The following is a 72089-nucleotide window of genomic DNA, read 5'->3' as shown; positions in this document are numbered from 1 at the left end:
ATGAGCATGTGACTTCAGTCTTTGCTTTTGTTTATGTGATGTATCCCATTTACTGATTTGTGAGTATTGAACCATCCTTACACCCCTAGGATAAATCCCACTTGGTCATGGTGTATGATCTTCTTAATGTGTTGCGGAATGCGGTTTGCCAATATTTTGTTGAGGATTTCAGTGTCTGTGTTCATCAGCAATATTGTCCTGAAGTTTTCTTTCTTTGTTGTGTGTTTATCTGGTTTTGGGTTTAGGATGATGCTGGCTTCATAAAATGAGTATGGAAGTCTTTCATAATTTTGGATTTTTTTGAAATAGTTTGTGAAGAATAGGGGTTAGTTCTTCTTTGAATGCATTGTAGCATTCTCCTGTAAAACCATTCCATTCAGGGCTTTTGTGTGATGGGAGTTTTTTTTTATTACTGCTTTAATTTCTTCTGCTACTATTGGTCTGTTCAAGCTTTCTGCTTTTTCTTTATTGAGTTTTTGAAGATTATATATTTTTAGAAATTTGTCCATTTCATCTAGGTTTTCAAATTTCTTGGCATACAGTTCTTCATAGTAATTTCTTACAATCCCTTCTATTTCTGTGGTATCAGTTGTAATCTCTCCTCTTTCATTTCTGATTATGTTTATTTAGGTCATCTCTTTATTTTCTTGATAAGCATGCTTAAAGACTTGTTCATTTTGTTTATCTCCTCAAAGAACCAGCTCCTGGATTCATTGATCCTTAGAATTGTGCTTTTTGTTTTTATGTCATTTAATTCTGCTCTGATCTTGGTTATTTCCTTGCTTCTGGTTCCTCTGGTCTGTCTTTGTTATTGTTCATTGAGTTCTTGTAGGTGTAGGGTTAGGTTTTTTATTTGAAATGTTTCTATCTTTCTTAGGTAGACCTGTGTTGCTATGAACTTCCCTCTCAGGACTGCCTTTGCTGTGTCCCATAAGTTTTGAATTGTCATGAGTTCATTTTCATTTGTTTCCAGAAACATTTTGATTTCTTCCCTAATTTCATTCTTGACCCATTGGTTATTTAATAGCATGCTATTAAATATTCATGATTTTGTGTGTTCTGGTTTTTTTATTTTGGGATTGGTTTCTAGTTTCAGTCCCTTGTGGATGGAGAAAATGCTTGATATGATTTCAATTTTCTTGCATGTGTTGAGGCTTGTTTTTCATCCTATTATGTGGTCCATCTTTTAAAATGTCCATGTGCATTTGAAAATGATGTGTATTTAGCTTCTATGGGATGAAGGGCTCTATATGTATCAATTAAGTCCATTTCATCTAGGGCATTGCTCAGTGCCACAATATCTTTGTTGATATTTTGTTTGGAAGATCTGTCCATTTTTGACAGTATGGTGTTAAAATCCCCTATCATAATTGTGTTGCTGTCAATATCTCACTTGAAGCCCTCTAAGATATTCTTTATGTATTGGGTGCCCCTATGTTGGATGCATTTATGTTACAATGTTTAAGTGTTTTGTTGGATTCTTCCCTTGAGTACTATGAAGTGATCTTCTGGGTCTCTCTTCATGGCTTTTTTTTTTTTAGTCTATTTTTGCCAGATATGAGTATTGGAACCCTGGCTTTTTTCTAGTCTTTTTGCTTGGGAAATTTGTTTCCAGTCCTTCACTTTCAGTCTCTGTAGGTGTTTTGTCCTGAGGTGGGTCTCTTTTAGGCAGCACATGTGTGGGTCATGCTTTCTTATCCATTCATCCATTTAATCCATTTACATTTAATATCATTATTGATACATGCTTATTCAGTGCCATTTTCGTGCCTGTGTTCCTCTCTCTCTCTCCTTTCCTTAAAGTAGTCCCTTTAGCATCTCTTGTAGAGCTGGTTTGGCTGAGCTCTCTTCTTTTAGTCTTCTTTTGTGTGGGATGATACTTTCTGGTCTTCTATGTTGATTGAGAACCTTGCTGGGTAAAGTAGCATTGGTTTCAGGCTTCTGGTTCTCATTACTTGGAGTATTTTTTGCCATTCTCTTCTGCCTTGAAGCATTTCCTTTGAGAAGTCATCTGCTAACTTCTATCAGGGCTTCCTTGTATGTTACTTCCTGTTTCTCCCATGCTGCCTTCAAAATTTTCTCTTTGTCTTGGAATTTTGCCCTTTGAATTATGATGTGTCTTGAAGTGGGTCTGCTTTGGTTCCCCTTGTTTGGGACTCTCTGTGTTTCCTGGATTTGTGTGACTTTTTTATTATCAAATTAGGGAAGTTTCCATCATTACTTTTTCAAATAGGTTTTTTATCCCTTGTTCTTCTTCTCCTTCTGTTATGTATATTATAGGGATATTGTTATGTTTCATATTGTCTTGTATTTCTCTCAATCACTCTTCTTTCTTTCTGAGCCTCTTTTTCTTTTCTTGCTCTTTCTGATTTTTTTTCTACTTTGTCCTCCAACTCACTGATCTGAAAATCTGCTTCATTGATCCTGCTTTTGATTCCTTCTACTGTGTTCTTCAGTTAGGAAATTGTATTCTTCATTTTCTCTTGGCCCTTGTTGATAGTTTCTATTTCCTTTTTCATATTGATATAGTTTGCAGTGAGGTCATTGTAGTTTCCCTGTAGCTTTTGGTAATTCTCAGTGAGCTCGTTGAGCTTCCTGGTAACCATTGCTTTGAACTCAATATCTGATAGTTGACTTTTCTGTAATTCATTCAGTATCCTTTCTGAGGCTTCTCCTTTCCTTTCATTTGGGCATTGTTTCTTTGTCTTCTCATTGTTTGTGACACTCTTCCTGTTAGCCTCAGCTTCTTAAATTGATCTGTTTTGGCTCCCTGGGTTTATGGTGTGAACTTCTGTGATACAGTACCTGTGAGATTATTATGTCTCCTTGACACAAGGTGCAGTCTCCTTGATCTTCAGAGTTCATTAATCTTGGGCTATTGTTTAAGTTGGCTCTGTGTTTGTCTTTGAGTTTTGATTTTTGGGGCTCTTTCTTTGGTGAGTCCTTCCCACCAGCTGATTAACTGAGGGTCACTCTTTCCAACACCTCTTATATTTTGTTGTGTAGGTGTGGGCAGGTTGTGTTGAAGCTGGTTCTTCCATGTGTACAAGGTTTTGAGATTTCTCCCTTGCTCTTGTTTAGTTGTTTATACCGGGTAGTTTCTCCACTATTTAGTAGTATTTCCAGATAGGTCCTGGATTGAGGTTTGTGTAGTCCCCACTCCCTCCTTCACTTTCTTCTGTTGTTACCTGTGGTGTTTCCTTTGTTGTTGGGTTTCCTCTTCCAGTGGGTATCCTGGTGTTCACCACTTCCACTTACTCTTTTTTTTTGTCTTCAGGTGGAGGGGGGAGGTAAAATGGTTTAATACAGCAAAAGTGTATCCTATGATATTTACTGTAGCAGCTGGTAGAGAAGACATAGGAGATCCTTTGGCTATGTATAGTGTTAACCGTGGTATTTCACCCAACTAGCACTTTTTAGAAAGGATGGAAAGAAGATTTTTGTTGGGTAGGGAAGGATTTTGAGGTGGATCTAGAAAGCAGTGAGGTTTTGGGAGGTCAGATTCTGAGGTAAGGTAAAGAGTAAAGGATAGTAAATAAGTATACTGTGTGAGAGAATAGAGTTAACTACTACACAACTAGAATTCAGGAAACCATGAAGTGGGATAAGATCTGGGAGGGGTGTTGCCAAGTCTTTACAATTGTATGGAACAGGTATTATTTACAATAATGTTAGAGCAACAATTATAGGACCTAATTTATGTGTCTGGATAACAAGAATAGGGAGTATAGGATCTTGAGTAGTGTGTTAATGGAATACAAGTGAAGTGAAGGATAGTAAATTAGCAATACACTATGAAAAAGAGAACAGGGGAAACCTATCAAATGATACAATATAACCAGCCAAGCAAATAAGACTATACAGAAGGAAGAGGAATACAAAAATACTATTAAAATAAAAGATGTAAGAATAATAAAAATAATAATACAAATATGGAATAACTTGCACATTCTCTGTTATAGGAAAGTGAAGTTTGTCTCACTGTCTCAGCTGTTGGGATGCCCCCTCTTTGGGTCCAACTCTGGTCTTTTCCAAGTTCCAGGTGTTTTTGTCTCACTTGGGGGTATTTAAAAAAGAAGAAGAAGAAGGAAGGAAGACAAGATATAATTGGAAAGAAAGAAGTAATAAAACAAGAAAGAAGAAAAGAGAGGAAAAAGGAATGGAAAGATAAAAATAGTAACAATTTAAAAATTAAAAAAATCACTTAAAAAAGAAGAGCCTCTTCAAACTGACCAAACCGTTTTTTTTTCTGGTCTTTCTGGCTGTAGCAGGCTGAGGGGTGATTGGTATGGCTTTTCTCTCTTCCCAGTCTGTTCTCAGTGAGCCTCTCATGCACTCTCCCCAGAGCTAGCCTGGCACCTCTCCCTGTGGCCTTGGATGTGGGATCCAGGTCTTCCTCACAGTGCACTTTCCCTGGGGTTACTGTTGTGGGCTGGGTGGGGTGTGCGCGTGCCCATGTTTGGCAAGGCTGCCTGGGTCCCACAGGTTCAGTCATGCACCCTTCCCAGTGCTATGGGGGTATGCAGGGCCTTCAGAGAGCAACCTGGGGATCACTGCCTGGCTGGGTGGGGGGAGGCCGGAGTTGCTGCTGCAGGAGAATTCCCCAAACGGTGTCTCTCTTTTCACTTTTTCTTTTTGAGAAATTCCTCCTACTCAAGCCTGCTGGTCCAAACAGTGGACTGGCCTCTCACAAAGCCCAATTCTCCAGCCAGACAGATGACTATCAGGGTCAGGGCTCCTCTCTGCAGGACTTTCACCTCTCCCCAACTGGTGTCCACAGACTCCATGGGTACTCCCTGTGTGTTTGCCACTTATTCCTTATTCCCCTCTCTGGGACTTCAAGCAACCAGATTTTCCCTAGTGCTGCTCAGACCTTGTTTGGCCAGGGAGGGAGCAGTTGCTCCCAAGGACCCTATGGCAGACCTGGAGCTCTGGTCCTGGGGCTGCAGTTGCCCTGATCCCTGGGCTGGTCCCTGGGACCTTATTTTACTGAAGCACTTACCTTGCAGTCTGGTAAGGAGACTGCTTACGAGCACCACATTTTTCTCTGTCTGGTTTTTCAGTATCCGCTACGATTGTTGGTCTCTTATTTTCATATATGCTGGGGTACTGTTGGCTGTTTGCTCTGTTCCTCCATGTGTGTTTTTCTCCCACGCATAGGGGGAAGTGGAATCTGCTCTCTTCTACCTGGTCACCATCTTCCTAGTTACCTAATGTTTTTGAACTAGGAACCTAAGGAACAGCTTAAGAACTAGTGTTCCATGGCATACATTTGATACATACTGTCTTTAACATTCTTGCCTCCATTTCCTCATTCTGTATTCAGGCTTGAATAATTTGTGCAGTCCTGTGTTGAGCCGAAGGGTCATGGTTTTTCAAGATCTACTTTAGCTAAAAACAGTAATGTAGGTGCAGGGATTTGGCCTCTCCAGGGAATAGCCAATCCACTCTTTCCTCATGGCTCTTCCCATTACTTTATCATATAAAGGTATTTGGCACTCTGTTTTTTGTTTCCCCAAACATTGTACATATGTTGAATCCTTAACTTCCAATATGATGGTATTTAGGGATGGGACCTTTTGAGCGTAAATTAGTTAGATGAAGCCAGTAGGGTGGGGCCCTCATAATATAATTAGTGTCATTATAAGAAGAGACATCAGGGTGTGTTCACTCTCTCCCTGGGAAATGGGAGAAGGTTCTCTGCCATGTGAGGACATGGAAAGAAGGTATGTATCTGTAAGTTAGAAAAATTAACTTTCATCAGGTACCAAACTGTCTTGTTGATGCTGGACTTCCAGCTTTCCTAACTATGAGAAAATAAATTTGTGTAACTGTTGAGCCACCCAATCAATAGTATTTTATCATGGCAGCTCAAGCTGACTAAGGCAAGGACATATGTTTTTCTCTTGTACAGTGTTCATTTGCCCTGCTGATGCATAAAAGGCATATAGAAAATGAACCTTTTCTAGAAGTTTATCTGTGGTGGGAGAATTTGTTGTAAGTCCACAGAAGTAAGTGGTGGGGGGAGGTATTTTCCCATAAGATTTCAAGAAATATATTGTACCCTGTTAATCTAGAATGGATGCTCTATTTGAGTTAACTTTTCAGATATTTAATAAGCATTATGCATTGTGTCTCCCCTCTGTTGAAGGTCTTGCTTATCTCAGTAGGATAACTCAGGGAAAAGGGAATATTGTCTGTATTCACAAATATAATAATAATGTAGTAATTTATTTTCTTCTAACCCTGTACTTGTAAAAATATAGAGGACAATTAAATGTCATTATCTTGCTGAACAAACCACCTTTATGTTCTGGCTGGCCATATTTATGTGTAAACAATATTACAAAGGAATTTTAAAGTCCTTTTGGGAATGTGCTTCAAAAATGTTTAAGGATGTACACATTATCTTTTCATTCAAAGAAGTCTTCATTTGCCATACCAGATATAAAGTCAAATTACCATCTATCTTCCATACTTGTATGCTGACTGCTGATTCTTTTTTAAAATATATTTTATTTATTATGCTATTACAGTTGTCCCATTTTCCCTCCTTCACTCTCCTGTACCCTCCATACCCTATCCCACTCACATTCCCCCTGCCATAGTAGTTCTTTAGCTTCTAGATTTCCCATACTATTCTTACCCGCTCCCTTTATATATTCTACCTACCATCTATGCTACTTATTCTCTGTACCTTTTCCACATCTCTTCTCCTCCCTCTTCCCTGTTGCTATCTTTCCATGGGATCTCCATTTCTGTGGTTCTGTTCCTGTTCTAGTTGTTTGCTTAATTTGTTTTTGTTTTTGTTTTAGGTGTGGTTGTTAATAATTGTGAGTTTGCTGTCATTTTACTGTACATGTTTTTTATTTTCTTTTTCTTAGATAAGTCCCTTTAAAATTTCATAATAAGGGCTTGGTGATGATGAACTCCTTTAACTTGACCTTATCTGAGAAGCACTTTATCTGTCCTTCCATTCTAAATGAAAGCTTTGCTGGATAGAGCAATCTTGCATGTAGGCCCTTGCCTTTCATGACTTGGAATACTTATTTCCAGCCCCTTCTTGCCTATGAGGTCTCTTTTGAGAAATCAGCTGACAGTCTGATGGGAACTGCTTTGTAGGTAACTGTCTCCTTATCTCTTGCTGCTTCTAGGATTCTCTCCTTCATGTTAATCTTGGCTAATGTAATTATGATGTGCCTTGGTGTGTTCCTCCTTGGGTCCACCTTCTTTGGGACTCTCTAAGCTTCCTGAATCCTGGACTTCCTGAAAGTCTATTTCCTTTGCCAGATTGGGGAAGTTCTCCTTTATAATTTGTTCAAATAACTTTTCCACTTGTCACTCTTCCTATTCCCCTTCTGGTTCCCCTATAATTCAGATGTTGGAATGTTTAAAGATGTCCTGGAGGTTCCTAAGCCTCACCTCATTTTTTTTTTTGAATTCTTGTTTCTTCATTGTTTTCTGTTTGGTTATTTCTTTCTTCCTTCTGGCCCACTCCATTGATTTGAGTCCCAGTTTCCTTCCCATGACTATTGGTTCCCTGTGCATTTTCCTTTATTTCACTTAGCATAGACTTCATTTTTTCATCTAATTTGCAACCAAATGTAACCAATTCTGTGAGCATCCTGATCACCTGTGCTTTGAACTGTGCATCTGATAGGTTGGCTATCTCTTCGTTCATTAGTTGTATTTTTTCTGGAGCTTTGGTATGTTCTTTTTTGCAGCATTTTTTTGTGTTGATGCACCTGTTATGTAGTGAGGGGAAGAGCCTTAGGTGTTTGCCTGGGTGGGTCAACCCAGTTGCTGCATTGTGATGCTGTATGTGGGGAAGAGGTCTGAGAGTGCACAATGGCACTTACTCTGCTCTATGGCAGCTTTCAGTCACTTCTGCCACTTCCCCCAAGCAAACTGGGACCTTCTTGTGCTGATTCCCTTGTGAGTAGGTTTGTGTACATTCTGAGACTGTGTGGGTCTTTCCAACAAACTCTCCTGTGAGGTTGGGTGTTTCTCCTGGCTTTGAGAAACACTTCAATCTCCACAGGTGTTTTCAATTGGTGGCTTTGAGGCTTTATTTCCCTTCTCTGGGACAGAGAGTGGTCTGTCTTGCTCTCCAGTCTTGCCTAGTTTATCTGCACACAAATGTGGGACCCCTTGGTCAGCCAGTCACCTTGTGCATTTCACCCTGCTCCACAATCTGCTGCCTTGCTGGATCCGCTCACTGCTGCTGCCTTGCAAGGCCAGGGTCTGCCAGCCACCACTTTTCTTTTGCCTGGAACCCGAGGGCCCGATTCTCCCCTCCTACCAGTCTGGACAAATGTGTCTACTTTAACTCCTTAATTGTTGGACTTCTATACAGTTCTATTTTCTGTCAGTACTGGTTGTTTTTTTGTTTCTAAATTGTTGTCCTTATTTTGGTTGTGGGAGGAGGCACAGTGTGTCTACCTATACCTCCATGTTGGCCGAAAGTCCCTTGACTACTGATTCTTAATGAGTCTTTTTCACTGACATTTATTAAGAACCTACTTTGTGCAACATTGTTTGGGGCTCTAGGTACACAGAAATACCAAAATGTGATCCTCAGTTTTAAAGATCTATGAGCCTTGAGAAGCAATAATCTAGTAAACACATAAATTATAACAGCAAAGTAGGACACTTTGTTATACTGAGAGAGCAGGAGAGGAAGTGATATGTGAAGTATATTTTGCAAAGTGAAGTGTATACTGTTTAAAAGAAATGGAAGTGTGTTTCTAAGGCTTTTTTTAATTACTTCAAACTAGTTCTTGAATAATATAAAGTAATTATATTGAAATAATATAATTTCAATTGTATTATTTTATTTGAAATAATATTATTTTCAATAATATTTTATTGAAATAATAAAGTAGGGCCAAGCTTGCTTGTTGTTTATTCTCCCCCCCACTTATTTGTCACAGTTTCACTGCTAATTGATCCAAGGCCCCAATTCTATGTCACATACTGACCCTGGGATCCCGGAGCTTCTTCCCCAGGACAATTGTGCAAAGCTGCCTTTCCTGACTTATGCCACATGCCCGCAATCATCATCCATGCACAGTTTGCTTAGAGCAACTACCTTTCCAGATTCTCATTTCCTTAGGATTTATTGGGTCTTAAAAAGAATCTGCATAATGTCTGCTTGCTTACACGTGTTCATGATCTAATGAGTAATAGAAACAAGAAAGTTCCTCTTTCCAGACTTTGTAGAGAAAATACAGTTGCTTATAATCAAGAATAGTACTACAAATATTTAACAACTATTAAGCCAAGACTACTGACCAATAAGAATGGATGGCAGACATTGGGCTCAAGCTGGGTCTTCAACAAAGGTATAATAAATTCTGGGATCTGCTGATTGTGTCAAAGCAGGGGTTGTGGATATCATGGTGCTTTGGGGAGGAGGATTTCAAATTCATACTAAGTTATGGCTATGTTGGTATGTATTGGTTAGCCGACCATATATTTATAGTAAATAAATAGTATGACATCTTTACTCAATAAGAGAATAAAGAACTTGCCATTTTGACTCAGGTAATGGGGATTTTAGGGAAGTCAAAAAGGGGAAGTACTGTCATAAGAGGCTGGTCAGGAAACACCTTGGGGCATGCTCTCTGTATCTTCCCCTCCACTTTTCTCTCTGACCCCTTCCCTTGGATGCAGACAACTTGTCAACAGTTTGATTAGCCATATACATATGGTACTAACCTTGTTTTTAGGTTAATGATGTTGCTCAATTATAAAAACGTTGCTCAAGTTGCAGATCCCTTGAATTTGTAGCTCAGATTATTTAGTTTGATTTAAATCTTAAGTATATTTTTACCTTTTATTCTACCTAAGGTGAGAATTTAAAAACTCCCTTGGTATTGAGTGTTTCTCCTGGAAAAAGTAGATGCTTCTATATGAATGTAGATTTCTGATTTTTATGGATGTTATATGGACCTCATATGAATAGAATCTTCAATATCAATATGAAACACATAAAGATGAGTATTTATTAAAGGGACACATTTTAAATGTTATCATCTATAACACTACAAAACAAAGAAAGCAAAAACCTTCTATGGGCCTATTATTAGTTTGAACACAAGCCCAAACAAATGACTTGCTAATGCAGGTTAGTTAAGGTGAGCCAGGAAGGAAGGAATTGCCTGCCTTTTCCTCCAGTGATCAGTCTAAAATCAGTGGTGATGCAACACAAAGCAGCTTTAGCAGTTCATAAGCTTTTACTGACTCAGAAATTACCAGTGTATCTCTGAATGTATTTGTTTATTTTTGACAGCGCTGGGTTTTGCTTTCTCTGCATTTGTGAACAAGAGGAAATCTGCTCCAGGAGGCAGGTGATAGGGAATATTTCCCAACCAGTGAGAGTTTGCTACTAGCTCTTTTTGGGGAAGTGATGGTTTCATTTTGTCTCATTGCTCATCCTCCTGGACCACCACTATAGTTGCTTAACATGAACCGGCCAAAGTGCTGTGGAAGGAATTGCTATAATTTCCTAGTATATACCTGTACTTGAGAAATGAGTACAAATAGAAGTTATACTGAATGTGTGGAGAGTGGTACCTAAGGAGGTTTGTGAGTGTATACTTTTGTTTTAGACAAAGTTCTGAACAGATCTTTCCATCACAGTAAAAAAAAAAACAAAAAAAAGTATCTTTCCTGTTTTATTTCAAGAATCTATGATATTTTCCATTGTCTTGATGTAAACTCATAATCTATAATGTTAGCTTGCCTCCAGAAAATCATGTCTATAGAATGTTTTCCAAAATGAACTGTTCTAGCATGATTTTAAACTGTTTTTTATCCAAATAACATATAAAAACTGTGGTACATGCAAGAATAAAGCAATAAAAGTTCTCAACAAGTTTTAACTAAAACAGCCTCTGGAAAAAAAGTGAAAAATTAGAGAAAACTGCTCAGTTAAATACTTTGTGACAAATTGAAAATATATTCACTGGAGAAAAGCATACTTTTAACAAAGCCAACTTAACAGACAGCAAAGGTGACCCATAGCTCTACATCCAAAATTCTTATATGCCTTTCAAACTAGAACAATGAAATAATTCCTTCAATAAAATAAAAATAAGAAGAATTTCCATTATTTTTGTGATGAATAAAATCACAAAAACCTGTAAATCTCAGGATTCCTCATTCCAGATGTAGTAATTTAATTTGCAATTATGAGATACTAACTACTTTTAGTGAATTTATAACACATAGATTAATTCATTTCAATACCTGTACCTGTAGGTCCCTGAGAACAAATATGAGCTTGTCAATGACAAATAATATTCTGCAGATTAAATACTTTTAGGAATAATGATTTCTATCAATATGTTGAGTTGCACTATATCTATGTCTAAATTGTTGTGCTTTATATATAATTTGAACATTTATAATAACTGACTATCAGCATATTAGGCCTTACCTACATAAGTAACTTTTTAAAGAGTCATTCATTAAACCACATGTTTAGGTCAAATCAAATAGTACTAACTTTCTTGAAGGGGATGTGATTAGAATAATTGCTACTCTAGGCCACTATGAGTTATTGCTGATTAGTTTTGCCAAAATTTAAAGTTTTATAATGATCTGCCACACACACTAAAAAGAGGCATGGGCTTAGAACAAATTAAAGTGGAACTCGACTTCTCCTCTTGATGAGAACATAGAGCAATTTTAATCATTAAGTTAAAACCAAATATTGGCATAGGCATGGGGAGGGTTTGTGACATTTGTGTGTTGATGAGCTAGCTATTCACCTTTTCTGGGATGAAAAGTAGAACTTTAGCAACAAGGTAAGATCCAGGTGAATCACTGCCTTGAAGAAATTTCCTGAGAAAGGAGGGCTTTGAAGAAAAGGTGTAGAAATATAGTGAAAGCTGGAAGATCAGGAAGGTGACCATGGAAAAACTATTCAAAATGGGACCGTTTTTTGATTTCTGAGGTCAACTGTTGCTTCTACTTAAGAAATACACTCTATCTAGCCACACATTTTGTACTTATGATGATGCTAGTTCACCAGGAAATGGTACTCTTAACATCTTTAGTTTTATGTGATTATATTTTCTCCTTTATTTTCTAGAAAAATGTTAGTGACAAGAAGTTAAATCTTATTTTTTATTGTTGTTCAAGAACAATTGTCTCCATTTTCACCCCACCATGTGCCTCTGCTCCACCCACCCTCATCTCCCACCCTCGAACCTACCCTTTTAGGCTTTGTCCATGTGTCCTTTATACATGTTCCTTGATGGTCCTTCCCCTATTATACTTCTCCCCCCTCCTCTCTGGCTAAGTGGAAAAACTTAAATCTTGTTGATGCACTTTTAGGTAGATTCATTCAGCCATAAATAGTACCTAGTCAGCCACTCTGAAGAGAGGCCATTACAATATTTTTTCCTGCTTAGTAATGTTTCTATAAAATGCCACACTTACTATATCTTAATTTGAAATTTTATTCACTGAAAATTTAAAACACCCTGTGGAATTATTTACTTTATTGTAAATGCTCACTTTTACATTATTAGGTAGAAAGGCTATAGGGTGAAGTTTGGATGAAAATTTGCAGGTTGAGTGTGAATGTAGTACTATAGTGGCCACCTGAGGTGGACAGGAGGAATGAAGACAATATGGAAACTGATGATTTGGAAACAAATTGTTTATAGTTTTCTAAGTTTTGATGAAAGCCTTTTGAAGTTTCTGATATGTCAGAACATGTGTGGCATTCAGTGGTTGATCACTTCGACACTTCACATTCTTCTAATTTCTGAGTTGATGGCCTTCTCATATGCTAACAGAACAAAACACTTCTCTGAATAGAATTTCAGTGCCATAGGCCAAATGTATGCTTATTTATCGGCCTTCCCTGCTGGGTTACAAGCTGCACAAAAACAGGGATGTTATTCATCTTATTCACAGGGATTCTGAATATTCAATGCAGTGACTACACATACTAGGTCTACAATACATATTTTGTTCAATACCAGAATGAATAAGTATGCTGCTTTGCACTTTACCAAACACTCTACATTTATCTGATTTGTAGTTTTCTTTTGCTTATGACAAAGTATGTCTTTTAGTCTCATTTCAGTCAGTCTTCTGACTTTCCTTTATATGGACTTAAGAAACATTTTGGTTTCTTAAACCCATGAATATAAATATCAAGTTTATAGAGTAATAAAAATTTCTGTTGGAAGTCTTTAGACAAGGTGTCTTCTTCTACCAAAAATGCCTCCCAGTGTTTTGGATGTGAAAAATCAACATTTTACTTTTCTTTTCCCTCTAAAGGATAAGCCCTTAGTAATTTAATGTATCTTCACACTTGTGAGTCCAAAGGCTCATTAGTAAATGTTTACCAAGAACAGCATTCTTTCCTTTCTAAGGGAAAGCTAAGTGAAAAATTAATCTTTTTATTTTAATAAACAACTTTATTTCTACAGCTGTTTCAAATACTGAAATTATTTTTAAAATTAGGTAAAATAATAATAAAGTTAACAGTTAATCTCATGTTACATATATTATTCATAGACAACTCACAGATTAGGTTCTACTATACTCCAGCATCTAATATTTCAGTGTTTATGTTGTGTTTCCAACACATTCATAAATTATTTGTCTACAACTCAAAATGTGTTTTCTCATGGAATAAAATTGTTAAAGATTATTTGTTTTTCAGGCTAGATCATGATAGCTTATTTCAGCTCTCTGCAGACTAACACAGCATAGTGCTAGTGAGCCCTTCTACAGCTGAGTCCCCATGTACATGCTTGGAATAGGGCTGAGGGCTGTGGGCTGCATACTCATTGCCTCCAATCCTTTCAGCCTCATTTTACAGATAATATATCAGTATACCTTCACTATACTGATACCCAATAGGGAAAGCAGAAGAGACAAAGCAAGCAAATGATAGAGCTCAAATTTGACCCAGGTCTGTCTGAGTCCAAAGCCCCTAATCTTCCCATCGTGCATTTATGTCACCACAAAACCTGAACAGATGCAAGGACACCAAACCATTCAGATAAGATTGCTGAGAGATAATGAAATATCTCAATAAACCTATTGACTATGGAAATTAGTAATTGTTAGCTTCCCACAAAATAAATAGCTTTTTGTTGAAACTGGAAGTGTTTGAGACAAACCAACTCTCATGAATGTAACCCTAACTAGATATTGAAAGTTCTAGTAAGAGGTCAATCAGATCAGTTGGTCATGACCACCATATTGGATAAAAGCAGAGAAAGAAAGTGAATCAGGAGAGAAAAAACTGAGTATACAGAGAAACAGATAGGAAAGAAGCAGAATATAGTGAAAAAGGTAGAAAGACATTTCAAAAGTCCCGTTGATTAATGACTTTGAAGATATTAGTAAAACATTATACATTAATCATGATAACACAAACGTATATTGTTTTACAAACTATCAGATGTCAATCCCATTAAAGGGCTGGTGATCCTTCAGAATACTTAGGACATTTACAGGAAAATAATATTATTAACATGAGAACAAATATATTTTTGGTATGGGATATTCTAGACTGTTAAGAAAATGAATGGACTAAGTCATAATTTACAAAATATGATCTACTTTGATGAGATGTTATAAATAAGAAATCTGAAGTGAAAGTAGGCACGCTGTTAGTCCTACAGCTTTACTGTTAATATACAGATGATAAACCATGCCCTTGGTAATGCAAAAACACAAATACAATAAAATGAAATTTTAAAAATATAACAGAGTCTATACTAAATTATTATCACAACTATTGTTATTATTTATTATTGCATTCCTACTATGGGAAAAACATTATAGAAGTCCTCCTTCTTTTTAGAGAACAAATATACTTTTATTTACCTACTTTTTAATAAGTTTAAATCCTTGGAGGGTACAGCATTACATGGGTTCTGTGTCCAATGTCCTTAGCAGAAATGTTGCTTCAAAACTTGACATGCACCTTGTTGTTTCAATGAACATGAGTTACCTTTCCTCAGATGACTCTAGTTTTGTTTGTTTTGCCACCACCAGATGCTGTGTTGTGGCTTGTCTTGTACACTTCAGCACAATTATTGCCTAGTTAAAATTTAGTTTCAGCTGAAGTACAAACACCTTCAGTTTTGTGAAGAGCTGTATGCTCCCTCTGGTTCTGAATACCCTGCTTATGCCCAGCAAAAATGGCCTTGGACCAGAGCCTTCCAGACATGTTTGTCATTTTAGAAGTTCTATTCCCAGCAGGTCTCCACAAGCTCCAAGATGGCTTAAGAAGTGTTATATAATCTTGACTTATTTTATACGGGAAGAAACACTCAGAATTTTTGTAACCATCAAGTTCAGAGAGCTGCCAGTGGTAGAGATAAGATTTAACCACGTTTTTTTTAGACTTCTTACTTAAACTCTTGAGTGAAGCAGAAGGATTCTACCTCTGTGCTCTATGAAAAGAAAAAATAACAAAATTTTTTCTAAATAAGAAATGAGGACACATGACATAAAAATTGAGCTATTATTTGGTGCTTAGAAACTAATTTGGCATAAAATGTACCTGTTTTGTTTTAATACACATAGAAATTTTTTAATTCATTGGTTTAAACTACATTTCTGAACACTGTGTAATACACAACATATATCAGACAGAATTTACAAAGGAATAATGAGCCCACTCTGATTTACTCATTGAGTTTAAAATCTAGGGAACAAAAAATGTGACAAAAGTGTGACATCTAGTCACTTAGTCCATATGTCTCATTGGATCGTTACAAAGAGTGATAGGATTTACAAGGACACCTAGATCTTCTTTGACTGGGTCAGATAGAAATAGCATTTGAACCAAGGCTTAAAGAATGTCTAGGCAGAGATGGTGGGGTGGCATTTCAATCTGGAAAGCTGCATAGAATCTAAACACATTGAAGAAGGAAGTGGTCAAGTTTACTGGGTAAGTAATCTGATTTACTAGCATTTAGAGTAAGAAAAAATAGTACTGGGATATAATGCTGGAATGATAGATTATAGTCTGAAAAATAAAAGAGTTAAGTTTCAGGTTTGATAAAATAGTATTTCTTTCTAACTGTAAATGATTTTTATTGCATTTTTTCCATTACTATTTAATCCCGTTATACTGCCCTACCCCCCACAATCACTGTTGTCCACATCCATGAGTCCTCTTTCCTTTCTGCTAAATCCTTTTATCTCCCATCTTCCTCCCCCTGTTTAGCTGTCATCCTGCTCTCTATCCATGAGCCTTTCTTTATTTTGTTAGTTAGTTTGTTTATTAGATTCTACATATGAGTGAAATTATGTGGTATTTGTATTTGTCTTTCTATGATTAGTTTTTTTTCACTTAGAATAATGTTGTCTAGATCCATTCATACTGTCACAAAGGGTAAAATTTTTTTGTGGCCAAATAGTATTCCATGATGAAGTAGTGTTTTATTCAATAGTCAGGAAAAACAAAACATAAATATCATTTAGCAGATAATTGTGCATACTTATTTAATAATAAATATTTGTAGCCTATTATCAAGTACTGATTATTTTTTAAAAGATTTTTATTTACTTTTTTTAGACAGAGAGGAAGGGGAGGAGAAATAGGGGAATGGGAGGAAAAAAGAGAGAGAGAAACATCAGTGTGTGAGAGATACATGGTTGCCTCTGGCATGCCCCCAAATGAGGATCAGGCCCACAACCAAAGCATGTGCCATAACTAGGAATCCAACCAGCAACACTTTGGTTTGCAGGCCAACACTCAATCCACTGAGCCACACCAGTCTGGGCTAATAAACTTATTTTTTATAAACCTCTTATGAGTTAATAGTATTAGCCACAGTTAACTTGTGAGAAAACCAAGGCACATAGAGATTAAGTAACTTGCTTAAAGTCACTGGAAAAGTCAGTAGTGGAATTGAGATTTGAAGTTAGACATCTGGCTGAGAGCCTGTTCCCATAGACATTGCATTGTGCTGCTTTTAAGGGAAGGGGAGAGTTTACAGAACATTTAATGTTTTGACCACATAAATTTGGATTGGAGACAGATGAAACTGCAGTGAGAGTAGTTAAAAATATCTCAGTCATTCACCTGCTCATGAAGTCGTAAATTTCCAAATGGGTCAGAAGATTGTTTGTGGAGGTTATACTCTTCATTATTATCATTGAGGTTTCATTGAGGGTTATACACTTTCTCATTATGAAGCGTGCTTTTTTCTATTTCAGCTTTTGAATAAATAATATCTGGCTTCTTTTCATTAGTGTTGGTATTTTTATACTTTTATTTTAGTCTAAGTAATGTTCTCTTAGATATAGCTTTTACACACATATTCTATCTACATTTATTGATATGCAAGATAGCTATCATTTGTTTTTATGTATGATTTCTTAATTATTTATCTTAAAAAGCCTTTGCTAGGTAGTTTTTGCTGTTATACATATGTCTGTGTATATAGGTTTGTGTGTGTTTCTCTTGTAAAATTGAGAGGTTTGGAACATTAAAAAAGATCAATGATTCTTAGTGCCTTTTGCAGATGTGGGTGATAAAAGAGAAGCGCAAACCAGGGATGAAGACCAGTGTTTTGAATATGAATGACAATGATTATAGCATTGAAATAAGTGGGAAAATAAGAGAAGGAAGTATTTTAGGGGAAAAGCATTTGTCTTCTTAAATGTGTTGAAGGTCATTGTGTGTCATTTTTGTGCAAATGGCTAGCAGATATTTGTATGGAATGGAAATGATGAGAAATGAATTGAGCAGAGATGCCAGGTTAGCTCTGAGAGTTCATGGAAGGGTACTGAGCAGGGGCACAGCCCATCAAAAAGGAACTTTGTCTGTGCAATCAGAAACAGGTAGAGTTGGCACTCAGTCTCTCCACTCGCAACAGTGCCATTCCAGGAAAATGTCTTAATTCCTTAACACTCAAAATTTCCTCTTAAAGAAGACACAAAGTAGAATTTATACCTTTTATGGTTGTTTTAAAGGTTAAGTGAAATCAAAAACGCAAAGCTTGAACTTAGTACAGAACCTGTCATAGAATGGGCCCTCCAAAATGTAGCTATTTTAATTATATACATAGAGATTATTGTAAGTATCATTCCAAAAGACAAAAATCATTGAGAGAGTGAGAAAAAATCAAAACATCTCAAGGAACAGAGAATTCAAAAGTAGGAGATAGGTAAAGAAAAAGGAGGAGAGATAAAGAAATGAGTAGTCATTCATTGAAGACAAGGTGGTTTTAGTGGAGAAAAGATTTCAGAAGAAGCAGCGGGTTAAGTCTGTTCAGTGTTTCCTGTCACAAGTAATGATCAGGAATGAGAAAATGTCAATGAGCTTGGGAAACCAATTGTCCATGGTGAGCAGGGAGAACAGTAATGTGTGGTTTGCCAAAGGGGGGCATATTGGAAGACATTATGACTTACATTATGATTACATGAATCTGCTTCAGAGATTGTTCTTTTAGAAAACTTGGTAGTGATTGGAAGGGAGCTAGAATGAACATCAAAATGGAGCACCTCCAACATCTATATTTCCATTTAATTAGAAGAAAGACCTAGAGTCTTGATGATTTTCAGGTCCAATTTTTGGTAAGACTATCTCATCGGTGATGTGAGCACTCACACAGCACTTCAAGGCCCATAAGGCCTGGCTTGCTCTTTGTAATGTCAATATAAATCAGGATTTAGGAAAGTCTATATGCTTCAAAGTAGTTCTGTGTATAGGGTATGGGAATGGTGAAAGAAAAGTAGGTGAGTAGTAGAGCTGCAAAAAGTTTGGCCCCAAGTTAACAACTGCTGTATGATGTGTACATGGGAGTTCTTTGTATATTTTTCTCTTCTTTGGACTGTGCTTTTTAAATTTTCTGTTATAAAAAATTTGCAAAACAAAAAAAATGGAGCATTTCTGGAGAATCTATAGAGAGGGAAATTTTCTTTTTTTTAATTGTACTTTTTTCATTACCACTTAGCCCCCTTATACTCTGAAAATGACTTGATGTGACAAGTCCTGGCAGCTACTACATTCATATGACCCAGCACAGTTTAGGTGCTCAATAAACTTCAATTAAATGAATAATTAAATGAGTTTGCTGCAAGAGGAATGAATAGAAAAGCTTGCAGCAGGACCTTCTGAACAGTAAAATAAAAAATATTTCATTAAAAAATTACCTAATTTATTTTCACACTGACAGATTTGCATTTGTTAGTAAAAAACTTTAGAAAAATAAAATACTATCATAAAAACAACAGAATATTACATAAAATTTAAATAGTGTTTGTGGGGAAACTCATGTAATTTCCATCATACTTATATAATTAAAGTAATTTCTGTATATTCCCTTCCAGTCCTTTATTCATATGCAATCATATTTTTACATAATTGCAACCACAATATACAGACAATTTGCATCCTGCTTTTTAATTTAGTTCAAGGGAAGTTTAGCTACAATTATTTGAAATAATATAATTGTATATAAATATTCACCACGAATGCGGGAGAGTTTCATTTATCAACCCTCATATATAGAAAGGGCAAGTGATACAAACAGGATAAAGTCATTCAATAACAATTTTCAGTTCTTATTGGAAAAAATTTCAAACTTATGAAACTGAATAAAATATTATAACTAGAGGCATTGGTAGCTTCTGAAATATTTTGCTAAGCATTGCTTCACACTAAATCTTTATGCCTCAGTTAAATTGTTTTTAATGCCTTACTGTAAGTTTCTGCTTTGTAATAGAACCTTATTAGTATTATTAATTTATATTTATATAATAACAATATGTAAAACTTCTTTACCAACAACATTTGAAAAACCCCATTTGATCTTTGCCTGAGGATCACATTACAAATTAGACAAATACAATGTGGGAAAAATGATGATGACATAGTATGATCTCAGTAATGGTGTGGATTTTAGGTTAGAATGATCCTGCAAGGGAAGCACAGTTTATATGAAGTCTGAAAATCATGGAAATTTCTATTCTGAATAAATTTTGCCTATGATTCATGAATCTTGTGAAGTTTATATTTTTTTCTTGAGGCACCCCTTCACAAGTTCTATAATTTTCATAATACTCCTAAATTTCAAAAGATTTGAATGTGCAGCTAGAGGCAGTTGCCAAAGATGAAAAAAGGAGACAGACTTATTTTCTGGTCTCCAGGGAGTATTTTCTATTAACATGTTTGCCAAAAATGGTCCCTTGCAAATTGGCAATTAGAGGCCATCCAAATAAAGAGAAAGAGAGGATTCATTAGTAGATAGATTTTAAATTTATTTTTGAGTTAAACAGGTAACTTTCAAAATTATTAAACTATTTTGAGTAATGGTTAATGTTCACTAGTAGCTCTAACATTGACTTTTGAAAGTAAAAATGGGATGGCACAAAGTCACATGGCCAGATGCAAGAAGGTAAGCTTGCTCTTTTAGTTATACATGCTCCTTCTCCTAAATAAATAAAATTCCAATCCATGTTTACCATTATTCTCTAGGCAGCTGAAGAGCAAAAGTAAAGCCTAGTTAGCCACATAAAATAATTGCCCAGAAGGGGGAATATCATGAAATTTTAATAATTAATTTCTAATTAGCCAAAATTCAGTCATTTCCCAAAGGTAGTCATCCCTAAGTACACTGATGTGTTTACTTGTTTTTCTTTAATCTTTAAAGAAAGTTTCTAAATTGGGAATGATACAAGATTTGATTATAAAAACAGCCAGTGAAAGATCTTTAGGAATCCTAGTGGCCTGACTTTCAGAAGTAGAAATTATGTAATCTATGATTTAATAAAAGAATGGTCATTATATTAACAATAGCTACCATTCAAATATCTGTTACATACCAATCACTATACTAACAACTTTCCACACTGTATCTAATTTAGTGTTCACAAACAATCCTATGAAATTGGTACTGTTATAACTATTTTCATTTTGTAAATGAGAAACAAAGAGATCACACAGTTAGTGACAGCTGATATTTGAACCCAAGTAATTTATCTCTGCTTACTCCCACAAAACTCTATGCCTCAACTATCAAAAGGATTCAAATATAAACTAAACAAAGAGAAGACAAAAATTAATTTTAACATGATTCTACTTCATGCCATAATCAAGTTGTTCTTATATGAAAAAAATCCTTCCTTAAAGAACAACCTATACATTGGGAAATGTATAGGTAAAAATAGAAGAGACCTTTACTCTTTGAAGAGAAAATGCCACTGAGAGAGTTACTCCAATTTCACAGCATTTGCTTTTAGGGCAGGCCCCAGGTCTCCACAAGTGGCTGGCCTGAGCTGAGATAAACATATTCTGTTTTACTGAAGAAGATCTCAAGGACCAGCTTTCGAGCCATCACAATAGATGAGAAGTGAAGAGCTGGTGAGAGGAGTACCGGAATGAGAAAACCACAGATGCAGTGCCCCGAATTCAGCATTTAACTCTTCCCAAACCTTGGGCCATCTATGCATTGGGCAGATTTTAAACAGTGCAGCCACAGTTAACAGAATATTTTAGCTTCTACTTACCATGCAGTTTAAGATTTCAGTTCATCTGAATTAACTGACCACTAAGCAAAACAACACTCTTAGGAGGAATATGGCAAGTCCTAGAATTTCTGCAATATAACATATAAAATCATCAGCATATAATCTAAAATTACTCAATCTACAAAGAAACAGAAATAACTGACTAATACTCAGGAAAAAGGCTATCAGTGAGGATCACCTCTGAGATGAGACAAATACTGCATTTGTCAGAAGAGCTTTAAATCAATATTGTAATTATGGGAAATGTAGTGTATTTTTGGACCATAAGATGCACCTAGGTTTTAGGGAGGAAAATAAAAAATTTGAAGCAAAAAATGTGGTAAATTATTTAATAACATAAATAATATAATATTTCACCAATGTAAATATAAACAGAACTCAACAGCAGCATTAACAACCATTATTCCTCCCAAATTTTGGGGGGATGTGTATCCTATAGTCCAAAAAATACAGTACTTTGTAACCAACATAACATATAGAAAATATCAAAAAAGAAGGGACAATAAAAAAAGGAACAAATGGATAACCTAGTAATGTAAAACACCAAATCTGACATTTAAATAATTTACTGAATATGATTAAGAGAAAATTCAAGAAGACAGAAAGAAGGAAACTAAAAGGCAGTTCATAAATATTACTAATATAAAAAAATAGAGAAAAAGGAAATGGTGACTTAGGACTTGGGAGATAATACCAAAATGTCTAACATAAGTGGAATTAGAGTTCCAGAATGAAGAGATAGAGAAAATAAGGCAAAAATGAAATTGTTCAACAGGAATTTCTAAAAATCTCCCAAATTTGTTGAAAGATATAACCTTATAGATTGAAGAATTTCAGTAACATAAAGAGCAAATATTGAGAGCTGTCAGGGGAAAAATCATGTTATTTTTAGGAAAATAATTATATAATGACAACCAGTAATAAATATAAAAAAGCACTAAACTAAGATAGAAAGCCTTGTTGTGTTAAAGTCCCAAATCTTTTGTAATCCTTCTCAGTGACATTGCATATGACATTTTAGCCTCTTTAAGAAGGAACTACTACCCTTTGCAACAACATGGATGGAACTGGAAAGCATTATGCTGAGTGAAATAAGCCAGGGGTTGAAAGACAAATACCATATGATCTCACCTTTAACAAGAATCTAAACAACAAAACAGACGAGCCAGCAAAATAAGGGCAAATACACTGAAAAAGAGAACAGGGGGACAACGACCAGAGGGGAGAGGGGAGGGAATTTAAGGGGAAAAATGAGAGGGATTTAGAGGAACAAGTATAAAGGACACAGGGACAATAATTAAGTGGGGTGGAAATGGGAGGGAGGTGGGGTGCATGGGGGAAGGGTGGGCTGGAATGGGAGAAACAGACAAAAAACTGTACTTGAAAAACAACTAAATAAAAATTAAAAAAAAAAGAATCAGGCTTTTTAAAACCTGTATAATGAGGCATTTTTTAATAAGTCCAAGTGCTGTCTGATCAATTTTCATGAATGTAACAGGTTATCCTGGCTTTCTAGAGTTTGTGGGGAAAAAAAGAGTAACATTATTCATTATCCCTACCTTTCCCATTTGATAAAGTACATATGAAAATATGTTAAACTTATTAGAAAAAAACTTTATTTGCTATTGCCTCTTCTTAATATCTCAGAGATAATTGAATTTTGGTATAAATTATATTTGCATGTAATTATTTATTTATATTTTAAATAATTTTTACTTCAGATCTAAGAACAATTTAACGGCATTATTCTTTGACTTAATTATATATGTATATAGATATATATGAATTAATTTATTAAACTTTCCATCTTCCATTTCTGAAAGTTGATGAAAATATAAATTTTCAAAATGTAAGTGAAATTAAATGCCTTCCTGATACTAACTTCCTCATCAGGAAGGTAATTCTCCTTTTATATTTGTACTAAGAGCAACATATGTGAAATAAGAGTATAGTCAAATTGTAAGATATAAAGCATATAGTCTAATATTTATTTAGCATTTTCTATTATAAAAGTGATATATTTATTACAGAATTTCAAGAGAACATACAAGAGAAATCACTTTCATTTTCATAAGCTATGGTTTATTTTGGTGGATTTCTTATACTTTTTTTCAGTTCACTAGTATATAATCTGTTCTTTTCTTAGAGAAAAGTCTAAGACTTTTCTTAGATAAAAGTCTGCATTTACATGCAGAAGTGCATGTAAATTTATAAATATTGACAACTTTTGTATCATGAATGTTAATTTAATGTTATATTCTGCTCTTTTGAATGTTTACTCCCAAAGTCAAATTTGTGCAGTACAGCAAATCAGTTCCTCTAATTTACAAATGTGCTTAACTATAATCAGCAGCTCCCTTTCCAGGCCAGACTCAAAGAATTCATCACTTAAGGGATCCTGTGAAGGTAGAAACTGGATTTGGAATTTAAAGTAGGACATGGTATTATAAACAAAAATCCTGTCAAATAATGAAAGTAATGACTTGCCTATAGTCATTAAAGAAATATGTTAAACGGAGAATTTCCTGGTAGGGATGGGGAAAGCTCTAAGTCCTTCAGGGAGGAAGCACACTGGCAGTTCCATAAGCAGCTGAGCTTTGGACATTTGCCCTAATTTTGACCCAGTGAAGGAGGACCTAAGAGCTTTCCACCTGGGTGCTGAGTTCAAAAGATTTCCATGCCACTGACTGGTTCGCTTTCTTTAGGTGACCTCCTCCAAGGGGAAAAATACCATAAATTTACAAAGAAAGAAAAGGCCTTGAAAAAAAAAAGCATGAAGAATAAGTGGACTACAAGAGCAGCCTTGAACTGGGCAATGAAACACTCAGCCAGACTATGTATTAACCTTGGGCTCAACATGAGTTAATGTTTACCAGCCAGAAAAAAATCGTTGTTCAGTTTTAGTTTTGCTATCAAAACCTTGCTATGTGTGGTCTTAAGGCTTTCATCTGAAATGTTGCCTGGGATTCTAGTGTACAACACAGTTTGATAGTATTCTACAGTGAGCTGGAGGTGCTACATGACTGTAACAGTGGATCATAAAGCCATAAAGATTTGCATTAAAGCCCATACCTTTTACATTAGGAGAAAACTAAATATTAGGGAAGCAAGTGGAGTTCTTTCCACAATGCTCAGAGCAGCAGTTTTCCTAAAAGTCCACATCTTGTGTTGCAGGTCTGGTATTTAATAGGAAAGTCCCTGGAGGTAAGATACATGGAAATTGGCAGACAAATATCCCTCATAAGTTACTTAGGAACAGAGTTCTGCAAGTAGCATTTTTCTTATTTATTTTCTAATATTACTGTAATTCTATTAATTTTACTATTGTCAGATAACTCTAAACACTATGTCTTTAATAGATTTTAAGTCATCTAAACTTTCATGATAACTGGTTTGTAAGCATCAGAAAAAAATAATAAAGAACAGTTTTAGGTAAAAAAAAGAGTTACATATGCATAGGTATTTCATTTTATCTATTTATCTATCTATTTTCTTTTTATTTTTGCTTTTTCAAAGTTGTCCTGCACATTTTTCCTCTGCAGAGTTAGTGCTAAGTGATAGTAAAAGGATGCTTATGTTAGCTATCTTATGGCATAGGTCATTTTTTATTTCTTTTTTGTTTTTAAGAAACTGACTCTCTTTTTTAATATTTTTTATTGATTATGCCACTACATTTGTTCTATTTCTCCCCTTCATTCCCCCCCTTCATTCCCCTTCATTGTGTGTACCCTGCACACCCCTCCCCCACCATTCCCCCTTCAGTGTTAATGAACATGTGTCTCAAGTTCTTTAGATTCTATATTTCCCATACTATTCTTACCCTCCCCCACCTATTTTCTACCTACCGTCTATGCTACTTATTCTCTGTGCCTTCTGGCCCCTTCTCCTACCACTCTCCTGTAGCTAACCCTCCACATGATCTTCTTTTCTATGGTTCACTCCTGATCTAGCTGTCCTTTTAGTTTGCTTTTGTTTTAGGTGTGGTTGTTAATAACTGTGAGTGTGCTGTCCTTTCACTGTTCATCTTTTTTATCTTCTTTTTCTTAGGTAAGTTCCTTTAACATTTTATATAATAAGGGCTTGGTGATGATGAACTCCTTGAATTTGATCTTATCTGAGAAGCGCTTTATCTGTCCTTCCATTCTAAATGAAAGCTTTGCTGGATAGAGCAATCTTGGATGTAGGTCTTTGGTTTTCATGACTTGGAATATTTCTTTCCAGCCCCTTCTTGACTGTAAGGTCTCTTTTGAGAAATCCGCTGACAGTCTGATGGGAACTCCTTTGTAGGTGACTGTCCCCTTATCTCTTGCTGCTTCTAGGATTCTCTCCATTTTAATCTTGGCTAATATAATGATGATGTGCCTTGGTGTGTTCCTTCTTGGGTCCAACTTCTTTGGGACTCTCTGAGCTTCCTGGATTTCCTGGAAGTCTATTGCCTTTGCCAGATTGGGGAAGTTCTCTTTTATTATTTGTTCAAATAAGGCTTCCACTCCTGACTGTTCCTCTTCCCCTTCTGGTACTCCTATAATTCGGATGTTGAAACTGACTCTCTTAATGGACTCTTAGAAACAAACATGGTCCTTCTTTTTTTAACTTTATTTATTTATCTTTAGAAGGGAAGGGAAGGAGAGAAGGAGAGAAATATTAATGTATGGTTGCTTCTGGTGCATCCCCTGCTGGGAACTGTCCCCTGATGGGAACTGGCCTGCAACCCAGGCATGTGCCCTGACTGGGAATCGAACTGTGATCTTTTGGTTCTCAGGCCCGTGCTCAATCCACTGAGCTATACCAGCCAGGGCTTCATTTCTTATGTCTTTAGCAATAAAAAGAAATTTATGATTTCTAAAAATAGATTTTTCCTAAATATAGAAGAGATAATTATATTATTAACAAAAATCCTGGCAAAACATAATCAATAGTAATTATATGAGTAATGCTTTTCAATAATTTAAATTTTAGAAGAAATGTCATATTAATGTATTTATGTGTAGTACATTTCATGTGTGTACACATATATGTGTATATACACATATTAAATGGGTTAAACTAAATGTGACCATCTAGTCAGTAGTTAAGACTGCTCTATTCCCCTGGCTGGTGTAGCTCAGTGGATTGGGCCTGCAAACCAAAGGATTGTGGGTTGATTCCCAGTCAGGGCACATGCCTGGGTTGCAAGCCAGTTACCAGCAGGAGACACACGAGAAGCAACCATACATTGATATTTCTCTCCCTCTCTCTTTCCCTTCCCTTCTAAATATAAATAAAATCTAAAAAATAAATAAATAAAATTATTTTTAAAAAAGACTGCTATAAATTACAGTCCAGGAAACTATTAAAACAAAATCCTAAAATAATGCCCACTTTCAGAGACTTGGATTCAGGTGGTCTGGTGGCATGAGGCACCAATTTTGCCCAAGCTCCCAGGTGATCCCTGTGCACAAACAGGGCTGCGAGGTAAACCACTAAGAGTCCATGTTATCTTTGAATGGACTTATTGTTTCCTCCCTTGTCTTTTTTACCCCGTCCCTGTCTTGCCCATTTAATTAATTAACTAAATAATTTACCTTTTCTTCCCTTTGTTTTAATTTTTTTCTTACTTATTTTTGTTGTTGTTGTCATTGGTGTTGTGAGCCTAGTAGGGCAGGATGAGGGCAGCAGGGATCTGGCAGGGGTATCAGACCTGTAACATCTCTACTTTTATCCTACTCTGTGCAGTTTGATTCATCTTGTCAGTTCAAAGGTTTTGCATTAATATTGTTTAAATCTTGGTCTAGAAGATTGTGAGTTTAACTTTTTTGATTAACCTAGTGAAAGAGGTAGTATGTTATCAGGTACTGTGAAGATGAAGTGCTACATTTTCCCTGAACTGTGTGTTGTGACTGCCTGAGGCCAGGCAGGCTGCACCCAGTTCATCATTCTTCCAGGCCGGGTTGGAACAGCCCTCAGTGGAGCCACATGAGGTGAGGGAATATTCAGAGCAAGTGTGAATTGTCTAACTGAAGTCAAGACTAACTCAACTCTGCACAGTTAAACAGCAACCTAGGCAGTTTATGCAGGTGGCCACAATACAGGTAGAAGAGTAGAACAATTTTCAGTGGTGTGTTAGCCACATAACTGGCTAACTCCCTGGAAAATACTTACTTAAAAATTATCCAACATATGTTTTATATATGTCAAAGGATCTAAAAATACAATTCCCTGTTTGTTGTAGAATGTTAATTGTAGATTTTCTCGGAAATGGCTGGAAGAATTCAGATGCTATTAATAGAATCCAAAGCATCATGGCAAGTTTTCTGTTTTTCCTCTTTTTAATACCTGTAATATATAAAATATATAGATGTTTTCTACAAAGCAGTTTGACTTAAAAATTTTTTAAACTGTGCCCTTTAGAGCTCTTGGTAGCCTCTTCCTCTATCTTACTGCTGAATAATTAGTGAGTCCATTCTGTGGATCAGGTGAGTATAATTTGTAAAAAATCATTAGTGTGTGTTTATGTGTGTGAGAAAGAGACAGAAAGACAAAAAAGGGGAGAGAGAGAGAGAGGTGAAGGGAGAGGGAGCAGGAGGGAAAGAGAAAAACTGACAAATTGCAAATGTCAGACTCTGTTGGCAGAGGTAGGAAGCCCTTTGGTTCTCAGATTTGGCTGGGAGAGTGAACTGCCGTCCTCCAATGCCTCTGGAGTGTCAACTGTGTAAATAGTCAACTTTCTGCTGGCTCTCTTGTGAATGAAAGTTTCTTATTCAGTCTGTAAAGTTACTTTTGAATATGTCACATACAGAAATGATACCTGCTCCCAAGAAAGTTTTCTTTTGATGCAAAGAAATCTTGTATATATTTAGTATATACCAATCTTGTATATATTTTCATTTATGATAATTGGAATTTCATGGCATACAAAAGCAAGATTGAGCATAAAAGCATCTGACTTTTCAATATATTCAAAAACAAAATATGTGAATAGGGTATATTTATATAATGAACATGCTGAAAATACCAAGGTCAGTATTTGTAATATCAAAATTTAAATATTGTCATAATTTGTGACTCCCTCAAAAATATATTCTCACTAAATTTAAAAAATAATTTTCAATTGGAAAGAGTGCTGAATATTTTCAGTTTTCCGCCAAATCCCCTCTCTGACCTATTCTAACATGCTCTTTGCCCAGAGGCTGTTTGCTAGGACCATGTAAGAAAAGGTTCCCTTGCCCTCCAACTTAGAGTTAACTAGCTATAGAGAGCACTGGCAGAAGATCAGGAGGTGGGAGGAGAGAATGGTCAGGGAATTTATTCCTTTTTCCTCACTGTGGGGTGTGGTTGGGCTGAATTTTTTATGAAGGCTGTGGCTCCTGTCAAGCAGACAGTCTCTTATAGTGACCACTCTGGGGAGTTCCACAGAACTATTCTCTCTCCTTGGGTCTTTGGGTCTAGGATTAGTCATAGATGGGATGCTTTCCTTGACCTCCTGACTTCCAGCCACAACACTCCTTACACTCTCCTTCGCTGAACTCACTTCCACCACCCTTTGTGAATGGGCTTCTCAAGGATTAAAAATAGATGGTAAAGACATCAACAATTACTTTGTTGGACAACTTTTGCAATTTTGCAATTATGGCATTGGGGCTTATCTGAGAGATTTATTTTTAAAAGGGGTCTTTGTCAACCCAAATTTAGTTTTGTTAAGAGGTTAGATATTTGCTTCTCATATTATTAGCCGAGCTTGCAAGGGCCTAACAGCAGGTTACATTTGCTTGAGCCTTTAATGCTGGATTCTGGGAACTGGTTGAACATGGACCATGATTGCTATGGACTTGAATGTGTCTTTCTAAAATTAATATTTTTAGTCCAATATGATGGTATTTGGAGGTGGGGCCTTTGGGAGGTAAGTAGATCTTGAGTGCAAGCATTAATGAATGGGCTTAGTACCTTTATAAAAGATACTCCAGAGAACTCTTAGCCATATGAGGACACAATAAGAAAATCATCTGTGAACCAATAAGTGGGTTCTCACTAGATGCTGAGTCTGATAGCACCTTGATCTTGGACTTCTAGCTTCTGCAATTTTGAGAAATAAATGTTTTAGCCACTTTGTCTATGGTAGTTTGTTCTAATAACTTGAATGAACTAAAACAGTGATGTTGTTACTAGCAATCGTAGCAAAAGTTATGTTTTATTCAAGACTCAAGGTAATGGAGAGATGTTAGAATCTTAACAATATAATCTAGTCTCTTTATTATTAAACTGTCAGAGCAAGTGTTATCTCTTAACTATTTAATTTTACAGGTGAACATTGAAGAAAATATCTGCCTTCATAAATAGTTGGTCTAAATACTAATAGAGAAGGAACGGATGTTTGGTAAATGATTTTGTTAGGCCCAGAGATATTCTTTCTCTCTCTTTTTTGTTTTGCTTGTAGGTGGACCAAAGAATATTAAAATATTTTCCTCAAATGTTAGCATCTACTGTTATATCCATTCTGTAAGACTGGGATATATATATATATATATATATATATATATATATATATATATATATATATATATAAATGTGTGTGTATATATATGTATATATATGTGTATATATGTGTATATATATGTGTATATATATATATACACTCTTTTGTATTTTTAATCTACATTGGTTAAAATTCTCTTAGCTGCAAATTACAAAATTGAACTCATACTAGATTAAGCAGACTAGATGATGGTTGCTATAAATGAAAACTCTAGAGAGAGTTTTGGCTTTGGCTTTTGACATTAAGTTCTGGAACTTAATGTCATCTTGGTATCCCTATTGTTTCCTCTTAGAATTTCTGTGTGCTGTCTCCATTCCTTTTGCTGATAAACAGCAAAGCCAGCTTTCCTGTACATTTTTCTTGTTACTTATGAAACATAAGAATGAATGTTTCTTTTTTCACTTCTATGCTAAGTATATATGGGGGGACTCTCATTGTCCATTTTGATCCTATACCCACTCCAAACCAACTGCTGTATACAGGAGAAAAGATTTTTCTGATGTCTGGGCTTAGATCATTCACACACACACTCTCTCTCTCTCTCTCTCTCTCTCTCTGATAGGGAGAAGGAAAGGGGGAATTGGAAAGAATTGGCATAAAGATGGAGGACAGGGAGGGTTAGTTGTAACTGGACCAGAACTGGCAAGGGTGATTTTATAAAAACTCCATGCCCATAGCACCCTTTGCACTAATGGTGCTATAGTCAGTGTCAGAAATGGAGCCCGCCCTGTTAAATATTTCCCTGGCAGCAGCTGACATGACATCTTACCATATCTAAATCTAGATTCCTGCATAGATGAATACAATGGCTCACAAAATAAACAAAAATAAAATTTAAGACCCTTTATTTTATACTTATAAAATCTCGATGGGGCCCTGGCTGGTGTGGCTTAGTAGATTGAGTGCTGACCTGAGAACCAGAGGATTGCCAGTTTGATTCCCAGTCAGGGCACATGCCTGGGTTGCAGGCCAGATGCCCAGTAGGGGGCACTCGAGAGACAACCACACATTGATGTTTCTGTCCCTCTCTTTCTCCCCCCTCTATAAACAAACAAATAAATAAAAATAAATAAATAAATAAACAAACAAACAAATAAATAAATAAATCTTTAGAAAAAAAATAAAACCTCAATGGGACAGATTGCTTGGAAGAACATATGAGTTAATCTACCCTATTTAGTGTAGGCAGACCTCTTAAATTAATATCAAGACTTGGGTGTTGATATCTTGCAACCAGTCCACAGCTTCTTTCCTTCTCTTTGTGAGGCCTCTGTTAAGACCATCTCACTCCAAAAGAGAGTTAGTAACAGCACTTGAATCTCAAAAGGGAAGAGGTAGGTATATTGATCCTTTTACACCTAGAACATATTTTGTCCACGAGCACATTGATTTTAATCTTTCCATATCTTTAAAAAAATTGGGAGACAAACTTAATTAATCTACAAATACCAGTTGTAGCAAACTCAGGGCCAAATTATTTACTTGTGTCACATTTATTAAACTACGAGATGCCTCTAAGTAATCATTTAGTGAACACAGAAATAATAAAATATTTTAGAGCCTATTTTTATTGCCTAAATGCCATAAACAAGTTTACCAAAATGTAGGGAAATGTTTCATTATATTTCTATAAGTTAACATAGCTATGGCACAATATTCTTTTGAAACAATGATATCAAAGCTAAGTCTACTTTGCTTATTGGTATGAATGCAAAATGCTTTAAAATAATAGAAATCACTTGTTTAAGAAAATATTAAAAGTACTGTTTCTGCAAGTAGATTTATATATTTTTAATGTAACATAAATAAAGTGATAAACTAGAATGCATGGCTATTACACACCAAGGCAGGCCCAGTGTTGGAACATAGTAGCAGGAAAGAAATACTTAACAAATAAATTAATTAGATAATTAATCACATACGTAAATGGGTCTTTGGCAGTATTAAAACTCCATTTTTGGTATATTTATACGATTATATCCTATTATTATAAATAATAAATATATAATTCCACCAGCTAGCATTGTATTAAATGGTGAAAACTTAGAGGCCTTAAAATCAAGAATAAAATGTGGATGTAACTATGACCAATGTTTTCTGACAGTCGCTTAAAGACATTGGTTAATACGATGAGAGCGAAAGTACAAATAAAATGAATTTATTTGGTAGATCGAATTGTTACCAAGAAAATCGAAGAGTAAAATAAAAACCTATTACAACTAATAGAAGGTTTTAGTAATATTTTTAATGGACATTAGAGTATGGATATCAAAATATTTTCCAAATATCAGAGAGAAAAAACCCTATAGCTTAGGATGTACAAGAAAAACTTATGCAGCTTTATAGATGAATATGATTTGGATAACATGAAAAGAACTATAAAATAACATCTAAATCAGAGTTAAAGATGGGGTTCTACAGCCCCCTAAAATATCTGGCATTGTTTTCATACTATGTGGTGGAGAGTGAAGAAAATGCTATTACATGGTGAATTATTGCAAAATATCTGGGAGGCCAATCTTTAGATTATCTAAGATATTTGTGCTTCAGAGAAAAAGATTGGAAAACAAATGCTAATTGTGGGTTTTGGTTGCTATTAGTAGTCTTTGGCAAGGTACCACAAGAAAGAGACAAGCCCTAGAAAAAAAACTAGCCAGTTTGAAAGAGAAATGAAAATAGAAAAAGAAAAATGCAAGAAATTTGAGGCCTGGCAACATTGGACAAAATGACTGCTTATAAGCCCAAAATTCTAAGAGATCTCATTAAGGGTATTTGAAATATGAAGGCTACTTATATGTCAGTTTTATGTTAAAGCTGTCTGATAGTGGGTAAGGGTTTACATAGAGTAAGCATATTTTTCATTAAATTCAGGTAGAAGGAAATATGGGCAAGTTTGCAAAGAAATTCCATATGAAAAATTTATTGTCAGGAAAAAAAGTGTAGCTCATGTAACTTTTGCCACATGTCATGTCCTTAAGTGTTACGTAGCGGAAAGATTCTATATTCATGAGATTAGAAAATTAGTGATTTCAACAAAGTTTAATGTAGTTCTCAGAACTCACTTGGTAATGAGCCTCATAAATCTCTAAGAAGGAATTATGAAGGTAGTTTTTCCTCAAAATTTTGTTCCCAAAATATTCTATAGCTTTTTTCCACTAATAAAACAACTATCAGCATTCCTAAGAATATTCTTTAATTAAAAATAGCTTGGGAAATTTTAGAATAAACTATTGCTTAGGTTAAAAATAAACATTCAGAAAGTATAAATATACTAAAAATAGAATGCAGAAATAAATTACAAAAGACTCTCTTTCATATGGCTGAGAAAGCCCTTACAAAATCACCCTTTCCCCAGATAACAGCTGTCAAACTGTTCTCTGAAGGCCCTGGTACAGCATGATTACAGAATTAGTGGACAAAATGTCAGTAAAGTTAGATGTGATCTGAATGACATTATCAACCACTTTGACCTAATTGGCATTTAGAATAACCTACTCTGCAAAACTTTGGAATGCACATTTTTATATGAATATGATCATTCACTATAATAGCCATAAAATAAACCTTAATAATCTAAAATGATTAAAATCAGAATCCACACTTTGACTATACTAGATCTAAATTAGAAAATAGTTATAATAAAGTATCTGGCAATACCTCAAATATATAAATATTACACAGAAAATTAGAAAATATTTTAGGCTGATTGATAATTAAAATACTTTACTTCAAATTTCTACCTATGATGGTCTAAGACCCTCTGAACCACCCTCTGCTGCAGAAAACCTGGACTTATAAAACAGAAAAGCATCATCTAAAGTTATTATAGTGATTACAATAACTTTATTGTTGTGATTAGAAGCAGACATGCTTTGGTGATAAATTCACATGTGGAAGAGGAGAGATAAGGTATACAAGTCAATTCCTGCCTCCCCAGCTTTTAGCATGAAACTAAAGTTTAATTGGCAGGACATGAATAGCACCCACAAAGGGTACACATAGAAAAACCCAGTCTATGTTGCTTTGGAGACCCAGAACAGTGAAGCTGCAAAACTAGAAACCATGAAGATAGTCACTTAATTAAAGAAAAACATTAACTCAGAAAACAAAAAATATGTATATAAATAAAATGGGCAATAGATTTGAACAAATACTTTTCAAGAGAAGATATAGAAATGGTCTTTAAGCACATCAAAAGTTTTCAGCATCACTAATTATCACAGAGATGCAAATTAAACCCACAATGAAATATCATCATACACTCATTAGAAGAGCTAGAAGAAAAAGCCTGGTAACACCAAGTTTGGGTAAGAGCATAAAGCAACTGGAACTCATGCATTGTATGAAGAAAATGCAAAATGGTGCACCTACTTTGGAAAACAGAGTTATACTATCTTTACATAATTCTATCCATAGGTATTTACCCAACAACATCGAAAATACATATGTCCTCAAAATGTATATGTTAATGTTCACAGTAGCATTATTTATAATGACTGGCAACTGATAGAATGATAAATAAATTATATCTGGATTACTATTCAGCAATAAACAGGAACAAAATAAGTTATGCATGAAACAACACGATGAATCTTAAAATAGTTTATTTTAAATTTTGAAAGTCAATCCTGATAAATTCTACAGACAATTATGATTTCATTTATATGAAATTCTAGACAAGTAAAACTATGACAATGAAAAGCGGATCGCAGGTCTCCTGGGGCTGTAATTTGAGAGATTTAGAACTGAGTGCACAGTGCTCAGGGGAAACTTCCAGAGTGAGAGAATATTCTCTACCTTTATGGTGCTTATATATAACTTAGGGTCAAAAACTACTCAGCTTTATTTGAGCACAAGCCCTGTCCCTTCCTCAGGATAAAACATTTTTCTCTGCATGATGAAATGCCTCTCATCCTTTGAGATTCAGCTCACATGAGATTTCCGATGTAGACATATTTGAACAATCAGAGAAATTTTTCTTAGTTCTTCTTTCCATAAAACTTTGTGCCAAATCCTTACCATATTATCTTTTAAGTATCTGTTTCACTTAATAAAATGGTACTCTATAAGAAACTGGGCTGCATTTCCATTTTGGACATTTGCAAGCTTCCAGCTAACCCTTGGCTCCCAGAACAGAACATAATAAATATATGTATTTTGTGCTACAACTTTCAGTTTTCCAAAGACTGATTTTTATTAAAGAGAGTCACACACAGAGGCAGCAATGTGACAATTGCCAGTGGAAAGAGGGTAAAGGGAGTAGGAGATAGAGGTAGGTCTAATATATGGTGACAGAAGATGGTCTGACTTTAGGTGGTGGGCACACAGTGCAATGTACAGATCTTATATCACAGAAATGTATATTTGAAACCTATATGATCTTAGTAACCAATGTCACCACAATAAATTAATTAAAAATTTCATCAAATTATCACTTGTAGCATTCTGTTTTACCATGTTTTAGAAACATTAATCATTTTTTTACTGTTCGTATTTCCTCTTATCCTGTGTCCTACAGTAAAGCTTACACTGCTTGAAATTATCATATAATTTTGTATAGTATTAACATATTTCTCCACTAGTGATGCCTTGCCCAAATTTCTCTAATACTTTCTTATAATATTTAGGTTTCCTTAATTTTAATCCTTTCTAGATCTTTTTCCAATCTTTTCTTATCAGTGGGCATACGTGCCTGAATGGCCCACAATTCACTTGAGCCTGTGATAATATGGTGAGTAATTACACACCATAATTTTGTTAATATATCATGTAATCAAGTAAGCTGCCTTAATAACTGCACTATTTCTAAGTCCTCAGTAGGAGAATTTCTTATTAATGATAATTAGACAAGCATTGCATAGTACTGGTATATTTTAGAAAACCTTCATAGATTCAGGAATGCTAGCAACTCCTTTGAGATTAAAAGTAATTTAGACATGGGAGGGAGTCAAACTTTCTGACTTATCCTCATTAGCAAGCCATTGTTAAGACAAGAATCTTTTCCTCATTTTCCAGTGATCATCTTAGAAAAATGTATTGCCTGTGTTATGGATGAGTCAACAAAGATTATTAAAATTAACTTCATGGAAATAGCTTTCTCCAAGCCAAAGATTAAATCATAAACCTAGATTTGAATTCAGATCTGTTTGATATCAAACACAATGTCTTTTTTGAGATACCAGCCTGCTGCTGCATGACAATCTTTTCAAAAAATGTACTTATTATGAACTTTATCAAACACATACAAAAGCATAGAGAACAGTATAACCAACACTAAGAATATCAGAGTGCACATTTATCAAAACTCATATATTTCTCTCATCTAGTTATTTGTATCTCTTTCTTTTCTTATTCTTTTGCTATCATATTCTGAAGCAAATCTCAGATGTTATGTCATTTAATTCCTATGTATTGGGTTGACCAAAAAAGTTCATTTATCTTTTGCCATACGATGGCTCTCATAGCACTTAGTTGTCTTTAACTTCAACACAATTTTGTTAGATTGTATTGTGACAGTTGTCATAATAGCATACATTTAAAAAAGAGCATCAACATTGGAGAATGTTTGTGCACCCATTTTAATATTGAATATAGAAGAAATACATAGCATTTTTGACATATTATGCTTTACTATTTCAAGAAATGTAAAACTGCAACTGAAATGAAAAAAAAAGATTTGTGCAGTGTATGGAGAAGGTTATGTGATGGATCGAATGCGTCAAAAGTGGTTTGTGAAGTTTTGTGCTGGAGATTTCTTGCAGGATGATGCTCTGTGGTTGTGTAGACCAGTTCAAGTTGATAGTGATCAAACCGACATTAATTAAGAACAATCAATGTTCTAACATGTGGGAGATAGCCAATATACTCTAAATATTCAAATCAATAAACTTATTGGTGAAAGTGAGTGATAATTGTCAGGTGCTGAAGTCTTTTCGTTGCCAAATTTCCCAACAATCTTCTATTCTACTGAGTAGAATAGAATGAATTCTACTCTTCAACTGAATTCATTAGATGTTGCAAAATAGTAATTTTCTAAATTTGTCGTTCTTCATTAGCTACATTTCTTCTGAGAGAAGAAATTTATCCTATCAAATAGCCTCATTTACTTTTTTTGTGAATTATAGGGGACATGGGAGAATTAGCATCAATGCTTTATTTTGGTCATTAACAATTTTCAATTTTCAGTGCAAAGAGGTGGTGCCCTAGATACTTTATAATCCCTTCCAGCCTCTGCCCACCCCACCCCATGTCATTGTAAATTTATATGTTTTTACATATTCAATATATTTAAATAAATTAATCTTTTTGATGCTACAATTGTTCCATTCTTGGCTCTTTGGTGATGAAAATTTTTTTAAATTTATTTATCTTTAGAGGGGAAGGGAAGGAGAGAAATATCAATGTATGGTTGCCTCTTGTGCGTCCCATGCTGGGAACTGGCCTGCAACCCAGGCATGTGTCCTGACTGGGAATCGAACCACGATACTTTGGTTCAGAGGCCTGTGCTCAATCCACTGAGCTACACCAACCAGGAAGAGATTTTTTTCTTTATTTCTTATTGTTGACACTATTAGAGATGTCCACATTTCCTACTCCTCCCCTTTGCCTGCCTCCACCCAGCCCCCATGCTCCCTTCCCTTTGGCCATTACCACACCATTGCCTGTATCTGTGGGTTATACATATAGGTTTTTTTGCTAATCCCTTCACCTTCTTTTCATGTTGCCTTCAGGTTTAACCCATTCTGTCTTTTACCAGTTTCTTATTTTTTTGTCACAAGACATTTCTAATCTCATCACGTATATTTCTTCAGGTTTATATCTGAAATTATCATTGACTAAAAAAGGTTCAGTTCTTTCAGATGAGAATGGCATTTAAAGAGCATTCTGGGCACTAAGGGTACTCCTTGTTATGAGGTTATCATTGATTTGGGACATTCTTAGTAATAGAGACAGTAAATAGATATTTAAAATAAAACATGGATTTATATGGCTATGTCTGACATGCAGATTTTTTCTTGAGTTTACACTTACATTTTTATCTTAAACTAAAATATTTGTTCCTTACAACATTAAGATGCCTTTATTTGCATCATCTGAAAATATACATGTAAAGTGGTTCTAAGAATAACATAAATATTACTATTAACTAAAATATTACTGAATATATTAAGATATAGTCACGTCTTATTCTTAGCATGTCTTATGTGAATAACTATGGATCTATAGTTCACATACTATTTTTATATTCTACATTGTACATAGGCAAATTGTATATTATGATATATTCAGAAAAGTCTGGCTTTCTTTGTTAGTTCTTCTAACCTAGGCCCTTCTTAGTCTCAGTAAATTATATTTTTATAAAATCTTATTTATTTCATTGTTTCTTTTTCTTTCTTTTCTCAATTTTGTATTGATTTGTTTAATTTTTTTCTTATTGTTTTAGACAATTTTCTCTATGACATTGTTTTCTTTCTACTTTTTTTCTAAAATAAAATGTGCTAGGAACACTGCTAATAACATTACATAAATTTCATATATCCAAATTTATAACACAACATCTATAAACTCTATTGTATGCTCAGCACCCAGATTCTAGTCTCCTTCCATTGCCATATATTTGACCCCCTTTACACTCTTTGTTCTCTCCTCATTCCTCTTCCCTCTGGCAACCATCATTCTGCTATCTATCTATGAGTTTGTTTGTTTATTTTTTTTGTTTATATCCTACATATGAGTGAAGTCATGAAGTTCTTATCATTTCCCACCTGACTTACTTCACTTAACATGATACTCTCAAGATCCATTCATGGTGTTTCAAATTGAAGTATTTCATCTTTTTAATGGCTGAGTAGTATTGCATTGTGTACCACTTCTTTATCAATCATCCCTTGAAGGACACTGAAGCTATCTATATCCATGAAACAATACAATATGGAGAGAAAACATAGGAACTAAATCTACAGGTCTCAGAGAAGTTTTTTTGAACTTGACTCCAAAGACAAGGGAAGTGAAAGCAAAAATAAATGGATGGGACTACATCAAACCAAAGAGCTTCTGCTCAGCAAAAGGAAGTTGTTTACTATAGTGCTTTTAGAAAGAGCAGTACTGCATGGTGAGAGTCAGGAGAAGGAACCATGCTATTGCAGAGGAGGATAATGCCAAACAGGACAGCAAATTGATTATAATTTTTGCATTTTTACAATGTGTGTGTAGAGGGGATCACCTTCTCCAGTCTAGGTGCTTCACACTGACGCACTGTATATGCTTCACACTTCCTCCTTGAGGTGACTTTGGGAAAGGGAGTAATTTGGAATGACTTGCAAAATACAAGTACTCTTAAGTTCTTAAAGCTCAATTTAGTGCACAGCCTAGATCTCAGAAACAATTTTTTCAAATATGCATACATGTTTTAATAAAAATGAAAAAACAGCCTGACAAACTATATGTATGTGGGTGCATTTACATTTATATATTATATAATGTTCTTTCTAAAACTGTTAGTGCTTTCATTAGGGAGATGATTTCTGTGAGCACCTACTATAACAGGTGTGGGACAAAGTCAAGAACTTGGGGTGTGCAGAAATAGGAGCTTGGGGTGTCCAGGAGTATAGAATGTCCCCCATAAACTTGTCTGGGGAATGGGAGATGTGGAGCAGGGCCACTGAGAGTTGTTTTGTGTATCAGTAACAGTAGGCTAGCTTCACATTAATGCTGAATAGTTTTCCTGGAGCAGAGATATGGGAGTGACTTTGACCCATGACATATCAGGGAGGCAGCTCCCCTGGTTACAGTGCCTGCATGACAGCCTGGAGACAGTTTGCTGGAGCCTCAGGGCCATGCCTACCTTGCCTCTTGGCATGCCTAACAATGGCAGCCAAGAAAAGCTGAAGATACGGGAGTGCTAGCAGGTATAGCAGGTGGTAGGAGGAATCAGAAATGGGGTTATGGAGGAGGATCCAGGCTGGAATATAAACTAAACTGTGGGAAGCCATGTGCAGAGGGGACCTTTCAAGATCATGCAGGTCAAAAGGGGGTGGAAGGACTCTCATGACTGGCCATGAGGAGGTGCCATGTGGTTTTGGATTAAGAAATGGAGATCGTGACAACACCACAGATGGTGCTGGGAACTGTGAAAGGCCTGCCCAACCAAGAATGAATTACTGGGAGGAAGCAGGAGAAGTGAGCCGCTGACTTCTGTGTTTTTATGAAAGGCGGTACTTCTGACTGGCATGCTCTGACACTGGCCTGACTTGGCAGAAATGGGGGACAGCACTTTTTGGATGTTCAAAGGGAGTGGGACTTAATGGAAAAATTCCACCATTACTCTAAACCTGTAGAGTAGCTACAGGTTTTTGTTTTTCATGGCAGAAAATTCCGGTTTTGGGGGGAAGATTTTAAAGGAATCTTTAGAAGATAACAATATAAAAGGGTTTTCAGTGGTCTGTGGGAAAGCAGGATTTGTCTTGATGTGGAATTTGGAACACAACAGTTCTCTAAAGCCAATTGTCATTCAGTTTTTGAGGTGGAATTTAAATAACACCATTATTTTCTAAGAACTCCTACTCTGTCTACTCTGTTCTAAAAAATTATAACTGCATTCTTTTCCAAAGCATTTACTTTCAAGATCCTTTCTTGATTATTATGCTGTCTTACTTAAGATTTACTTTCTCATCAAAATAATAGATCATATAAGTAACAATTTTGAGTTAAGAAATGTAATTTGAATTTCCAGAGGCCAAACTCCAAAATGTAAGTTCTGCCTTGTGTGAATATAACACAGAGTTTCAAAATGTAAATAAGATTTCTTGACAAGGGAAAAAAGTCCTTTTAAATTTAGTAAAGGGTTAGCTTAAAAAATTAGTACTTGGACACAAAGATTAGACTGATTATCTGCTTTGCTACCTAGTATTTCAGAGCTACTTAATAGTTTAAAATAAAAGACATTGGACATCAGTACCTAGTTAGTTAATATCTTCAGGACAAAAGTTTGAATCTGAATAGCCATAACTTTGAGCATTTAAAGAGAGGTTCTATAAGTTTGAGATGTTTATTTTAAACCATTATTTGCAATAGTCATTTTGGAGCAGGATAGTAAGAAGCTAGGAAGATTCCTCAGCAAGTGGAATGAAGAAACTGAGACAGATAGCTGAACACAAAAGCTGAGCAATTTACAGTCAGATACCAAAAGTACACCCCTTCAGAAATAACTTATAGGTTGCAGTTGTATTTTAGCTCCAGGCCAAGAAAAGCAGCAAAACCAGGTGGGTGATGGAAGGGCCTGCTGTGGCACTGACCAGTCAGTGGAGACCATGACCCTAAAAGAGCTCACCTGAAAAACTGATGAATATTCTCTGAAGCCGTCTGCTGACACCTCCCCTAAGATTCCCACCTGCAAGAGAGAGATAAAAGCTTTAAGACAAAGGAGCTAGCCCCTAGTCTCCCTCTGTGGAGCAGCCTGCACCATTCCCTTTCCCTCTTCTTTCCCCACTTCTTCTCCCTCAGGCACACATCTCCTAACCTCTAAGGGACTTGCTGCCAGGAGAGCAATAGGAAGTGGCAGCTTGTCCCAGGCTAACATTCTGAATATTCCCCCAAGGGCTACTTTTCTCTGACTTCCCAATGAGCTAAGGCAGCCTAGCCTAGGTTCTCCTGTTATTTCTTTTTATTTTTGAGTATGTGAAACATTGATTTTATTCTTTTTAAAAATTTTATTTAGTTACTTTTAAGTACAGTTTTTGTCTGTTTCTCCCATCCCAGCCCCCCCTGCCCTGTCTCCCCACCTCCCTCCCATTCCCCCCCGCCCAGTGCTCATCCCTGTGTCTTTCATACTTGTTCCTCAAAATCCCTCCCCATTTTTTCCCCTTAAATTCCCTTCCCTCTCCCCTCTGGTCACTGCCCACTTGTTCTCTATTTCAATGTCTTTGTTTTTATTCTGTTTGCTTGTTTGTTTTGTTGTTTAGCTTCCTGTTAAAGGTGAGATCATATGGTATTTGTCTTTCAATGCCTGGCCTATTTCACTCAGCATAATGCTTTCCAGTTCCATCCATGTTGTTACAAAGGGTAGTAGTTCCTTCACGGGCCTGTGAAGCAAAAGAAAAGGCTCCTGTTATTTCTTAAGTTCTTGCTTGTTTCACTGTCTCCAGCTCTATTAAATGTACCTTCATAGTTACTTGGACTCACATTCTGAAATCTTTCCTACATGAAGTTGAGAACACACTACTTGCTGGCCCTAGGTAGACCCACTTAGGGTAGGGCCCTGTCTGGTAGCACTTTTACCTAAAATATTGTTTTCATGATACATTTCATACATGATTCTTATTTATCATGTGGATATAATAATGATATCTCACATACCAAATAGTCTATCCAACAAAGAATATGGTTTAAAAACTTTGTCATTTCACTTATGCATAATCTATCTATCTAAATGAAGATACTAGAGAAATTACATAATTTGCTTTATGTAACATAACTAGCAAAAGTTGAAATTAAATTTCTTTTAATCAAAGTCTCAAACATGAAGGAAAAGTTAATGATGTTAAATAAGGGTTAGCAAATTTTTTCTGTAAAGGTGCAAATAGCAAATGTTTTAGTCTTTGTGGGCTGCATGGTTGTTAGGTCTCTATCACATACTACTCAATTTTGCCAGTGTAGCATTAAAGCAGTCACAGACAATGTGTAAATGAATACACAGGTTGTGCTACGATAAAACTTTATTTACAAAAATATGGAAGGCTATTTTTGGACTCAGAGCCATAGTTATAGTTTGGGTGAGTGGGGGCTGGGTATTGAAATCTTACCATTTGGGATAACATAGATGGACACAAAGAGTACTATGCTCAGTAAAAGTAGTCAGAGAAAGACAAGTACTATATAACTTCACTTATATGTGGAATCTAAAGAACAAAATAAATGAACAAACAAAATTGAAACAGCCTCATACATACAGAGAACAGACTGAGCATTGCCAGAGGGGAAGAGGATTGTCGGAGCATTGAGTGAAAGAGGTGAAGGGACTAAGTACAGTTTGGTAGTTACAAAATAGTCATGGGGATGTAAAGTACAGCATAAGGAATATAGTCAATAATATAGCGATATCTATGTATGGTGTCTGTTGGGATACTGGAAAGGTGTAAAGTATATGATTGTATAAGCACTTAGCTATACACCAAAAACAACACAAAATAAAATTTAAAAAATTACAAACAGCAATGACTTTGCATAAATAAGGTACATATAAATAGAAGAGTTTTTCACCCCCACAATTTTTGAGATATATTTAAGGACTAGTGAAATGCACAGGTCTTAAGTATATAGCTCTAACACTTCTATCACACCTAAATTTCCTTCAGGCTTTTTGTCACTCATTCATCTCCACCAGTAGAGGCAAACATTGTTCTTAATCTTTCACTGTAAATCCATTATTTTTGCTCCAGAACATTTTATATAAATGGAGCTATTCATAGAAACCTTTTATGTCTGGCTATTATAAGTTTTCTATTGCTGTATAACAAATTATCACACATTCAGTAGCTTCTGACACAATCTTCATGATCTCACAATTTCCATGTGTCAGGAATCCAGGCATCACTTAATGAGGTCCTCTGCTCAGGGTCTCACAGCCTAGGTCAGTGTTTTCTGGGGCTGCTTTCCTATCTGGAGACCTATCTGCTTTCCTATCTGGAGACCTAGCTGCTTTTCCCATCTGGAGTGTTCTTCTGTGCTCTTTGACAATGCTGAAAGAATTCCGTTCCTTACGGTTTTAAGGCTGTGGTCCTCCCCATAGGTAATTTACAATATGACTGTTTCATTCTAGGAAGGCATTGTTTTTCTTCAGGAAGAGCTTTCATTTGTAAGTCAGACCTACCTCGTATTATGTCTCACTTAACTCAAAATCAGTGGATTTGGGAACTTTGGAGCTTAACTGATGTCATATTATGTAACCCAATCATAAAAGTGACACACTTTCTAATCACAGTTCCAACCCACATTCAAGGGGATTATACAGGGTTACATGGAGTGAGGGTATTCCTGTCTTGAGGAACTGTTGGGAACCTCTCTGCCTGGTTTAAGGAGTTGTAACTGCCCCGCATGGATAAGGCTGAGTGAGCAACCTTGGGACTGTGAGCCACTAAGGAGACAAAGCTTATTTCCTTGGCAGGAGAGCTGCTTCTGTTTCATTCCCTGCCCCCAACACTTGGTTGGTTGGTCAGTGATGGGTAAGACCCCTCAGAGGTGAGCAACCTAAGCCAGACACAATCACTTGGGAGGCCCTCAAGGATGGACTCAGGGGGGATGCAGCAAAGAGGGGGTGATGGACTTTTGTCCCCCAGCTATTCTGACATAGCCTGAGTCCCCATTTCCATCTGGGAAAAGCACTTCCTGGCTCTAATCCACTTAAGCCTAAAAACTTATGACCAGGAGGGAGGTGCAGTCTTTTGCAGGCTAGAGAGGGATCCGGGGTGATTGGGCAGAAGAAAATTACTAAAGTCCTGTGAAGCCTGCTTTGCTAAGAGTGCTTTCATTCATATGATAAGGGTCTGAGCAGGAAATGAGTATGTCCCCCAAAGTTTTTGCAACCCCCTTACCTGACAGTCACTGACTCAGATTAAGCCCTCAGATCTCTTTGAAATGTTATCTATTGTTTGATCCTTTCCACCTTACATTGATTGATGAGCTTTACCTGTATTCCTGTGTATTATGAACCTAATAAAAGCAGTAGAGGGAGGGGTTCTTGGTCCCTCTCCTGTGAAAGATTGACCACATTTCCTCCCCAAGCAGATTATGTCTTGGCAGTTTTATTTTCATCCATGGCAAAGAGGGGGGCTTGCGGGCAAAGTTTCCCCCACAAGCAACTACCACAGACTTCTTTCATTCATAATATTCATCCATATTATTGATGTCTTTGCACATATTGGTAGTCTTCCATTATACAAATATAATTTCTTAATTTACTCTTATTTATAGACAATTTTTCTAATTTTGAGTTGTTATGAATAAAGCTATCCTAAATTTTTATACACATTTTGTGGACACATTTTTATGTATTTGGATAAACATCTAGAGGTTAAATTCATAGGACATAATAAAGGTATAGCTTTATTTTAAGTTCTTTCTTTGCTTTGTCTTGAGTCAAACTACATTTTCTAAGACCATATTAAAAATATATCAGTTCAAAGCACTCCATGTTCATTTACTTCAATGTTTTGAAACACCTGGCTCTTCTGCTCTTACTTTTCTCCAAGTTTGCACATGCTATTTTAAACTAAGCTGTTTTTTTCTTCTCTAAGAAATAAAAAGACACCCAAATGTTCAATATTAGTAAAACTGCATGCAATTATGCATGCATTTTACCTAAGAAAAAATAGTTACAAAATCTGAGAGTTCTTCTCAAAGATCAAGAAATCTCTGGTTATAGCAAAGCAAAGCAAAACAAAACAAAATTTTTTCAGGGATATGATGTTTGATCATTGGCACTTTACTGCTTAGATGTGCTTTTGTATGTTTATGGTATAGTTTTATAATATGTTTATACACATATAATTTTAGGAAAAGCCATCAGATAGCAACTAAACCTTTTATCAGTATTAGTAAAGAAGTTTCTCGAATGGTATGAAAATGATTCTAGGTGACAAGGTCAAACATCTCTTGTATGACATTATTGTATGACTGTGCTCATAATATCATTCCTTGAGTATTATTTCTGATATGTGACAAAAGAAGCACCTCTATTACACAGAAAATTATAGGCTAGGGTGAAAGCTATATTTTATATCAATTTTCAAAGAGACCTGGGTGAAGAACTTGTAGTTTTATCACTGATAAAACCCAAAATAATTGCATGACCTGCTTAGACTCTTATTTCAGACTTTTTCTAAAACAATACACCACTTCCTAATCATTATGGAAAGAATTCAAAATAACATAGTGATATATAGTAAAGACATTGTGTGCTTCCATATCAATATTTTTAATAATTTTTTATCAAGAGAAAGTCTTGTCTGTGAAAAGATAGTCAAGGGCCAACAAAGAAAACTCTGAATAAAGTAGAAATTCTGCGTATGCTGGCTCATACAGTTCATACCAGCAAGGGTCACTGAACTTCATTTTCTATTCTACTGTGTGACTCCAATTCTTTGAAGAACACCATAGGGATGGAATCAGTTTCCTGAAGCTGGCAAAAATCATGCAGGAGGATCAACCACTTTTTTAAGCACTTATTCCCCACTTTTCTTCATGTGTAAATTTATCATGTACACACTATAATTGTTTTAAACTAAAATTCAATTTGTAAATATAAGTAAAACAAAAATTCAGTTACTGTCACCAAAATGGCAAGTAGGCACCCCGATATTATGGCTTATTCTAGCAATTGGCATTTCCTTAATAGCAATCTGGAATGATGGCACTTGTAAGGAAAACTGGTTATCACCAAGGTAACTACCAACTCAATGGGAGAACTGTCACTAACATTTTCATTATTTTCAGGTCATAGTGATATTGATAGAAAGCTTTTTCAGACTTCTGAGAGCAGGGTGGGGAACAGGAGAGGATTCCAGGGGAGATCACAAACTGCCTAGTGCCGTGGTGAGGCAGTGCCAGGTCCCAAGTCAGGGCAGCATTGCTTGGGTAACCAACTGCAAGCTCCCCTGACCCTGAGCAAGATGTTCTTACAATGAGCATGAGCAGGGCTAGCAAGATAATTGGGTAAGAAAGAAAATGCCCCCCTATCCTTGTCAGGTACCAGATATGGGATGAGACTAGGACAAGGCTGGTGCCTACACAAAAGAAGTTAAAATGGTGGCAGGGGGAGTGCTAGACCAAAGAGTCATGTCAGTCTAGCCATGGGAAAGAAAGGAGTGGTAGGGAGGTGGACCCAACCAAAGTACTTGAAAGTTTAGAAAGTTAATTGGACATTCTGAGAAACCACCTGGTCCCTCCCATACACATAACTAATATAAGCCCAAGGAAACCAAGAGACTATCTCTCTCTCTCTTGCTCCTGGCTCACTGCTTGGGACCTCTGTCCTCTCCATGGACTGCTAAGGACACATGGCCCATGGCCTCCAGGAGGGAGTGTCTCTCTCTTGCTGACATGGTAGAGCATTTGTGGTGGGTTCATACACTCTCTGACATGGCATGCTCCCCTGACCCCAAGCAGAGGATCTCATGGCCTAAGAAGTCAAATGGCCAATGGAGGCACTGGTGCTCCACAGGAGAGTGAAGCCAGACAGCAGCTGAGAACAAGCTAAGCTACCTGGATGATCACTTGGTAACCACCTGTGTTTTCAAAGAATGGCACTTTAAAATGGGCCAGGAAATCTCAGCACTGGCTTTTGTTCTGGTCTTGCTGAGGACAGGTGGGTTTTTTAGTTTACTGGAGGAGATGAGCTTTGAGATGAGAAGTCCCATTCTCCCAGATTGTTCAGCAACCAAATAAAACTCTTTTTCACTTCTTACTACCTTTGCATCTAAAGTTTGCCTTTTGGTGGTGGCAGGCAGCTGAACTCTGCTTTTGTTTGCTAACAGTAAGAAAATAAAAAAATAAATTTTTTCTTATGTAAAAAGCTTATTTATATATTTCTATGATGCTGCCATCGAATATTTTTATTTTCTGAATGTATCATAAAAATAAGCTATATATTTGAGCCCATTTATTTGAACACTCCAATTGGGCTTACCTTCTTCCTTCTGCTGCCAGAATTTGTCATGTTCTGTCTCAGTGCATTTGCACTTGCCATTACTTTTGTTTAAAATCTGTCACCTTTTTGTCATCCTCAAAAGCATAATTCAAACGTCGTTTCTTCAGGGAAGACTTTCCTGACCTGCCTCCTGCATAGGTCTTTAATGGGATGGTTTTCAGTTTCCATTTATGGATCCATGTTTTAAAGTGATAAATTCTTTTTTAATTTTTTTTATTGATTATGCCATTACAGTTGTTCTATTCCCCCCTTCATTCCCCTCCACCCTACCCCCCCATCCCCACCATTCTCCCCTTTAGTTTATGACCACGTGTCTCAAGTTCTTTAGATTCTATATTTCCCATACTATTCTTGCCCCCTCATCTATTTTCTATCTACTGTCTATGCTACTTATTTTCTGTACCTTCTCCCCCCTTCTCCTCCTCCCACTCCCCTGTTGCTAACCCTCCTTGAGATCTTCATTTCTATGTTTCCACTCCTGATCTAGCTGTCCTTTTAGTTTGCTTTTGTTTTAGATGTGGTTGTTAATAACTGTGCCTTTGCTGTCCTTTTACTGTTCATGTTTTTTTAACTTCTTTTTCTTAGATAAGTCCCTTTAACATTTCATATAATAAGGGCTTGTTGATGATGAACTCCTTGAATTTGGTCTTATCTGAGAAGCACTTTATCTGTCCTTCCATTCTAAATGAAAGTTTTGCTGGAAAGTGGTAAATTCTTTTTTCCACCCCACACTGTAGCTTCAGGAGGACCAAGACTGTGTATATATTTTACTTACTTATTTTATTTTTTAAAAGATTTTGTTTATTTTATTTTTAGAGTGTGGGGAAGGGAAGGAGAAAAAGGATGAGAAACATCAATGTGTGGTTGCCTGTCGCGTACCCGTCACTTGGGGACCTGGCCTGCAACCCATGCATGTGCCCTGACTGGGAATTGAATCTATGACCCTTTGCTTCACAGGTCTGTGCTCAATCCAACTGAGCTATACCAGCCAGGTTCACTCATTATTTTAGCTCTGGGGTCTAGTGCAATGTGTAACACAAAATAAGCCCTCAGTAGATTAATGTGTTTCTTCTAATGTTGTAAATATTTAAAAATAAAAATACTCCTGCATTCATCATTCCTTATGTTCACTAGGCCTTTTTTTCTTCTTTTAGTTTTTACTTCCTTCATTTCTTCCCTTCCATTTTTAGACTTTCATGTGAAAAAAAAACAAAAAGAGGACTCTGTGATTCATTCTGTTTCTGACACGTCTAAGATTCTAATGGTTTGCTTTTTACACTATTTTGGAAGCAGAGGCTTTTGATGACTCACATTGTGTCAATGTTCCCCAATGTATTTAATCTCTGGATATTCCACGCAGTTACGATGGGGAGAGGAGCAAAAATTTCTCTTCTTTTGTGTAATTTTCAATCTTCCTTTGTTTGTAAAAGGAACTTTTTTCAAATTATTGGATTAATGTTTTAAAAATAATTGATGAGCATATGCATACCTAGTAAGAAATGAATTATTAGTAATTTCTTCATCACCCTAGAGTGGAGTATTAACTATTGAAATGTTAATCCTTAGTAATATAACATAATTAATTTTGTCCAAGGAGTGCATAGTTTCTGGTGAATACTAAGTTGCTTGAAAAGTTGGGTTGGCCAATATTTCCAGAATTCTGCTTTAAGGTGATGCTAAGCTATTCTTTACAGTTGACATATTTGTCTAAAATATTTTAGAAGGAAATAGGATTTGAATAGGGTCCCTATCCATAAAATCCTTAAAGTCTAATGAAAATAATATGGACATATTGTTACAAAGCAATATTGTTACAAGCAATATTGTTACAAGCTTTCCTTGTAAATTACTGGTTCAAAGATGTGATTTTTGTAGGTTTTTTCTTTTCCTGCAATATTTATTTTAATGAATAGACTTCATTAGTTAAAACAGTTCTACATTTATTTAAAAAATCAAGCAGAAAGTAGAGTTCCCATGTAGTCCTCCTATTTTCCTACCTTCAGTTCCCTTATTTACATTTTTCATTAATTTGTAACATTTTTTACAATCAATGAGTCAATATTGATACACTACTATTAACTAAACTCCACTGACTACATCAGGGGTCATTTATTTGTGTACATTATAAAATTCTATGGATTTTGACAAATGTGTAATGACATCCACAGTCATCTATCACACAGAGTAGTTTCACTGCACTAAAACCCCTCTGTGCTCTGTCTATTCATTCTTATCTCCCCTAGCACCTGGCAAGCAGTGATCTTTTTATTGCCTCCAAAGTTTTACTTTCTGTAAAATGCCATATAGCTAAAGGTATACAGTATACAAACTTTTTAGATTGGTTCTTTCGCTTAGTAATAGAAGTATGCATTAAAGTTTCCTTTGTGTCTTTTCATGGCTTAATAGTTTACTTCCTTTTAGCACTGAGTAATATTGTGTTGTAGGTATGTTCCAGTTTGTTTATTCATCCACCTACTGAAGAACATCTTGGTTTCTTCACTTATGAATAAAGTGGCTATAAGCATTTGGTGCTGGCTTTTGTGGGGACATTGAGTTTTTATCTCCATTGGGGAAATACCAAGTAGCCCAGTGGCTGGATCCTATGGTAGAACTGTACTTACTTTTGCAGGAAACAAGCAAACTGTTTTCCAAAGTGACTGTATCATTTTGCCTTTCTATCTATAGCAAATGATAGTTCGTGTGGCTTCACATTTTGTCAGCATCTGGAGTTGTCAGTGTTTTATATTTTAGCCATTCTAATAGGTATATAATGGAATCTCATCATTGTTTTTATATCACATTCTTAATGGCATATGGCACTGCATAATTCACATGCATATTTACTGGTTTTAATTGTTATTAAAATACTTCTAATACTTTTGAGAGGAAAAAATATAAAACTTCAAAAGATTCTAAAGAATCAGTATGAATTTTTAAATAAAACTTTCTAGTCACTTTCTACAGAAAATTTGTATTTAGTAACCATGTCAAGTACAATATAGTGCAGTTTTTTTAAAATACCAGACTTCACTGTATATCACCAAACCAAGCTTTCCCTCTATGCTTTGATGGCAAATTTAAAGACCTACAAATGGCTTTCCACTATAATATGATGATCACTTCTCAAAGTAATAAAGAGTTTTTTAATATGAATGACACCCTTTATGTCTTGGTAATTCACATGGCTAGCTTGTGAATAACCTTGCTGTGTACTTGCCTACTAGTATCCTGCTCATGTTGTTGTATCAGCTCTACTAATGCTGCATTGCTTTGACCTCAGTCATGAAATAGGTACATTTTTTAGAGAATTAAAACACCAGCATGTCTGGTCTACAACCTCAGTTTCCTGGCTAGCTACACTGATCTCGAAATATTGTAAATGGAATTGTCATAGCCAAACATTTAATTTTTGTATTGTTATAGAACAGACTCAGCGAGAGTAGGGGAGTAAACAATATACTATTACTGAATGAACCCCCTTGTGCTCCGGGAGTTCCCCCTGTACTAGGTTCGCCTTGCCCATCACCAGGGGAAAAAAACCATCTCTCAATGCCAGATATTGGTGAAAAGGAAAGGAATTATTTATTTAAACAATTATACAGACTTAGAATAATGACTTAATGTCTTCATTAAAATGCTAAAATCCTTTAGAATATCCACAAACAAACACAGTCCTTCCTTTCCCCCATGGCCCAGTCAGGGGTACCATATCTCAGGAAAAGAAGTAAAAGTCCATGACTCAGGAAGTCACTGGTTCTTTTCAGTAATCCATGCTTGGCTAGCTGGCCTCCCTTGGTTCCCAGCACCATCAGCTGTGTCACCACCACTATCTCCAGTTAATCCAAAAGGATTCACAGGAACAAGTATAAAGCACACATGGAAAAAAACTAACAGGGGTGGAAATGGGAGGCAGGTGGGGAGCACTGGGTGTTGGGCTCAGTTGGGAGTAAAAGACAGAAAACTGTACTTGAACAATAATAAAATAAACAAAAAAGAGAAAAAAAAAAACAAAAACCCAAGACCATGTGGTACCTTCTCATGACCCACCAGCAAGAGTCATTTCACCCTTTTTCTTCCCAGCAAGGTCTCTCCTGCTTCCTAATCCATGTGGCAAAAGGGAGCACCCCAAAGCCATGTGGTTCTGACTCTTGTAAAAGCTTCATGGTCCCAAAACACCCCTCAAGGCTGCTTTCTGGGTCAAATCCCAGTACCTGTCTTCCTTTGCAGCCCTATTCCCAACTCCTCCCTGAGTCAGTTACACCTGCCAGCATTCTTGTGCCTTCTGTTCTTCAAGATTTACTAGGCTTCTATAGTAAGTCAGGGCAGTCATGGCCCCATGGCATGGAGCTAACCATCTGCAAACTCTCATGCAGGTGCTGTAACCAGAGGGAGTTGCTTCCCAGTTACAGCATGGGTTGAAGATATTCCTATCTCCCTGGCTCAAAGCAAGGCCATAGGTATTTAACATATCTATGAAACCAGTTAAAAATTATAGATATGTTAAATGACCAGTCCAGAGGTTAGCTGTGAAACTGTTGCTATGCAAAACAGCTCTCAATGGCCCTGCTCCATGTGTCCCATCCTCCAGTTCAGAGTTGTTGGGGTGAGGGCATCCTATATATATTTTTTCTAATATTTCCTGGACACCCTGGATGCTGAACCCCAATTAAAAATTCCTATTTGAGCCCCACCTTGGTTGCCCCCTGTTATAGTATTAAAGTTTCATTTGGGCAACTTGCCCCCCTGAAGGAAGGTATAACACATTCAAGTAGGTTTCTTTGGGAGAATGATTATTTTTATTTCCTAGAGATCTTAAGATTGAGGTTAAACTATTCTGGCAGAGTGTGAATGATCTCTGACTTGGATTAAAAGCAAACCAAAGCCACTTTCTGCCTTGTGATTCTTTTAAAGTAGCTTTTATATTTGAATGTCACTCTTGTGTGCTGTATATAATAGCAGTTAGTAACGTCTTGATTATCTTAAGGATATTTGAAAACATCAGGGTAAACAAGAGTACAAAAGTAAAAAAAAAGCATACAAAAGGATTGAAGGTCATCTTTTAATCCCATGAAACACCTGGCATGGTTTATTCTTTTAGTGTTGTAACAGGACACAGACAAGAGGGGAGCCCCTAAAAAGGGATTTGGAATGGGGTCCAGAACTCAAGGTGTCCAGGAAATATTAGAAAGATATATAAGATGTCCTCATCCCCCCCTCAGGTGTCAGTTGGGGGAAGGGACAAATGGAGCAGGGCCATCGAGAGCTGTTTTGCATAGCAACGGTTTCACAGCTAACCTGTGGACTGGTCATTTAACATATCTATAACCTTTAACTGGTTTCATAGATAAGTTAAATAGCTGTGGCCATGCTTTGAGCCAGGGAGAAGGGAGTGACTTCTACCCAGGATATAACTGGGGGCTGGTCCCCTGAGTTACAGTGTCTGCCTGAGAGCTTGGAATTGATTGGCTCCACACCATGGGGCCACACCTGCCCAGACTCACTATGGTAGCCCAATAAAGCTAGGAGGATGCGGAAGTCCTGGCAGGTGTAACGGATTGTGGGAGGAGTTGGAAATTGGGCTGCAAAGGAGAACTGGCGCGGGGATTTAAACATAGATGGGGCAGCCATTGAAGGGAGAGCCATGCAGTTTTGGGCAGAGTGAGGATCCCCTCTTGCCCAAGTGAAGGAAAGAGAGCCACATGGCTTTGCCAGAGTGGGGACCCCTGCAGCCATATGAGGAATCACCATGCAGCTTTAGCAGAGAATCGCCGCTCAGCTTTGCCATAGTGGTGACTCTACCCTCTCCATAGCTCTGGTGGAAAGGAGTACCATGCAGTTTTGGCCAGAGTGCAGGCCCCCGCAGCTCTGGCAGAAGAGTCCCACGTGGCTTTGGGGTGCTCCCTTTGGCAGTGTGGCTTGGAAAGCAGGAGAGACTTTGCCTGGAAGAAGGGTGAAAGAACTCTTTGCCAGTGGACCACAAGAAGGTGCCATATGACTTTGGAGTAATTGGAGATTCTGCCTGGTTGGTGACATAGCTGATGGTGCCAGTGGCCTGAAAACACAGAGGTGTGCTTCTTTGCTGAGACAGGGTACCTCAAATTAGGGCAGGCAGAAGGAAGTGCTGTGGGTATCTGTGATTATCTCAAAGGACTTTGATATATTAATGGGGACATTGGGTCACTACTTTAAGTCTGTATAGCTTTAAATAAGCCTTTCCTTTTCTTTTCACAAATCTCTGGCATTAAGAGGTGTCTTTCCTCTGGCAGCGGACAGACAAGCCCAGTATGTATTAGTATGCTGTCCTTGGGAGGGGCCCCTGTTGTTCTGTAGCAGTTTTTGGCATCCCTGGGTGGGCCAAATATTGTCCCCACACCCCTTGGACCTCTGTTCTGTAACAGTGTCACTAAAAGACCCTTAAAATATTTCTGATAGACTATTATTTTTTTAAAAATACCTTCTCTTGTCAAAATAAATTAAAACATACTAATCTAAGACCCTTAAAATATTTCTGATAGACTATTATTTTTTTAAAAATACCTTCTCTTGTCAAAATAAATTAAAACATACTAATCTACATATAAACTTAAAAAGAGACCAACATTATGAGTGATGGGTTTTTTATACCATATTACTTCAAATATTGTTTCTCTCTTTAATAAGAGGATAAAAGTAAATAAAATATCAGAAAAGAAAGTTGTTACCTTTTATTATAATAATTTTTATAGAGGCAATTAAACATAGTTTAAGAGATAAAAATGTGAAGTTTCAAGATACAGAACATGATTTTAAAGGCCACAAGTTAATGTTTGCTTGCATGATATATTTATTAAAGGCACACAATCAATAAAATATTAACTTGTATTTTATATTATTATGTCTGGCAACATGACATAAAAAGGAAAATAATTATCTTTTCTTAAGACTGTCACCTAAAGTATTTTAGCAAATGCACCTTTATTGGAGTAATTGTGGTACTATATATAATTTGATTTACTCTCCCCCACCTTCCATTTTTGTCTTTGCAAAATATGATATATGTTTTATTTATTTTTTATTATTTTTAAGGATGTGTTGGCGGAGCATGGACTTTAGCTAAAAATAACAATAGTAATACAAATTTGATGTGGTGAGAATAGTTAACTAAATAGTTTAAATATATATGGTAAATTAAAAACACTTTAAGAAAAATACAGAATAATTATAAATATAAACTATGTACAGGCATGTTTTCAAATTTCTGACAAGTAAATAAGATGGCTTTTACAACCAAGATTTTGAATAAAAACACGTACATGCCCAAGTGCACACACACAGGAAAAAAATAAGGAAGGACATTTTTTCCAGTAGTTTGCTTCATAAAAACAACTGCTCTTCTGTTCCAGGACCTATTGCTCGCCAAATAAAATATCACTGTTCCACTAGAAAATGGCAAGCTAAACAGAAAGTGTAATCAATCTTCCGCTGATGAATATACAAACTTCTCTATGAAATTCCCTGTGTCAAAAATTGTTATAAAGGCTTTTTTGTTGTTTAGGACATTCCCAGCAATGGTTGTTCAATGTTATGTAAATGACAAATAACTGGAAAAAACATTGGCATAGGTAAATAAGGAAATCAGCCTCACAGAGGAAGGATCCAAACAGGTTCAACTGCCATCCAAATGCAACTTCTTAATATCTAACAGAACATGCTTCTATTCTTTAACAAATTTAAATATTATTGAGGAGCATGGATTTTCAAAGATGCATCTTAAATGGGGGAGAATCCAGAAACTAGGGTTAGAACTCTTTTGTTTATTCTTAAACTGGACCAGATTTAGTTTTATCTGACTCAGTTTCACTATTTCAACAAGTAAATTGTTGAAAATTTTGTGACTAGGTGAATCAACATAATAGCTAGTTTGTACATTTATATTTTTATATTGCTAAGTATTTTTGTAATTGATTCTATAATGTATTAGTCATAGTGAAAAGATTCATTAGTACATTTTTTTGGAAGACTTTCCCATTATCCTTTTTGTAAGGAATTAAAATGTACTATTAATGCATTATGTGTGCTTTAATCATTTAATTAATTTATTTTTTGTTTGTCTGGGATTTTTTTATTATTATTCTATTACAGTTGTCCAAATTTTCCCCCTTTTCCCTCCACCACACAGCCTATCACCCCCTCCTACAGTCAATCCACTCACTGTTGTCCATGTCCATAGGTCATTTATATATGATCCCCTCCTCTTCTTTCCACTCTTATTCCCTTCCCCCTCCCTCCAGCGGCTGCCAGTCTCTTCCTGGTCTCCATGGCTCTGGTTCTGTTTTGCTCATTAGTTTGTTTTGTTCATTAGATTCCTCTCATGAGAACATATGGTATTTACCTTTCACCAACTGTCTTATTTCACTTAGCATAGCAGTCCCCAGTTCCAACCATGCTGTCACAAAAGGTAGACATTCATTCTTTCTTCTTGCTGTGTAGTATTCCATTGTGTAAATGTACTACAGTTTTTTCATTCACACATCTATTGCTGGGCAATTAGGCAGTTTCCATCACTTGGCTATTGTAAGTAGTGCTGTTGTGAGAAGTTGTTTTGACTTGGTGATTCAGGACTCACAGATTATATTCTTGGCAGTGGAATCACTGGGTCAAAAAGCAGTTTCATTTTTAATTTTTTGAGGTACTCCATACTCTTTTCCATAGTGGCTGCACCAGTCTGCATTCCCACCAACAGTGCAAAATAGTTAGCCTTTCTCCGAATCCTTGCCAGCACTTGTTGTTTGTTGATTTATTAATGATAAGCATTTTAGGAGGTGTGAGGTAATATCTCATTGTGATCTTAACTTGCATTGAGCAAATTAATCAAGTAATGTTGAGCATTTTTCATATATTTGTGGACTATCTGTATGTACTCCTTGGAGAAATATCTATTCAGGTACTTTGTCCATTTTTTAATTGGATTGCTTGTCTTTCTGGTGTTGAGGCATATGAGTTTTTACGTATTTTGGAAATTAAGCCCTTGTCTGATATATCATTTGCAAATATGCTCTCCCTTAGTTTTCGTTCCCTTTTCATTTGATTATTGTTTCTTTAGCTATGTAGAAGCTTTTTAATTTGATGTAGTCTCATTTGGTTATTTTATCCTTTATGTTCCTTGCCTTAGGAGATATATTGGCAAAAATATTGCTGTGTAAGATATCTGAAATTGTACTGCTCATGTTTTCCACTAGGATTTTTATGGTATCCTATAGAACACTGAAGAAAGAAAGTGAAGAAGATACAAATAAATGGGAGTATATGCCATGTTCATGGATTGTGAGAATTAATATCATTACAATGTCCAAACCACTCAAAGCAATCTATAGATTCAAAACAATTCACATCAAAATACCAATAGCATATTTTACAGGTCTAGAACAAATATTCAAAAATTTATGTGGTACTAAAAAAGACCCTGAATAGCTTCATAAATCTTGAGAAAGAAGAACATGTTCGGAGGGATCACATACCAGATATAAAACTATACTACAAGGCCACTGTAATCAAAATAGCCCAATTCTAACATAAGAACAGACACATAGCCCTGGCTGGTGTAGCTCAGTGGATTGAGCGCAGTCCTGGGAACCAGACAATTTTGGTTCAATTCCCAGTCAGGGCACATGCCTGGGTTGCAGGCCAGTTCCCTGCAGGCAGGTTCCCAGCAGGGGACGCACTAAAGGCAACCATACATCGATGTTTCTCTCTCTCTCTCCTTCCCTTCCTCTCTAAAGATAAATAAATAAAATCCTAAAAAAAAAAAAGAACAGACACATAGATAAATGAAACAGAATAAAGAGCCCAGAAATAAACCCATGACTTTGTGATCAACTAATATTTGACAAAAGGGGTACAAGCATACAATGGAATGAAGACAGTCTCTTCAATAAATTGTGTTGGGAGAGGGACTCGAACATGTGAAAAATGAAAATAGACCACCTATTTACACCATACACTAGAGTAAACTCAAAACAAATATATAATAATTTTAATTATACTTGTTAAATATTTCAAATCCACACAAAATACTGAATATAACAGCTTATGTACAACTACCACTCTATCAAGCAAATGTTAAAATACAACGTTTATTATACATTTAAATGGTTGAAAAAATAAATTAAAAAGAAAATTTAACAAAGTTCCATTTTTTTATATCCTAGTACCAATTCTGGGAAAGTGAAATGAAGAACATAGACATCTTCCAATGAGAGTTACACTGAACCACACAAATATCAATTACCCCAAAATTAAAATAGTATGAACTGAAAAGGGAGATAAAAATTTTTACATGCTTTAAGAATTTCTTTCAGCTGAAAACACATAATATGCCCTTGAATAATGATTATTTATCTTTCAGGTTTGTTTTGCAAATCCAAATGTAAGCATTTAAGTAAGTTTTTCTAGTTTTATATCCCACATATGAGTGAATTCATATGGTTCTTAATTTTTTCTGTCTGACCTATTTTGTTTAGCATGTTGTTCTGAAGATTCATTCATGTTGCAAACGTATTTCATCTTTTCTCATTGCTGAGTAGTTATCCCATTGTATAGATGTACCACATTTTCTTTATCTAATCATCTAGTGAAGGATCTTTCAGTTGTTTCCATGGCCACCATAAATAGCACTATATGAAAACAACAAATGAATAAATAAGAAATACACACAAAAACTCATAGACACAGACAACAGTATGGTGGTTACCAGAGGGAAGGATGGTAGTGGATTACTAATGGGTAAAGAGGGCTAAATATATGGTGACAGAAAAGTTTAACCTTGGGTGGTGTGTACACAATGCTATATACAGGTGATATATCATGGAATTGTACACTCAAAACCTATATAATCTTTTAACCATTGTCACTTTGATATATTTCATTAAAAATAAAATATTTTGACATCGAAGAAAATGTTTCTCCATATCATATTGTCTAATTAATACTAAGGACTATATTTTTTGTGTGGTTTAGATTCTGTATTTGTTGCCCTGATTAAGTCAATTTAAATGAGAAGCTGTCAATATTTAAGAAATTATCAGTGGGAGAGACCACATGTATGGTAAAGATTCAGCAACTGTGATTGAGCAACTTATCATTTTTCTTGGTCTGCTTCTGAGGAGTATCTTTAACATCATACACATCAAAGCAATTTGCAGGCCATACAAGGACATCTACCTCAGTTTGTTAGTATTGCTTTTGATGATTCAAATTATCTAATCCAGCTTACTTGCTCTTTATTACATTTGACAATTATTGACTTGAACTTTTTACCCATATCTAGTTCACCCTCAAAAGCTAAAAGACATGATTCACAGTTGCAAATAAAAAGTCACAGAAAAAAGGCATAATATTTTGAGTAATAGTACTCTATTTTAGAGTTATCTATATAGGCATTTACAAAGACTAATTTGAAGAGGACAATGAATATTTATTTTTTCATTTGTTCAATGGGCATGCAGGAAAATGAAACAGAAGATGCATTTCCCAGCAGAATCCTACCACCATTTGGTGGGACAAATTAAGCACAGGACCTTATTATGAAAACTATTAATTCTGTCTTCACTATGGCTTCCATGATCCCTGTCTCAGCCTGCATACTGTCTTCCTTGTGTTACTCTCATTCCAGCCATTCTGTCTTTGAGTGGGCTCTGCTTGCTGCAGTCTTTCCAATGTGCTTCCTAATTATCCAAATCCTAAGTAATCCTCCTGCAAAAATTAGGTCACACTTGCTTTACAAAACCTTTACCAGTTTCTCTGACATCTATTTACTTCTTTGTTATCTAAATTCCTTTAGACAAATAGCTAACCTATCCCACTCAGAATTGGTGGATCCTTCTCTTTTAAGGAGGCTAAGAGGCAGAGACCCTTCCCACCAGTTTGTGTGCTCCATTTAGCATCCCCTCCCTCAGGTTTTCTTTTCCTTTCTCCTTAATATAAATAATCAGAATGGTGACTCAGAAAAATCTTTGCATTGGTAGGCCATAAAAAGGAAGAGTCATGAGAGTAGAGATCTGAATAATGTCTGTAACAGCTAAAACAACAACAAAACAAAAAACAAAATAAAACTAATCACTCAGAACTTAATATTTAATACAAACTTTTATTTAAATAAATTCCAACCTAATCAACAGTTGTTTTTAAAATATATTTTATATTTTCAATTCTTATATTAGTTAATATGTTGCCCTGAAGTAATTAATTTGATGACAAAACAACATATAATATAAACTGATGTCACCATGAAGAAGCAGAGAGGGATTAATTTAGATCTTTCTTAGAAACATATGTGTCAGGCATTACTCTGAGTTCTGTAATAGATAAAAGGGGGAAATGAGGACACTAATGGAAAAATGAAAGTTAAGAACTTGAAAAAAATTAACTAATTTACTAAACATAGACTGTTATATTAGAATCACTATACTTTTACCGTCCTTTCCAACTCAAATCTCATTTTCCATGGAGCTTGATGCAGCTTCACAAATTGTGTTGAGTTGCTCCTTTTTCTGACTTTCTTTTAAACTTACAATCTATTCTTCTCTTTGTCCCTTACTTCTTAAATATCAGCCCTCTGTGACTGGTATTTGTTAAGTTTGAGTTTCCGAGGTTAGCCCCCGAAAGCATATACATACCTGAAATTCTTGTGACCTTCCTAAGTGAACAAGTTCTGAAGGAATCAATTATTTTCCCCAGTGAATGCATACATGACAAAGTTAAAGAAATACAATCAGATGTGGATTTCAACCATGTTGCATGGTGGCTTTATGGGTTACTTTCTCTTGCATTGAGTTATAAATTTTGCAACTTCAAGGAGGGTGAGAATTCTTACTGGAAGCATGGAAATATGAAGGCTTTGACACACATGAGCCTCACCTTGTAGAATGTGGAAAGGGTTTGGGCCCATCAGGTGCAATTAGGAAGTTTACTATCTTCACAACTGTAACTAGGGAGCCTGTTGATAGGGATTTTGATGGGAAAATCTTCCACCTTGAGTACTTGGTGATGATGATGGGTCCTATGTGTGGGCTGTGGATGATAAAAGAGAAGCCAACATTTCAATGACTTGGAGAGAATATAGGTAAGGAGGACTCAGCAAAAGAGACTCTGACAGCATTACTGGTAAGACCAGAGAAAAGTCAGCAAGTGTAATGGGCAAGACAAGGCCTATAAACATTAGGAGGTAGAAACCAATTTGTAAATTTTATCTGAAATTTTCAATCACATTTCATAAGTACACATGCCAAACAGTAATTTATAATGAAAATTGTGGGAATCATCATCATATTTTTAATCTTGTATGTTGCAATTGTAATATTATTCTCAGAGGGATGATTCTACTGAGTTACTATTATATATTATATATTATATATATATATCTATTTTGAAGACAAAATGTCAAGTTGACTTTTTTCCAAAGTACAATAGTAATAGTTTTTATCTATTTATTTGCAATCTCTTTCACCATCTTTCTGCAGAAAAATATCATGAAAACTTACATGACTGCTTAAGATTTAACCTGGAATCATGAAGCAGAACACAGCTAAATGTCCTTTATTGTCTGTGACCAATGAAATCAAGAGAGTTTGAGCATTGAGTAGAGAGTGTCAGGACAAAGACCAAATACAGAGTCCTCCAATGTCTAATTTGCTGTTGGGAAGTTTGACTTGTTCTATAAATGATGGAGTCAATTTTAGAGCAAAAACTCTGACCTTTAGGATACTTCTTCAAAAGTTTGCCCATTGTGTTATTTTGCATGTGCCTATCCAGTGCCTTCCACCTTCTCAGTCCTGCTCTTTGCCCTGGAAAAGTGGCATTTCTGGGCTTCTACTGATGGCTCCCTTGTCCTGGGGCTTTGCTTGTTTTGTCAAATGGTAAAAGCTGGTAGGAGATCAGAGGGAAGAAACACAGCAACTTTAGGTCTTCAGCTTCTTTGACTCTCAATAGTGTTACAGAAGAGGTCTGTGTGCCTGCACACATCAAAGCCCAAAAATACATGAATAATAATTTACAGCCAAGAAAGGATTTATTAGTTAAGGAGATAGTGCCATGAGTGCAGTACAGGTGAGTTAATGGTCAAAGATCTGGCTCCCTGATGGCTTCCAGAGTATGAATTGTACAAGGAAAAGTCATTTATTATGGTGACTAAAAGAGTTAGGGTGATGGTATTTACTTATTTATTGGTGCTAGGGTAAGGGGTAATTGATCATTGCATCTGGTCCTAATGACAGCCATGGAGTTTCCTGTCTGATTTCTCAAAGATTTGTTCAGTAGGCTCATTCCATTTTCCTGGGTTTGGAGCTGAAACACAACTAAGGCTAACATATTTTTAGTTTGATCGAAAACTCTGTCTCTGTAGTTGTAAACCCAAGACTTTGTTCCTAACACTACTGGATGATGACCAGAAACTCATCATTCTGATAACTTAATTACTCAACAAGGGAGAGGGAGTGGTGAGTTAAGACACTGGATAAGGCCAGTTCAGTCAAAGCAAAAAAAAAAAAACAAAAGAAAAGACCAGCTTAAAGAAAATAAGTTTTTTGTGTGTGTGTGCATTTACAATATGCTGAATTTGATATTTTCTGTTTTCCTCTAGGGATGTCACAGTGCCTCTTCTCAGATACATGTGAGTCTGCTCTTTCCTTACTCCTAATGTCAAGGTGTGAGATTGTCTCCCTGCTACAGCCAGATCCAAAGTCTTCACTCTCCCTAGTTTTCTTATTCTGTTCCTTTCAACCCTTTGAAATTAGTTCTTCCTCAACTTTCCCAGTTTGCCCTGTTAGTGTGACAGATATCCTCTTGTGAAAACTGTGAATGATGATCCGTGTTGGCCGAAGGATCACACTCTCAGACTTATGGCAAAATAATGCAACTTATTGCAACTATGAACCATCCACTTTTATTCTTAACAATTAATTTATTTTAAGTTATCTAAGCTTCATTATCAGAATAGTTACATAAATTATTGTATATTTCACAAGTTATTCCATCTCTTTCATTAATTAGGAGAAAAATAACAGGTAAGATTATTATTTTTTTAAAAAAAAGATGATCTACAAAGCTTTCTTTGATTCCTTTCCCTGAATCTCCTAAATTTTCCCAATTTAATTTTGATTGAATTGTTAATGTAACTCCATGAAATTTAAATCATTATTTGCACAAATGTTTAGACTGTCTCCTCTTAAAATGTATGTTTAAAAATTTTAAATGCTAACAATCCACTATATAGTCTATGATATTTCCTTAACATCTTTTCTTTTTTCTTTCCCCTGAGGGTCACATTTTCTCTATCTTCCTTTGCTCTTTCCCCATTGTAACTTCTCCCCAATGTACAACTTTGCAATCTTTCTCTTCTTCCTTGCTTTTGTCATATTCTTTTTTAAAGATTTTATTTACTTATCTTTAGAGGAAAAGAGGAGATAGGGAGAGAAATATCAATGTATGGTTGCCTCTCATGAGTCCCCTGCTGGGAAACTGGCCTGCAATTCAGGCAAGTGCCCTGACTGGAAATTGAACCACAATACTCTGGTTCACAGGCCCACACTCAATCCACTGAGATACACCAGTCAGGGCACATATTCTGAGTCATATTTAGCTCTTTGAAGAAGGCAAACACATTTCTACTTACCAGTGTATTCTCGCTAGAGCTCTTACTGTGTATGTCCTGGGCTGAAAGAGGGTTAACTTACACATCCTTTTAAACTAAATGCATTTATTTTTATTTTGCTTCTTTTGGTGGTAGATTAAGGTAGAGATCTATCTTTTATTTCCACACATGTACTTATGAAAACTTCAGGCTTATCTCAATTTTGACCAACTGTTTGTTCTACAAACTATTATATGTGTTTAGGATGTGTGTGATTATATGACCTTGATTGCCTCTGACAAAACAAACTTCTGGGGAAGAGAGTTCTAAATGCATAACCAAAATTCTCTGTAACTTAGATTCAAACCATAAGATCTTAGAGAAAACATTTTTCATGATTATATGAGTTATTAGGACCTGATATAAAATTTTACTTAGAGGCTCCATGAATGCTTTATATATTGAAGCCCACCTCACACAATATTATCTTGGTATCTCTGGCTGCCATAATAACTGCACATGATGTACTAGTTTCTCATGTGATAGAGATAAGTACTATTAGTGGATTCTATTCATTCTTATTTTAACAGGCATTTTGGGTTTATTAATATTCTTCATGTTTCAGAAAGTGCAAATAAAATAGAGGATGTAATATTTTATTAAATACAAATATTTTTCTTCCAAAGGCACAAGCAAAAATTTTGGGTTATAAAAATACATAACTAATACCAAGTGAACACTGTTTAAAGTATTTATATTAGCTGCTCATAAAAGAGACAACAATGGTAGGCTGTTGTAATTGAGTGTTATTTTAAGTTAAATTCTAAGATTTCCAAAACCTGAATTGCCCTTTCAGTAAATTAAACACCATTTACCATTGTTGTCAACATCAAATAAAATTTCTCAAGCACCACACATGTTGTCAACTCTCTGCTGAGAGTATTCTAAAGCAAGGTCAAAGGAAATGCCACTTCCCTTCAGGAACTCACAGTAGATGCTAATGATGAGGACGACACCCACAAATGTAATAGTTTGTAACAAACTCTAGCCATTTTTCTTAAAGATAGTAAAGTTGGCCTACACTCTCAGAAATTTACATTCTCACCAAAATATGTTAGGATTTAGTGCTATACTGGTTGGCAAAATAGTTGTTTAGAAATGTAAGAAATTTCATGTGACATTATGTTGCTATATATTTGTACCATTATAGAAGGCAATTTGGTGCCATTTACTAGAGTGAAAAATTTACATATTTTGACTCAGTAATTTCTCTTTTAAGAATATTTATCCAACAGGTGTACTTATACAAGAGCATCTATTCATTGTGACACTGCTTGTTATAAAAGAAAAGTTTAGCATAACCCAGTGATCATTACTAGAGTCTTTGAATATATACAATGGAATAGTACACAGCTTTAAAAAGAAGAAAATTTTTATGCACAAGAAATAATTTTGAGTGAAAATAATCAATATACAGAGCACGCAAAAATATGTTGTTTTTATAAAGGATATAAGTATGTGTGTATCATATATGCACTTCTATTGTATTTGGGAACAGAGATGCTATTTACTGAATCTCTCTTATACTTTAACAAATTTCTAACTCATGAAACTGTACAGTAAGACAAATTTTAAATTTTAAAATAGCATTTTAAGAAAAAAATTATAATATGCGTGTCTTTAACTTAATTGTTATTTGTTGCTTTTTAATTTTTTTCTTTTATATTGAAATGTCCACAATATCAACTACCAAATGTAGTTATGGTAATAATAAACTTTCATTTCTTTTACCCCAGAAAATTTCTTCCAGTAACAACTTATACAGATTATTTCAATGGGATCCTCATTTGAGTCTATTTCTGTGGCCAGTCTATATCACCTCTATGATTAATATGTTGCAAAATTTGATATCAGCTTTATGAAACAGCTCATCTTTTATTTACTCTGTGGCATATTCTCAATTAATAATCAAACGTCGAAGTGGATCCAAAATGGTGGCAGATTAGGTAGAAGTTACACTCACCTCTGAGGTATCACAACTAAATTATATAACAATCAACCTGAATAGCCAACTGAAGACTAGCTGAAAAGTCTTGTAACCAAGGATTTACAAAAGAGACTGGAAGAAAAGGCAGAGACACAAAAAAGTTAGGCCTCACCCCCATCTGCGGCAGCTGAGAATCCACAGGTATATCTCAGCTACAAAGGTGCCAGCTGAGAAACATAGAATCTCAATTCTATGCTGGGTTCCCCATCTCAGAGCACCAGAGCCAGGACAAGGAGCCCATATAATGTCTGGCTATGAAAATCAACGGGGATTCGGTTCACCAGGGAGAGGAGAGTCTGTCAGAAACTTAGGCTTATTCTTAAAGGGCCAGTGCACAAAATTTTGTTTGCAACTACTCGCCCTATGCTCTAATGGAGAGAGGGCACCTCAAAGCTGACTAGACTTGTACAAGAAGAAGCTGGGCTATGTGTCTTTGAGGATGAAGTTCAAGGGATAGCTGCCTGAATTCCTGTACTGAGCTTCTCTTCCACAATGACCACACCAATGCCATATGTCCTGGATCAAGCACAGCCCTCCCACGTGGCAGTAGCCTGGGTGAATGCACTAACCCACCCAACTTGTAGCCAGAAAAGACAGTAGCATTTGGGCTGCCTGTCACTACCAAATCCAATAAGCAATAACACCGATTGAATATTTTATGGGTGCTTTATTCAAATAGGGTTCATACCCTAACAAACCACCTTCCCTTCTCTTTCCTGGCCAGATCTTTTATAACTGGGGTAGGAGAGGGCAAACAAAGTGTGGTGAGGGCTTTGAGATTCAGAAGCTGCAACACTCCTCCTGTCCTCGGTAATGAGCTGTTCCCAAGGGAGGCAGTTGTCTGCTGCCCTGGAAGACAAAAGGCCTGGATGCCTCCAACTTGTCCTCAGGCAGTAATCTCTAGCCCCAGGAGGTCGGCTATTTTTCCCAGGAGCAAGGGTGGGCCTTATCTGTAGTTTCTGAGACAAAAGCTTTAACATACACATTACTTGCTACCATTATAACTTTTACCTTAAGCTAAACTTTTCCAGGTCTTGAGTCCCCTATAAAACTTATGTGTTGTCATCTTGCCTTGTTGAACTCACACCCTGTGGAGGAACCTACCGACTATGTCTGATGTGTAGATTTTTCTTGAACACTCTTGGGGAAGATTGGGAAAACCTAGGTGATATCAGAGATTGAGTTATGTGGCTCTGGGGAGGGACCGTTTTTTCATGTGTCAATGACTAGACCAAATGTTCCTGTGCATAGCCCTATCTTTATTTTATTTTTTATTTAACATTTTATTTTTAATTTTTAAAATATATGTTATTGATTATATTTTTACAGTTGTCCCATTTCCCCCCTTCACTCCCTCCCACCGTGCACACCCTCTCCCTCCCACATCTCCCCTCTTTAGTTCGTGTCCATGTGTCTTAAGTTCTTAAGCTTTTACATTTCCCATTCTATTCTTGCCCTCCCAGTGTTTATTTTTTGCCTGCCATCTATCCTACTTATTCTCCGTACCTCCCCCCCTCCTCCCACTCCCCTATTGCTAACCTCCCATGCAATCTCCATTTCTGTGGTTCTGTTCCTGTTCTAGTTGTTTGCTTAGTTTGTTTTTGTTTTAGGTGTGGTTGTTAGTAATTGTGAGTTTGCTGTCATTTTAGTATACATGTTTTTTATCTTCTTTTTCTTAGATAAGTCCCTTTAACATTTCATATAATAAGGCCTTGGTAATGATGAACTCCTTGAACTGGACCTTATCTGAGAAGCACTTTATCTGTCCTTCCATTCTAAATGAAAGCTTTGCTGGTTAGAGCAATCTTGGATGTAGGCCCTTGCCTTTCATGACTTGGAATACCTCTTTCCAGCTCCTTCTTGCCTATAAGGTCTCTTTTGAGAAATCAGCTGACAGTCTGATGGGAATTCCTTTGTAGGTGACTGTTCCTTAATTTTTATCTTGGCTAATGTAATTATAATGTGCCTTGGTGTATTCGTCTTGGGGTCTACCTTCTTTGGGACTCTCTGAGCTTCCTGGACTTCCTGGAAGTCTATTTCGTTTGCCAGATTGGGGAAATTCTCCTTTATTATTTGTTCAAATAAGTTTTTGGTGGCTGTTCCTTTTCCCCTTCTGGTACTCCTATAATTTGGATGTTGGAATGTTTAAAAATGTCCTGGAGGTTCCTAAGCCTCTTCTCATTTTCTTGAATTCTTGTTTCTTCATTCTTTTCGGGTTGAATGTTTCTTTCTTCCTTCTGGTCCACTCCATTGATTTGAGTCCCAGTTTCCTTCCCATCACAGTGTGTCTACCTACACCTCCATCTTGGCCAGAAGTCTTCCATAGCCCTATCTTTAAATGGCCAAATTATGGTATGTTTGGGCTTGATGAACTCTGCTGGCCTCATCCAGATGGCTCCCTGAGAGCCTGCCCAACCACAAAGGTCCACAGAAGTCCAGGTGATGCTGGTGTAAACTAGTCTTGGTACATAGCCTGGGCCCTTCCCATGCATACCCAGGCCCAGCAGAGGCAGTGACAAACAGTGGATCACTGTTTTACTTCAAACGAGTAGTCTAGTGCCAGTCATAGGGTGTGCCTAACATTGATATGCACCAGACTTCCTCCCAAGAGGTCCTAGAATCAACACAAGCTGATGGTGGATGCCAGACCACACTAGAGAACTTAATTAGCTCCACAATTGGCACATTCAGAGGGCAATCCTGGCATGTGCCAGAACCTGCTGAGGAAAATTCTGCTTCACAGGTGCAGCCCCCACACAGCAGCTTGAAAACTGTGGTTGGGGCCAATCCTCATAATTAGCCAACCAGAGGGTCAATACCACCCAAGAGAGGGCTAACAGCAATCAAAACTCAACTACAAAAGGAGATCTCCTATTACCAACAAAAGAGATGTTTCTGGAGAACATCTGGAGAGATGTTTCAGGGATCCTGACAAGAGCTACCTTGTCAGGACAAGGGTACCTTGTCAAAACAAGAGTTTTTAGTCCCTTATCCTGATAAGAGCTGGTAAGGCCACCATACCAAAAATTGGAGAAATAGCAAATCTTCCTAATACACAGAGACAAACAGAGAGGCAGAAAATGAGGAGACAAAGAAAAATGTCAAAAATAGAAAAAAATTCAAGAAACAAAATTAAATAAAATGGAGGCAACTAATATAAAACATACAGAGTTCAAAATAATAGTTATAAGAATGCCCAAGGAATTTAAAGGAAGAAAAGATTAACTCTGTGAGCACTTAAACAAAAAGGTACTAAGCATTAAAAAGAACATAGAAACCATGAAAACAAACCAGTCAGAAATGAAGAATACATGAGAAGACAGCAGCTTAGATAAAGCAAAAAAGTGAATCATAGATTTTGAAGACAATGTAGCAGAAACACAATCAGAGCACAAAAAGAAAAAAAAACATAAATGAGGTTAGATTAAGGAAACATTTGGGCAACATCAAGTATAATGACATACATACATATCGTAGTGGTAACAGAAGGAGAAGAGAGAGAGAAAAGCACTTAGAAATTATTTGAAGAAATAATGACTAAAAACTTCCCTAACTTGAAGAAGGAAAAAAGCAAATGAATCTAGCAAGAGAGTTCAAAACAAGATGCACTGAAAGAGGCCCACACCAAGTCACATCATAATTAAAATGATAAATGTTAAAGACAGAATGAATCTTAAAAGCAGCAAGAAAATAAAACAGGTAGTTTCCTTCAAGGAAGCACTCATAAGACTGTCAACTGCTTTCTCAGCAGAAACATGTCAGGCCAGAAGGGAATGGCACAACGTATTCAAAATGATAGGGAAAAAAAGTGACCCACAACCAAGATTCTACCTAGCAAGGATATCATTTAAAGTTGAAACAAAATAAAGAGCTTCATAGACAAGAAAACACTAAAGTAGTTAATTACCACAAATACAGTGTTATAAGAAGTGTTTAAGGGACCTCTCAAGAAGGAGAAAGAAAAATAAAGAGGAACAGTTCTAGATAATAAAATGGCAACAAATAAGTAGCTATCATTAATAACTTTAAATGTAAATGGATTAATTCTCCAATAAAAAGTCATGGGGTAGCTAAATGGATAAGAAAATAAAACCCATATCTATTTTGTCTGCAAGAAGTCCACCTTAGAATAAAAGACAAAAAAAGACAAATAAAGAGATGGAAAAAGATATTTCATATGGACACACAAAAAAAAGCTTATATCAGACAAAATAGACAAAAGCCATATAATAAGACAAGGAAGGAATCAATCCAACAAGAGGATATGACTCTTGTAAACATTTCTGCAGTCAAGGAGAAACTAAGTATGTAAAGTAAATCTTGATGACATAAAAGGAGAAATCAACAGTAATACAGTCATAGTAGGAGATTTTAATTTCCCAATGACATCAATGGATAGATCTTCCAGAAAACAATCAATAAGAAAACAGTGACCTTAAATGACAAACAAGACAAGATATATTTAATTGACATTTTCAAAGCATTTCACCTCAAAGCATCAGAATATACATTCTTTTTGAGTGTACAAGAAACTTTTTCTAGAAGAGACCACATGTAAGAAAAAACAAGTCTCAATAAATTTAAGAAAATTGAAATCATATTAAGCATCTTCTATGATCACAATGATATAATATTAGAAATCAATTATAAGAAAAATTAAAAAACACAATAACACTTAGAATCTAAATAACATGTGATTAGAGAAAAATGCGTTAACAAATAAAGGAAGAAATCAAAATGTACCTTGAGACAAATGAAAATAAAAACAAAATAAACCAAAATCCATGGGACACAGCCAAACAATTCTAAGACAGAAATTCATACCATTAAAGGCCTACCTCACAAACTAAGAAAAATGTCAAATAAAGAATCTTAGCTTACACTTAATGGAACTAGAAAAAGTACAACAAACAAAGTCCAATAAAACAAATAATAAAAAGTCAGAGTGAAATAAACAAAATAGAATCTAGAAAAAATATATCAAAGATTAATGAAACAAAGAATTGTTTCTTTGAAAAGATAAACAGGATTGATAAGCTCTAACTAAACAAGATTTATCAAGAAAAAGAGAAAAAGCCCAAATGAATAAAATCAGAAATAAAAGAGGAGAAATAACAACTGTCATCACAGAAATAGAAAGGATTTTAAGAAAATATTATGGACAACTTTATGCAAACAAATTAGATGATCTAGAAGAAATGGGTAAATTCCTAGAAACATGAAACTTGTTGAAATGGAATGAAGAAGAAACAGATACTCTTCAAAGATGAATTACAACCAGTGAAAACAAAGCAATGGAAAACCCTCCCAACAAACAAATATCCTGGACCAGCTTTATAGGTGAATTTTACCAAACATTCAAGAAGAACTAATACTTATTCTTTTCGAACTATGAGAAAAGAAGTTCAAGAAGAGGAAGATTCCCAATCTTATTTTATAAAGTCAGCATTATACCAATTCTAAAACCAAAGATAAAAAATTATGGTGTAATCATACACTGTAATTAAGTGGGGGTTAATTCCAGGGATGAATGGTTGGGACAAATCAATAAATGTGATGCACCACACAAATAAAATGAAGGATAAAAACCACAATATTCTATCAATAGGTGCACAAAAAGCTTTTGACAAAATCCAGCACTTATTTATGAGAAAAACTCTCAATAAATTGAGAATAGAGGGAATAGGCATCAACATAATAAAAGTTATATGTGACAAACCCATAGATAACATTATACTCAGAAGAGGAAAATTAAAAGCATTTTCCTTAAGATCAGAAACAACATAGGGGTGTACTCCTCCAGCACTCTTATTTATCTAGTATTAGAAGTCCTAGCCTTCACAATAAAACAAGAAAAAAATAAATAAAATAATATAAATGGAAAATAAAGAGTAAAACTGTCATTATTTGCAGATGAGTTGGTACTGCATATAGAGAACCTTAAAGATTCTGTCAACAAAACTACTAAAACTAATAAATAAATTTAGTAAAATAGTAGGATAAATAAATAAACATTCAGGAATTAGTTGCATTTTATATGCCAACAATGAAATATAAGAAAAGAAAACTAAGAAAACAATCTCATTTATAACAGCCTCAAAAATAAATACAATACCTAGGGATAAATTTAACCAATGAAGTAAAAGACACTTGGGAAATTATAAGATACTGAAGAAAGAAATAGAAAAAGATAAAAATAAATGAGAGCATAAAGGAAACCATGCTCATGGGTAGGAATAATTAACATCATGAAAATGTCCACACTACAGAAAATAATCTATAGATTCAGTGTAATTTCTATCAAAAATGCCAATGCAATATTGACAGAAATGTAACAAATAATACAAAAATTTATGTGGAACCACAAAAGACCCCAAATTGCCACAACAATCTTGAGAAAGAGAACAAAACTGGAAATATCATGCTACTTGATATCAAATTATAATATATAAAAGGCTATAACAATCTAGCATCATGTTACTGGTACAAAAACAGAAATATAGATCAATGGAACAGAATAGAGAGCCCAGAAATAAACCCAGGCCTTTGCAGTCAATTAATAATATATGACAAATGGGTCAAGAACATACAATAGCATAAAGAAAGTCTATTCAATAAATGATGTTGAGAAATTGAACAGATAAATGCAAAAACAATAAAACTAGACTACCTTCTTATGCCATATAAAAGAATAAAC

The sequence above is a fragment of the Artibeus jamaicensis genome, unplaced genomic scaffold (assembly GCF_021234435.1).
Source record: "Artibeus jamaicensis isolate MK-2021 breed Jamaican fruit bat unplaced genomic scaffold, CSHL_Jam_final contig_384, whole genome shotgun sequence".
In the NCBI taxonomy this organism is placed as follows: domain Eukaryota; kingdom Metazoa; phylum Chordata; class Mammalia; order Chiroptera; family Phyllostomidae; genus Artibeus; species Artibeus jamaicensis.
Note: the sequence above shows the minus strand (reverse complement) of the source record.